The sequence below is a fragment of the Olea europaea genome, chromosome 8 (genome assembly GCF_002742605.1).
Source record: "Olea europaea var. sylvestris chromosome 8, O_europaea_v1, whole genome shotgun sequence".
Taxonomy (NCBI): domain Eukaryota; kingdom Viridiplantae; phylum Streptophyta; class Magnoliopsida; order Lamiales; family Oleaceae; genus Olea; species Olea europaea.
The window spans coordinates 10879102-10940475 of record NC_036244.1 but is presented as its reverse complement, the minus strand read 5'-3'; the positions used below and the strand labels follow the sequence as shown (position 1 = coordinate 10940475).

At 32.3% G+C, this 61374-nt stretch overlaps 2 protein-coding genes and 1 long non-coding RNA gene across 7 annotated transcripts; 2 read left to right on the top strand and 1 right to left on the bottom strand.

The window, feature by feature from the left end:
• Positions 1-4884: 4884 nt before the first annotated feature.
• LOC111398783 lies at positions 4885-6297 on the top strand. The gene is made up of 3 exons (XM_023025874.1): positions 4885-5498; positions 5611-5789; positions 5895-6297. The coding sequence occupies exons 1-3, from the start codon at positions 4926-4928 to the stop codon at positions 5989-5991; spliced, it is 849 nt and encodes a 282-aa protein (XP_022881642.1). The 5' UTR covers positions 4885-4925; the 3' UTR covers positions 5992-6297.
• Positions 6298-35781: 29484 nt separating this feature from the next.
• On the top strand, positions 35782-41015 carry LOC111398782 (protein TORNADO 2). 2 transcript variants are annotated; one of them, XM_023025871.1, is made up of 3 exons: positions 35782-35897; positions 39102-39529; positions 40504-41015. In XM_023025871.1, exons 1-3 carry the CDS (start codon positions 35828-35830, stop codon positions 40813-40815), a joined length of 810 nt encoding a protein of 269 aa, XP_022881639.1. In that variant the 5' UTR covers positions 35782-35827; the 3' UTR covers positions 40816-41015. The 2 variants fall into 2 exon arrangements, with proteins under 2 accessions (XP_022881639.1, XP_022881641.1); XM_023025873.1 differs by having other exon boundaries at positions 35791-35959; positions 39158-39529.
• A 5142-nt stretch (positions 41016-46157) lies between these two features.
• On the bottom strand, positions 46158-59350 carry LOC111398781. Of its 4 annotated transcripts, none has more exons than XR_002703411.1 (4): positions 58949-59350; positions 57795-57872; positions 50062-50158; positions 46158-46651 (listed from the first exon to the last, which is right to left on the bottom strand). It is a non-coding gene; the product is annotated as an uncharacterized LOC111398781 (long non-coding RNA). The 4 variants fall into 4 exon arrangements; XR_002703409.1 differs by having other exon boundaries at positions 46158-46654; positions 50102-50158; positions 58949-59348; XR_002703410.1 differs by having other exon boundaries at positions 50102-50158; positions 58949-59348.
• Between the last annotated feature and the right edge of the window lie 2024 nt (positions 59351-61374).

Sequence of the window (61374 nt, the reverse complement as noted above, 5' to 3'; positions counted from 1 at the left end):
TATAAGGGTCCATTTGATAGTATTGAATTCCATGAAAAAATGTCACATTCAAGGAATTCGTTTAAAACAAAAGTAAAAATGGAGTTCGAATTTCAAAGTACAAACACTTAAAGTATGTTTTTAGCCAATTAGTGGAAATCGAATTTTTATGGTTTTACAAGTTAATTTTTGAGTAAATGGCTTTCGGTCCAGGAATTTCAGAACCATTTTGGTAAAAGTGACCACCCATACTTTGTCTATTTTTCATTTTCTTTTGACCAAAAAAAAACAAAAAAAAAAGATTCATAAATTTAGTAAAATTGGAGTACAATTTATTCCAACTTTAAGTTTTTTGTGTCAAAGAAATAGGTAGAAACGCAATGATGTGAGAATCAAGTTATTTATTTTCTTTCATTTACAAGTTTTTAGCCTGAAGAATAAATAAAATGAAGGAAAATGCTCATTTGCCAAAAGAATGGTTGATAGAGGTCTTAACACTCACTCGCAACCATCAGGTCCCACATGAATAAATAATTGGGAGGAAGAGGTGGTCCTACTCCCAAATGTGTGTATGGGTCAGGCCTCTGTCATGCTTCTTCTGGCAGAGGAGCATGGTCCATTAAGGAAAATTTTGTACGTATTTGTCTGGGTATACGTTGGTTCCATAACAATATTTATGACATCTTCAAAAGTTGAATTGAATGTTATGAAAATATAGATAAATAATCCTCCCAAATGCGTGTATGGGTCAGGCCCTCTGTCATGCTTCTTCTGGCAGAGGAGCATGGTCTATTAAGGAAAATTTTGTACATATTTGTCTGGGTATACGTTGGTTCCATAACAATATTTATTACATCTTCAAAAGTTGAATTGAATGTTATGAAAATATAGTTAAATAATTTTTATCTGTCATATTATTGAATCACACTACTAAATGGAAGACCATAGCGCATTAAACTAAAGAAAGCAACACGTACATGGTCGAGACTTGAATTTTGAGCCGTGCATTGATAGTTAACTCAATTTTTCTTGCTATGCCCATTGCCTAACATGTGATGGAGTCAGAATTTTATGTATATATTAAATTTTCTTTTCTTTTCTTTTCCTTTTTTTTTTTTATTCCATGAGAGGTAGCTCGGTGGTCAAACATTGGATTTGCTCTCCAATGATCACTAGTTCGAATCCCCTCAGGGTCATTGAGATGAACACCCAACCATAAACTTTAGAGTCTCATGAAATTAGACGAGGTGTGCGTAAGTTAACCCGAACACTCAAGATAAAAAAATTAAAAAAAATTATATGGATGTAAAAAAATTTAAAAATATTATGGAAATGCTCTCTATCCTTCAACCTCTATCCATCCCGTCGTTGAGTACAAGTAGGAGCAACGACTCCCAACATTTTAGAAACATCTGCTTCCACTGATCTTGAAATCATACAAAATAGAACGATGAACATGTGCAACAAATATTATGTATTAATGACAAAAATAATTCAAGGTGAAAAAATGGAAAAATAAAAAGAGAGAAAAATAATAGAGGAATTTGGCCCACGTGATATCACATGGGACCAGACCTCCAGCACGTGACAGAGCCAATCCGGCCGGACAAGCAAAGTAGCTTACTCCAAGTCAAAGAAAAGAATGGGGTTTTAATTTCACAAATGGTCCCTTAAGTTCAACCACAATTTCAAACTGTCCCATAAATTATTTGATTGATTTAATTACTAAAGTTTAAACTATTTACATATTCGATGACTCTATTAGCAACTTCCTCCAGATCCAACGTGTCCCATTAAACCTTGACATTGACAACAACTATTGTTTCAATATCTTGAAATGACAAATCTTAAAAATTCTTGATTCTTGATTCTTGAAAGGAAAAAGCTCGCATTCATTTAAATATTCTGAAATACTCCCTTAAGCTCTAATCATAATTTTCACAACTAATAAAAAGTGAAAATGTCTCAATAAGCGGAAACAGTAGGGTAGTTGAAGGAATCGATTACTATAATAACTATGATCTGCACATAAATGTTTAATGATTGCTACGTCAAAATATAGTATTAATTAGACGTAAGGATCAATTTGAAATTTCTCAAATTTCACTTAAACTTCATTGACAAAATGTGAAATTAACTCAAAGTAGAAGTGTTTAAATATTATAGGTGGTCTGGGATTGCTGGTGGGGTGGCGTGGGGTGCAGGGGGTGGGGGAATGGGGGCCTTCATGTAACCAAGGAAAAGAACTGCGGAATGGGCATGATGGAGAATGAATTGGGGCGTACTTGGTTTCTTTCTAAAGTTGACTAAGCCCAAAACCATGTGCTATTCAATTTCTCACTTGTGTTTTGATAGTTTGAAATTGATGGTTTGAGAGTGCAAACATAATTATAATATATTTTTTTTATATTTTAATTCTCAAACTCTAATTCTATGTTCCCAAACATAAGACCACATTATTACCTTAACTTTAATGTTTAGTAATTCTAAATATTTTTAGGTGCTACTCTTCTATATACATTTTTACCTACAAGGCTTAGTGCTATAAACTCCAACATAAATATCAATCATTAAGGAAGATTGTGCTTACTAGATCATTTCACCTTATACCATACATCAATATATAAATAATTCGTAATATTTTGTGCTAAAACAAAGAAGAATTTCATTGAACATGGATCGACACAAAAAAAATAGAGTAATGCTATTTATAGTAGCTCACTGCGATAGTCGCCCTACGTAGCATCTTACAGGCGGTTTGTAATTTGATATATTAATGTGGTAGTGTTTTCTTGCCACATATATCAAATCACTAACCGCCACGTACATATCACGTAAGGCAACTACGATAGTAAGTTACTGCAAATAGCGTTATTCTAAAAAATAATAATAATCTCAAAAGCAGAAGTGGGCCCCATTAACTCAATTCTCATGCTTCCACGTGTCCTAATAAGTCACGCTTTTCCCGTGACACGTCAGCTAGTACCTTCCATAAAAGCTCTCATCATAGCCAACTCATTCACCACATCAAACGCTGCAGATTCATCCTCCCACACACACTTTATAACTAACTTAAATTTTACAGAGGTCACCATATTTTGAGTGAAGTCTCAATTGGGGTACTCAATTTTATAAAGCTAGAATCAAGTCACCAAACATTGAATTTATTTCAAATCCAGTCAATTTATTAGATGCTGTTGATAAAATTGTCATATTCTCCCCCAAAAAGGCTCAGATATTCATTGGTGATTTCTCTATATGACTTCTATTAATATTAACACACCATATCACACATTAGGCTAAGACTCTAAGCCCAACCATCACATTAATGTAGGGAAATTAGCACAAATGATCCCAAATCTTACAACTATATTGTGTAATTGGTCCAAACTTTTTCAATTTTGGCACAAATATTTGTCTACAAGGACCGTTAGTTTGGTTGTTGGAATACAATTGACCATCTTTATCTAAAGGAAATTTTTGTCAAGTACATGTGTTAGCTCACTCCTGTCAATAAATTCAAAAATCATCTATCAATATATTTAGTAAAAAGAATATAACAGACATGAGTGCAATTTCAAAATCTCGATATTTTTATTTTAGAGAAAATGGATTTTAATAAATGTTGTTGTATTTCGAAACAAATTGTTGAGCTCCAATAGAAGGTTGCGACATGCGAGAAGAAACCTATACTCTCTATCTATCTATTGTCCATCCAGAGAGACTTATATCACTATCAAATACACAAACGAACATTCAAATCCCACAAATTCATCATCACAAAAGCACGCATATTTTAGAAAAATTGTTACAAAATATTTCCTTTTTACACTCGTTTATTACCAAAAAGCAATTCCCACAATTTCTGGCAAAAAAATAATAATAAAATGCTACACCAGTTAGTTAATTTCATCCAAATGTGCAATTAACCGAATGGAAAATGAAATTTTCGAAGAGGATACAACCAAAGCTCAATTTGAACACTTGCCCATGCAAATACATATGAGCAATTTCCTTCCAAATGTGTCAAATGAGTCGCTTTGTAGTCTAATTTACGGAGATATTGAATTTATTTCCGATATTAAGGGTTTGCAAAATATCCTTCTTGACCGGACGAAGTTTTTCTTTATTTATGAGTGGGACATGTACTTGACAAAAATACCCGTCAATTAAGGTCAAATGCATTCTAAAGACCAAACTATCGTCCCTTATAGACGAAACCGAACATCAAGACCATTTGCTCCAAAATATAAAGTCTCGGACCATTTATACCACATTTGAAAGGTTTGAACCAATCACACAATATTGATAAATGTTTAAGAACATTTGTGCATATTTTCGTTGGGACGTGCTAGAACTACAGCCTCCTTTACATGGTGACTGACAGCCTCTCACGGGAGGGGGGCCGTGCCTTTTTCTTTATTGGTGCAAGCCCCCCTATTGTGATATAGTCGAAAGATTTTGTTATATTTTATGATAATATCTATTAATCAATTGTTGAAAACCATTCCCTCGATGATGACTCAAGTTAAGAAATAATTTTTTATGCATAAGGTGATAAGAAACAGTCCAAAATCGTACGAAATAATATAAAAATTTTCGAAAATGTACAAAAATATATATATAAAGAAATGCATCCTATTTGGACTTTAGAACCAGATGAAATGACATCATTGAAATTTGACCTATGTGACATTTGATCTAATCCTAATGCATGTGCCTGTCAATCCTAGCTAATTGTATTTAACAAAATATGACGGAGTGACTAGATTTGAAACAAAATTAAAATTGGTGATTTTATTAAGACTTGTTAAAGTTAGACGACCCAATTAAGACTTCTTTCAAAGTTGAATGACCTCCAATAAAATTTACCCCCAAACCCCTTATATATACAGATAGCAACTTCGTAAATCCTGTCTTACTGAACTGGAGTTTGCTAGAGGAAAATGAAAGCCGTGATTTGCCGAACCGGATCCGGATCAGTTCCGGTCCAGACCGGATTTATGTCCAGTTTATCTCGGATCCCTGTTTCTTTATCTGTCCAAGATTTCTCCTCCGGTTTGCACTCCCTGGAGAGTAATGGTGGTGTCTCGTCTCCGAGAATATCCCTACATATGGACGTGGGCTGCCGCGGAATTCGCCGGTGCTCTTCGGAATCTGATGTCATCGGATCGGAAGTGAAATGTTTGAACAAGCTCCAATCAAGATCGTTTCCGGCGAGGATACCAGAGGAGGAGAGCGACGATTCTGTTTTGCTGAAAGGGATTCCATTGTCGACTTTAGAGCAGGAGGGTCAGTGGGGATACGTCGGAAACTGGACTGAAAGTGGGATTTCATCAGAGGAATTGGGGTTTTCCGGTGGAGGGATCAATAAGAACAGAAATTCTGGTGGCGGCAGTAGTGGAGGGAAAGGAGACAGCGGAGATCGGAGCAAGATCGGAGCTTATTATCAAGAAATGCTCAAGACAAATCCCACAGACTGTTTGCTGCTTAGAAACTACGGCAAATACTTGCACGAGGTAGTCTTTAAGTTGCGCATGAATCAAAATCTGTATAAGAAGATTATTTTTATGAATTAATTATCATTTTTATTGTTATATATGAATTCTGATTTTGAATATGAATGATAAGGTGGAGAGAGATGCAGTGAAAGCAGAAGAGTATTACGGAAGAGCAATTTTGGCAGGTCCAAGTCCTGGAGACGGAGAAATCTTCTCGCTATACGGGAAGTTAATATGGGAGACAAAGAGAGATAAAAACAGAGCCAAATCCTACTTCGATCAATCGCTTTATGCCTCTCCAGACGATTGGTATAATTTTTAGATGATATAGTTTACAGTTCAAGCAAGGAATTATCCCTATTGATTTAAAATTCTTATTTCTTTCTTCTTCTTTTTTCCTTGAAATTATGGCAGTACGGTGTTGGGATCGTATGCCCACTTTATGTGGGAAGCTGACGAAGAGGGAGAAGAAGAAGAAATGCCGATCGCAGCAATGGCGGAAGCTTACTAACTTCATTTCCGGGTGAAAGCTTGAAAACTATATGAAGCAGAGTTAACAAATAACAACAATTTCAAGTGGAGAAACAGCTTTCTACATGTACAGTGCAGTCCTTGTATTTTAGTGAAATCTAATCGAGGTTCTTAAGTTTGATTACCGTTTGTTTTATGTTTTAGTGAATAAAAATGTTGAACAAATGTTGTAACCTATAACGAAAGAAATAATGACATGCGAGATTATAGATACAAAGTCACTGTTTGGTTTATTTAAAAAAGTTCCATGAAAATTTTAGTTAATGTCAACAATATATTTTAATAATATATCTATCTCATGTGAATCTCAAAATTTTTCAACATTTCAATTAGATATTTTATCAATTTCTATTAAAATTTACTAAAAATATGATATTTAGCAATATCACGTGAGTGACCAGGGTTCAATCCTCAGCAACGACTCCAAAAATTTGTTATGGGAAAATATATTTTGATTTAAATAACTGCAAGTGTACGATTCCTTAACAAATAATAAAGTGGATATTGAGTTCAAGTATCATCCCACAGAGATTGATTTAGTTCAATTTTAAGTACCGCGACATTAACCGAAACAAGAATTATGAGAATGTGTTTGTTATGATGAAATTATAACTAAAATAAACTATATATACAATTATGAATTAATTAAATTAAACGCGAATGATTTTTGAATGTAAGTCCGATGAAATTAATGAATGAGAGCCACACTAGGATCACGAATTCCCATGCAACGATATCTTTTAATCTTAATTCTTTAAATTGACTGCACGTTTGAAGTTTGAAAAATCAATGTTTCCATTTTATCCAACAATCTCTCTCGAGTAATGTTGAACATACTCTCATATACGACCCGACTATATTTTTATGACGGATGCGAATATACAAGAATACATAAATTTTTATGAACACTTAGGGATTCACACAAGGCATAGCTGTATATCTCTATCCCCTATCGAACATTACAATGATTTATATCTTGTCGAGCATATTTCCCTTCTCTCGAATGCATGAAATACGCTACAAAATTCACACAATTGTGGAGGAAAATAATTGCATATAAACCATTCAAATTTCGATAACATGTTGTATTGTCAATAATATAAATTTAAAAAATAAAATGATTACATCACATAGTTCATCGTTCTCCTAATACAAACAAATTTAGCTTAACATGATATGAAGAAAGAAATAAACTGAATAATAAAGAAAAGACTTCACCAATTCAAATCTGGAATTGAACATTGCCTTTTGATGTCAATCTTCATGTTCTTGTCTTGTTCTCTCTTCTAAACCCTTATAAATGTGTTATAATGCGTCCTCCCTCTTTAGGGACGACCCTAAGATTTTAAAATACTTCTTAAAAATTTCAATCATAATAGAAATCCAGAATTTTTTCGCTGCGACTGCCTAGGTAAAGCTCGAGTAGTCGCCCAGGCTAACATTTTCGTCTCGGTAATTGTTCCTTAATGTTGGGCAATCGCCTATTTGTAAGAACTTTCTGATGTTGCATTTTAGTCCCCGGAATCAATTTTTGATTCTTTTTTGTCCTTTTTCGCATCTTTTCTCTTGAATCCTATCATATCTCTCGATATAGTCCTACAAAACAAAATTATACGGAATTAGTCCATAATTCAAATGCTTTAATCAACAATTAGTCATGTTTTATGATCTTTTAGTTCGATTCAAATGTAGAATACTTATCCAAAAGTTTTTTTACTCAATCACAAGTGATGAAATCATAAAAATTTGACTTTTTTGAATTTTGCTTGTAACTCACTAGAGGCCCGAAAATAAAATGAATATGTTAATGGAGATAGTCATAGTCAACGCCGTCCAACTTAAAGGCATAAAGCAGTCCACTGTTAACCCGACCAGACCTGACCTACCATTTTAGTTTCTTAGTATAAGCTAAAGTAGTCCACCTCCACCTCCACCTCCACCTCCACCTCCACCTCCACCTCCACCTTCAACCTGACCTATCATTTGAGTGGCTTGGTTGTAATTTGTGACCATGTCGACTTGACTCACATTTTCTGAATTGGAACTATCTTCATTTAAAATTTTTTTTGCTTTCTAGAAAATGCCCAGATGGTTAGGTCAATGAGGCCATTAGCTTGAACTGGACCATTACATTTTGAATTGTCGAGCCGCGTTCCATTCGTTGTACTTGTCATTTGGGCATAGTCTCTTGGAGCTTGGTGCAAATTTTCTATATTCCTATAATGAAATGAATTACCCAAATAGATACTGAACTTTGTAAAAGGTTTCTACGGGGTCATTGAACTTTAAAAATCATTGAATTCATCACTAAACTATGCAAAAAGTTTTCATGAGGTCACTGAATTTTAAAAATCACCAAATTCATCACTGAACTTTACAAAAGGGTTCGAGTGCTCACTAAATTTAGCTACCCCTCAGAAACATTTTGTAAAGTTCAATGACCCCGTGAAAATCTTTTGTAAAGTTTAACGATGAATGTGGTGAATTTTAAAGTTCAATGACCCCGTAAAAACCTTTTGCAAAGTTCAGTGATGAATTGAGTAATTTTTAAAGTGCAGTGACCCCGTGAAATTTTTTTACAAAGTTCAATGACCATTTGGGTAAGTAACTCCCTATAATGGGTAGCCCCTATTTTGTTGTTTTTTATATTAATTTCCAATGATCATATCCCTCAAGCCCAATTATTTTTGTGAAGGAAAAAATTCATTTTTAATGAAAATTCTTCTGTTAAATAGAAAGAAAGTGAAGAGGCCAATAAACTTTTTTTTTTTTTTAACTAAGAATCCAGACCACATATTTATAAGAAAGAATTAGGGGTACAATGATAATAAAAACTAGGGTTGTAGGGATACAATTGTCATTCTCTAATAATTATATTATTTACAATATCCCCTTGAATGATACATTATAAAATATCCGTTTCTTTAAAATCTTCTCAAGAAAATTCAATGGGACAAAACTTTAGTTAAGGAAAAGGAGTACCTGCTATCCTTGATTTCAATTCTTTTATTGATTCCTCATTGTCTTGTACACGTTAATATTTTCGAACAACATTGTCTTCATACGAGATATTTATCAACTTTTGATTCCTGTAGTAACATGATGATTCGAAAAATAACTTTTGTTGATTTCTTTGGGAGTTTTATACATATATAAGTATTATACACCTCATTAAAACTTTATTAGGAAAAATCCTGTGAAAAAAATTCCAACGAAGGAAAAAAAGTACATGCATAAATATTATTTTGTCTCATTAAAAACCTTGTCAGGAAAATTCAATTAAATGAAATCGTAGTCAAAGGAAAAAGAATATAGCCCGCATTCATTCTCCCTCATGGTTATATCACTTGAGTTATATGCTTTAAGTATGCTAAATCTTTCAAAGTAATATTAATAGTCATGTCGGATGATTGGCTATAGTTAAATTTATTATATGCATATCAAATTTCATGCATTGTCGGACTAGAAAAATAAAGATTTGTGATTACATTTACCATATGATAATTTATATATTTATACAAGTTTTCGTGAAAATTCTTGACGTAAACAATAATACATTTCATATTACTACTTTACTTTTTCTATTTTCATTTCGCATAAGCCTGCACATTTATGAATTTGAAATGCAGATCTAGAAACTTCAGATTTTTTTAGTAAATTTAACTTGCTAGGATTGTGTCCATCTATTTTGGTCAATTATTTCTTTGATCGATATGTTTTTACTAATTTATTTCGATTCTCTATTCGTAATACAATGCAGTTTATCATGTGCAAATATATTGTTGAAAACTTTTTATTTTCGATTCTATATCCTTTTTTCATAACGATATAATTTATTGAGATTCCTCTACTTTCAATATTTCAAATATTTGAACATCTTTTGGGGTTCTATAATTAGTTATATCTAAATACTCATAAAAAATATATACCTCCTTAACATGATTATCTTTGCTAATTCCCTCATTTTTATTAGAAATTTTTATATTATAATTGAATATCATCATACTTTAGGCATGCCATAAATTTATCAAATATATTATTAACTAATTGTCTTATTTGACACTAATTTGAATTGGAGCATTTAAAGCTATTGTGTGAGATATTATTGATTTATTTGTTTAGCCAATCCCTGGACTATGTAATCTACTGGGTTACAGGCAGGCATTTTACCAAAGGTTTCTAATCTACCCTTGTGTTATTCCTCTTGAAGCATATACTCGGGGGTGGGTATAGGGCAGACGATTTTCAAGCAGACTCCCCATTCATTAGATTGAGAAGATCACCAAGATTTCGTGATTCGCTACATATCTATCTAATCATATATACTTATCTTTATATATTACAATAAATAAAAGAAGGAGGGTTTTCAATGCGAGATCTAAAAACATATCTCTCCGTTGCACCAGTACTAAGTACACTATGGTTCGGGGCTTTAGCAGGTCTATTGATAGAGATTAATCATTTTTTCCCAGATGCGTTGACGTTCCCCTTTTTTTCATTCTAGTTATTGACATGGGAAGGAATGAAGAAGATTACAGATACAATCAAATATTTGTGACTAATCCCCCCTTTTTCTCTCTTTTTTCCCTTTTTAGAATAAGGGAGGAAAGAGAAAGAATACAAATAGATCCAACATCTGCGAGACTCGTGTTCAAGTTCGAATTAAATGAATAATAAAAATTAATAATAGAGGAATGGGCATCTAAATAAAATAATTTTTGAACTTCTAGTTCGAATTATCTTTTTGCGGGGGTTTGTACATTATTTTTAACTTCATAATTTCTCTCCTAATGTCGAGAGAATTGTCTAATCAAATTGACAATAAATAAACTACGTTATAAAATATCAATCGCTTGAGATAAGGGTTCAAACTACGTATATATTCTCAAAATTCTGTACTTTTTATCTCAGTACAATGTGATGGATTAATTGTACATATATTGCATTATGAAATAATTAGATGAAAATTTAGGCTCAGACTATAAGTCAATTATAATATGATGAACTTTTATGTTCGCATAATGCACAATAACATTCTTCAAAATAAAAATGGGAAATACTTTGTTCTTGAAGTAATAATTAAGAAATTCAATGGAGGTACTTAATAATCAGTTATGTTAACCATTTACCGTTAGCCTAGTTAACATATATTAAAAGTTAGGGATGGAGACTCAGTAGCATTAACAAGACATGTCATCTTGATTGTATAATCAAAATTATATTCATAATTTAAAATTTGAGCAACAATTTAGTAAAATTTTAAATTGCAAACACTATGTAATATCTAATAAATATATCAAGTCTATTAGATACAAATAATATTTACAACCTGTTTGATAGTGAATTTTTTGGCCCAAAAAATTGATTTTTTTTTTACTGTTATTTCACTATTTCAGTCGTCATATTTGACTTCTTCCTCACAGGTAGACCCCACTTTTCTCCTAATGATCAAAAAATTCAATTTTCAAAATCACTCCCAAACAGACTCTTAGATGGTCAACATGGATGGTAAAGGACTCAATATATCACCATAATTAATTTTTAGAAATATAGAAATTTCAATTCTTATTTTAGTTAGTGATGATCAATTATCTATTTTTAATAAAGAGAACAGATAATATATAAAAAAATTATTGGATTAAAGAATCTTCCAATTTTTCACTGAATGTCCATTTAAATTCTCATTTCACATCATTATTGATGCAGAGATGTTCTAACTGGACATGCCAAACAATATAATATAAGACTTATTGAACTTTTGGTTCAACACAATATTTGCTACTTGAATAATTATTCAATCGAACAAAAGATATAATCAATTCTCAAAAATATGATTAACAATGAAATAATCATATAAGAATCAATGTCCATATCACATGAGTTGCGTATCTTTCTTCAGGGATAAATATTAATTCAAAATTATATATTTTTCGAAATATGTACTACTTCGGGAGCATACACTGTATTTACTATTGCTTCTTCAAAAGCAATATATCAATATTTTTTTGAAAGATTAAAATTTTAATATCGCTTCTTCATGAGTAATAACATTAATATTTAAAACATAAATTATATAATAATTTACTCTTCAGGAGCAAAAAGCATACTTTACTTTTGATTTTACTTAATTATGCTTTTCGGAAGCAAGTAAACTCTAACTAGAATATAAATAATAGATATTAGATAGATATATGAATATTAAATTCATAAATTATACTTGTATTAAAAATAACATTAACGAGATAATTAATTGAACAATACGCAAAAAAATAGACAATTAACGATGAAAAAGATGAAATACACATAAAATATTGGCTTGAGTTTATTAACGTAAATTCAATTGAAAGAGTAGATATATTAATGAAAAATTTTCATTTTCCCGTTAACGTGGCCTGATTTCATAATTGATTAATGCAAAATAGATATTCATATAGAATAAAAATATAATCACTATGCGTACCCAAAAAAAAAAAGAAAAAAAAAAGCATTGCTTCTTTAAGAACAATGAATCAATATTCTTTTACAATATTGAAATTGTGATATCATGTTATTCCAGGACAAGTAATATTTCGCCAAAATATTAGAATTATATATAATTCCTTTTTCAAGCTCTATATAATATTCTTCATGAATATTAATAAAATTGTAAATTGTGTTTCTTCATGAAAGCACAATTAGAAACAAATTCTATTAAAAATATATATATGCAAAAAATATTATACTTTTTAAAGAGTAATAATACAATATTATTTTAAATATTGCATATGTAAATTTGTGCTTTTTCAGGAACAACAAAATAATACAAATATCATACTCATTTTCAAGCGCTACTACAATATTATTCTAGATTGATTTATATAGTTTCTTATTAGGAACAATAATTTAATATTCTTTTGAAATATTGAACAAAAAAAATTATATTCATGCAAATATTTAGTTATCATAAATTGGTATAGTCAAATCGATATAATCAGATCGAATGACTAGTTTTTTGTACAATTTAAAGTTAAGATAATACTAACTTTTTCTTTGAGCATATTAAAATAGTTCTTTGTAAATTTAATTGGCTAAAACTTCTTCTTCTTCTTGTTCTTTTTTTAATTGTAGGAACAAATTCTTCCTTAACCGGCTAAAGATTTGAAAGTAGAAAGAGAAATAAATTTTATTAACTCAATTGGTTAGAAATTCGTGCTAATAATGTGTTATGAAATAGAGAGAAAGGGAAAAGAAAGTAAAGAAACCAATTAGACTTGTATGTTTTATTAAGAATCAAAACTCCATATTTATAGGGAAGAATAAGAAATACAATAATAATAAAATTAGACTGGACGAATATAATTATCATTTACTAGTCATTATATTATTTACAACAAATTCTTTTTTAATGGATTTTTTTTATTGTATCAGTCGAGTGTAAATCCTTTTTTGTTCCCTACCCTTGCCTCCACCAAATAATTTATTGGGCACTGTACAAATTATTTGAAATATGGAAAACAAATACTATTCTAGTAATATTTCCCAGTGAAAGGGTCTTGTAGAATTCCAAAGAAATTTTCCAATATCTTTCGAAAGTAAATGACCCTACCTATAACATCAAACTTGTCATGCATTGTAATGAAACCTCATTCAAAGTATGGGTGGGGATCTCCGCATTGTTTCATTTTATATAAATGTATGACAAGTCAACGAAAGTCAAAAATCAAATAATTTTGAACATGCTTCCATCTTTCATGTGCATACTTAATTGTCTATTATTTTATCTTGTGTCATGTGAAGAAAATATATTGGTTCATATTAGGCCATCTTCAACCCTGCATTAAAATTTGAGGTAAGTTTTATACCATTTTACATCAGATCTTATACCAAACTAAAAGTCATTTCCAACAATTACACTAAAACTTACACCAAATGAATAATGTTTAATTACTTTCTTCACTTTTTTATTCTTAACAATTTATTTATTTTAAAAATTATTTATTTATTTATTTTACAAATACATAAATTATTAAATAAATAATTACATTAAGTTAAGTTAACGAAAATATGAAATTCATTAACTATTTTTTTGGATTCTTATATTAATTAATTCATTAACTATTATTTTTTTATATTATTAAAATTTATTTCAACAACAACAACAACAACAATAATAATAATTTATTATATTAAAAAATATATAACACAAACACCCTTCATCAATTTGTTTGGCAAATGAAAAAAAGGTAATATTGACTTTGCACCATTTTGCACCATAATGGTGCAAATTTTGGTGATACATTGGAGGCTTTTTGCACCAAAATTTGATGCATTTAGTGCTTTCATGTCTCCTTTGGAGATGCCCCAAACATTACATTCGGATTAGAAAATACAGGCTATTCGAAAATCCATCCAAGTTTCTAAGATGGTCTCTCAAACACCTACTCATCAACTAAATTAAAGAAGTAAAAAAATATTAAAAGAACGTATGAATATTGAAACCTAAAAGATTATGACTATGTTAGTAATCTAATTTTATTTAATCTACACATTACAAAAAATAAAATTCCAAACTATTTTAAAATATTCAAAATTCATCAGATAAAATTAAAACGCATTAGCTTATATAAAACAAAAAATATTATATATCTTTGTCTCTGTCAAACAATATAAATCATATAAATTATATTAATCTATTAAATTCTTGAAAAAAAAATATTGTGAAAAACTTTCCAGTAATGATATAAAATATATTGGGCTATAAAAGACTTAAAACAAATCCAATTTATTATCTAACATATAAAATACACAACAATATAAGTGAATAATACCAATTGGATAAGGCACAATTTTTATTTTTTTTATTTATTTTTTATTTATTTATTTTTTTTTAAAAACCGGTTGAGTCCTACATGTACACAATATTATGGACAAATAATAAAGTGTAGTAAAATGTTGATCCCTTGGAGACTTGTATATATCTTAGAATTCAAATAATTTTCTCCTTACCCAAATTATCCCAAACTTTGAGTAAATTTAGATTTTAACTAAGAAGTACTTAAATTTAGTTAAAAGGATTTTGCATAATATTTGAATATGAATAAACGCAATAGGACTTTGATTTCTACTCTTATACGTAGTTATAAATGTTGTCCGTCCATCACTTTTTGCAGTATCGAATCTCTCTTTTCTAATAAACTTGAAAGCACCTACTCTTCTTTGAAACAGTCACGTGATGATCAACAGGATCAAAACACAAGATGAATCATGAACAAAAATTGGAACAAACTAGTAACCTGAATCCACTGAATTCAAGATACGTCCATAAGGCTATATATATATATATATATATATATATATATATATATATATTTTGGTGGGGTGTTCAAAGGCAGACAACAATTTCTTATAGGATAAAATGAATTTCTCTTCTTACTGAAGCAGCACAACAATCCGCAAAGGTTTCAATACTTGAGTCTTTGTACTTGAAAATCTGGAATAGAATATATGAATTATTACATTTCTATATCATGATCTGTATCATGATTATTTTAATGCATGTTGGTGCATATTGTTAGACATATTATTGTCAAACGACCTCCCGAGCGATGATGTAAACCGATTATTAATTATTAGCCAACATTTGCAATATAACTGAACGATATATCAATACCAAAATTAGAAGGACCCGACCCAAGAAGTGATTGGATCATTTGAAGCAACCAATTTTATTGTGTTGCTCATGAGCCATATTTTCTACCTACTTGAATGGCTAGCTATACTTGAGGCCCACTCTATATTCTACTATGTGTTACTGGGCCAAGACCCATTACCTAGACCTAACTTACCTTATTTGTGACTTGGCCCAATATTTATTCACTTGGTCTTGCACGCCACTTTTGAGAAATAAGACTTGGTGTCTCTCTTCTTCATCTCTGCAAGCTCTCTCTCGGCCTCCTTCACTACTACCTTTTGCCTCCTTTCTTTGTGTTGATATCTTGGTGATATTTCTCATCCTTTGTGGCGGTCTCTAAGTGGCAAAGGTTTAACAACTGTAGGTGGAACCTTTGTGGTGTTCTTAAGTTGTTGGTTTTGGTATTGATTCGGGTTTTTTTGGTTATTGAGCCTGTATATCGCTTTGGTAATTGATGATTACACTCCCTTACAATGGGTATCAGAGCGTAGGGTGTTAATTTCTGTCAATATCGGTCCAAAATCGAGAGAGAGAGAGAGAGAGAAAGGCACCATTTTTCAAACTGACCGAACCTAAAATCGTCAATTACTCCCAAAACAGATCTCAGTTGGATAAACTGAGATTGGACCCATTATCGGCAGGCCAAGGCGCCCCTGTGAGGCGGCGCATGGTGGTGTTGGGACTGAGGACTAGTGACACGTGGACAGCCAGCGGCGGCGCGTGGAGGAGTTCCTATGTAGTTTTTTCATGCCACTTCATTTATTTTAATCTCCTGAACGTTCTAATGTGTTTGGTTTAGTGTTTTAGGTTGTGCAGGAAATTTTAGACGATTTTGACCCCGACCACAATCTGCATTTGTCGCTGGTCGAAATTGTTACATTTGTTTGAATCTTTAGGGTAAATAATGGTGGCCCTAAAGCAGCAAATTCGCATCTCTCTAAGTTATAGACTCAGATAGGTCCGCTCTATAAATTGGCTGAAACCTTTAAATTTTCGCACTAATAGATCATCGTGTGGGGTGATCATTAGGATTGAGGGTTGTCATTGCTTGTGCTAGAAATTATGGTTACTTGCTCTTAATTCATTGATTGAGTACTTGTCTTTTGGTTAAATCAGTATTTAGCTCTTAGTAATATAATTTTTGTGAAATTGGTAATTTGTTAGACATCCCTTTTGTTGCATTGCTACTTTCGCTGCGTGTTAATTCTGTTAGAAATATCGTGACCTTACATGTTCAAATGTTCCCTTGATCTAAGACCACGAGTCTTATGATACTCTAGGAACCTAGAACGGTGTATACTATCTGTGACCCTAGGACTATTTTGTGTAATTTGATCGTGTTTTGTGCATTCTTTGGCCATTGTGTGAAGATGAGAGCTCACAACTTTGATTTGGAGATTTTTAACAAAAAATGTAAATTTTCTATCTGCAACAAAAAATGAAGAGTATTTTGGTCCAACAAAAAGTTTCAAAAACCATTAAAGGCAATTTTTCAATTGATTTTTTTGAAAGAACAAAAAAGAAGAAGCCGATTAGCTTGCTTATACTTCGATCATTTCACACTTGTCTACACCATTTTGAGAAATGTGGGTAAACTGAAAACCATCAAAAAAATTTGGAAAAAATTGGAAGACCTGTATTTGCTTAAATCTACACCTAACAAACTTTATCTGCTTGAACTCTTTTTCAGTTTTAAAATGGATCTTTCAAAGGATCTCAATGACAATTTAGATGGGTCCGAAACTTATAAAACTATAATCTTGCTCAATACTATTTCTGATTCTTATATGGAAGTTAAAAATGCCATTAAGTATGGTAAGAATACGTTGACACTTGAAATTGTGATAGATTATCTTAGGAGAAAAGAGATGGAGATTAGGGCAAAAGAACACGATAAGAGGAGGGGTGAGTTGCATATGATGCGGGGTAGAACTCGATTTAGGCAAAATAGTCATGATGGTTACCAAAGTGGTGGTGAGTCGAATGGTAATGGATGGAAAAAGAAGGGCAATGGTAGGTCTAGATCAAAATCTAGGACTAAGGCTAGAAATGCTATGGTTGTGGAAACACAGAGCATTTTATAAAAGATTGCCATAAGGATAAGTGTAAGTTATAGGTTAATGAGAAAGATGAAGTAAATGTGTTATCAGATAACTTCTGAGATAGATAACGGTGAGGTCTATATGATTACAAATCTCATTACATACACTATTGAACTGAACCTAATTGCTAATTCTCATATGCATGAGTGGATACTTGATTCTGGTACATCATTTCATGTGAGGTCTGAAAAGAATTGGTTTGATAACTTGCATAAGTCTAATGCTGGGCATGTTGTGCTATGTGATAACTTTGCTTATACTATTGTTGAAATTGGTGACATAAATATAAATTTTGACACGGGTTTTGTGTACACGTTAAAGGATGTTAGATATATTCCTGAATTGTCTAGGAATTTGATTTCAGCATAGAGACTTGAAAAGGATGACTTCATTGGTAAAATTGGAAATGGTATGCTAAAGATGATTAAGGGTGCATTAGTTTCTACTAAAGGAACTAAGAAAAATGACATCTACATTATTATTGGGGAGGTAATTAGAGGTTTCAATGCCTCTATCTCTTCTGCCAAAATTGATCACACAAACACATGGCATAATAGACTCGCACACGTAGGCATTAAGGGACTTAGCTACTAAATGAAAAATGTGCATTTGGTAATGAATGTGTGTCAGATTTGTCATTTTGTGATCACTGTGTGATTGGTAAGCATCATAAAACTTCATTCTTCACGAGTGTTCATAGAGTTAAAGGCATGCTTGATTATGTACATTTTGATCTGTAGGGTCTTGCTAGTAATCCCACATCAGGTGAGAATATATATTTCTAGTCTACTATTGATGACTATACTAGGAAAGTGTGGCTCTATCTATTGAAAGATAAATCTGAGACTTTTCATAACTTTAATAACTGGAAGAGACAATGAAAAACCAAACTGGCAAGAAGATCAAAATTTTAAGGACAGACAATAACCTAGAATTTTACAATACGGAACTTGATAGTATGTGTAAAGAAAATGGCATAACTAGACATAAGACCGTTCCTTACACTCCCCAACAAAACGGGGTAGTCGAAAGGATGAATAGGACCATACTTGATAAAGTGTATTGCATGATGTTAAGTTCTGTTCTCCCTAAATTTTTTTGGGTGAGGCTGTTATGACTGCTTGCTATTTGATTATTTTGACTTCATCTGCTGCACTAAATGGTGACACTCTGTATGAGAGATGATCGGGTAAACTGAGTGATTATTCTATGCTTCGAACTTTTGACTGTGATGCCTTTTCTCATTAGAGTGAGAGAAAGCTGGAATCTAGATCTAGAAAGTGTGTTTTTCTAGGATATCCCGAGGGTGTTAAGGGTTAAAGGTTATAGGATAGAAGTCAAAAGGGTGCTAAGATCATTGTGAGTAGGGATGTCACATTTAACGAGAATGAGATGTCATGTATTAAAGGAAAAATCGAACCTGTGAGTGAAACTGAACCAGGTGAAGAGAGAGATCGGTTTAAGGTAGAGTTAGGAAAACTTTGTACACCTGCCCCTACTACTCCTAATAAGATGGAGATTCAGGTTCAGGAACGTGAGGTGGAGAATGGTAACAAAGTAGTGATAGAAGAACACGTTGAAGAAGAAAATCTCTTAGCTAATTACAACCTAGTTAGGGATAGAGAGAGGAGACAAACGAGAGAACCAGAAGGTTCGATTTTAAGTCTAAGTTAGCTTTCACCCATGCTAGTTATGAAGAACTAGTCGATCGAGAGTCAAAAACCTTTGAAGAGGCGATAGGCAGTGATCAATCTAAGGAGTGACTTAAGACGATGAAAGAATAGATGAGTTCTCTAGAAAAGAATCAGACTTGGGAGCTAGTACCTAGGCCTAAGAATAAATCGATCGTTGATTACAAATTGGTTTTTAAGGTTAAAGAAAGTACTAGTAGCTCGAAACCATTAAGGTTTAAGGCTAGGTTAGTGGTTAAGAGTTATACACAGAAGGAGGGCGTTGATTATAATGAGATTTTCTCTACATTTATTAAGTACACTACTACTAGGGTCATGCTTGCTTTTGTTGCACTTTCTGACTCAGAGCTTGAACAATTTGATGTAAAAACTGCTATTTTACATGATGAGCTTGACGAACAAATCTTCATGAACCAACCTAAAGGTTTTTAAGGACAAGTTAAAACTTGATTATGTGTGTTTTCTGAAAAAATCCCTGTATGGTTTAAAGCAACCACCTAGACAGTTGTACAAGAGGTTTGATTCCTTTGTATTCACTATAGATTTCCAAAGAAGTAAGTTTGATCGCTGTTTGTACTTTAAACAAAACGAGACTGATAATAACTATTTGTTTTTGTTATTCTATATGTACGACATGCTTTTAATTGGTTCTTCTTCTAAGTGGATAAAATAATATAAAAGCAAAACTAAGTAGTGAATTTGAAATGAAAGACCTATATAAGGCTAAGAGAATTCTAGGTATGGAAATAGAAAGAGATTGGTCAAATTATGTTTTGTTTTTGTATCAGTCTCCATACAAATCTAACGTGTTGAAGAAATTTATTATGAGTGATTGCAATAATCATTTTGTTTTATCTAAAGAACAATCTCCTTGTAATAAACGTGAAGTAGAATACATGATTAGAGTTCCTTATTCTAATGTGATTGGTTCCATAATGTATTTGTTGGTTTGCACTAGATCGAATTTAGGCTTTGTTGTTAGTACTCTCAGTAGGTACATGGCTAATCTGGGCCCTGAGCATTGGAAAGCATTAAAGTGGCTCTTAAGTTACTTGAAGGGTATGGGTGACGTAGGTCTAAAGTTTAGTGCTAATAAAGATAGGGTGAAATTGAAGGGTTTTGTAAATGTTGATTATGCGGGAAATAGGGATGGTAGGAAATCGATTTTCTCTTACGTGTTTACTTTATCTAATTCATGTGTTAGTTGAAAATCACAATTACAACACATTGTTGCACTATCCACTACAGATTCCGAATATATTGCTACCACTGAAGCAATGAAAGGAGCTTTATGGTTTAGAGGTTTACTTCACGAACTATATGTCTTGAATGATTATGTGGTAGTGTATTCTGATAGTCAGTCGTCTATACATTTATACAATAACCTTATTTTTCACGAGCGCACTAAACATATTGACTTTAGACTACACTTCATCAGAGATATAGTATCTCAAGAGGTGGTAAGACTTGAAAAGGTCCACACACAATACAACCTTTCTAATATGGGCACAAAAGTGCTGCCACTGGTAAAGTTTAGAAGTTGCAAAGATCTTCTAAACATTGGTACAGGTAAATGATTTCCAATTTTATCGATTTTCTGTTAGAGGTGTCACTAATGGAAAACGTTTTCATTTTACAGGTCTTTTGACACCAAGGTGGAGGTTATTAGACATATTTTTGTCAAACGAACTTTCGGGCAATAATGTAAACTGGTTATTAATTCTCAGTTGGCATTTGCAATGTGACTGAACGATATATCAATACCAAAATTGGAACGACCTGACCCAAGAAGTTATTGGACCATTTGAAGTAACCAATTTTATTGTGTTGCTCATGGGCCATATTTTCTACCTATATGGATGGCTAGCTATACTTGAGGCTCACTCTATAATTGACTATGTGTTATTGGGCCACAACCATTATCTAGACCTAACTTACCTTATTTATGACTTAACCCAATATTTATTCACTTGGTATTGAACGACACTTTTGAGAAACAAGACTTGGTGTCTCTTTTCTTCATCTCTGCGTGCTCTCTCTCGGCCCCCTTCACTACTGCCTTTTGCCGCCTCTCTCTGTGTTGATATCTTGATGATATTTTCCCTCCTTTGTGATGGTCTCTAAGTGGCAATGGTCTAGCAACCGTAGGTGGAACCTTTGTGGTATTCTAGGGTCGTTGGTTTTGGTGTTAATTCGAGTTTTCTTGGTTACTGAGCCTGTATATCGCCTTGGTAATTGATGATTACACTCCCTTACAAATATGATCTAAAAATAAAGTGTTAATTTTGGCATGAAGAATGCTATTTATAGAGTATTTGTGGTCATTCAAATAGTTTAAAAAGCCTCTTCACAAATAGTGGTGACTATTAAGATATTCATCTAAACGAATAGAGGCATCTGTTACAATCGGTCACAAATATTGGTTATAGGTAACGGACGATCACAAATTACAAATGTAGACCACATGCCACAAAGAGACATCAGTCAAAGTCATAGACGTCAATTATAGCTAGAAGAACCCATGAAAAAAGCCAAATGGTTCTATATACATTACTGTTAAAAATGATTTCATTTAAGTACCAATTGAATTTGATAATAACAATTTGACCTAGAAATTTAAACAATTTTTTTTTTCAAAAAGATATATGTTAAAAAAAAAAAAAGGACTAGCACTCGAACTTGAATCAGAACGAATTGGATCTAGGCTTAAGTGTGGATTTGTATGTACTATGCTATGTTGTGTCAAATAAGTAGAAAATCATAGAGGCGTGCCTATTCATGGGCTTTAGGCCGAATCTATAGGATCTAGATCCTCTCCCTTTCAAAAACTAGTAGTACCTCTTGGGATACAAATTTAATTGTCAAACTACCACAATATAAACCAAACAAAAGTTTTTCAGGTTTCCAACGTGGGACAAAATTTAGCATAACAATCATTATATCAAATTTCAAATGGGTTACCTTGAAACAAAAATATTTCATTCAAAACAAAATAATAGTTTTGACAAATAAATATCTCATGTTAATCATCTTACAAATTAGAACATAAATATACTTAATCTCGTTAATTTCGGCGTACGGATCCTACTCATAATTGATCTCAAAGTTGCTCATCCAAAATCATGTTTCCAACAATTTTCCACATGAATGAAATATATCAACATTTCCAAAAAAATTGCAACAGTGGAAACAAAGTTCGAGAACAAGTGAAGAAAGATTGCATCGGGATAACTAGCCAGAGATATTGAACTTTCTCTAGTAAAATCTAGAAGATCTACTCGGCTAATAAGTGACAAGATGTTTTGAACAGTTAATCTTCCATGTAAACCTAGACAATAGAAGTCAAACAGTTTTCTTTGAACATAGTTGGCTTATAAATACTTTTAAGAGAATATAGCATTACTAATTCTCATAAAAATTGCCCTTTCACACCCACATAGGTGATCTACAGATAGATACTGTCTCCTTGTAGAAAATGTGTTGGTATAATAGATATTCCCCATGCGTTTCAATTTTTAAAAGTTAGGTAATAAACTAGGTTGAGTTGCTGCCATGAAACTGTTGATTATTATGTAGATTTTGACGCCATCTCCTTCAATGAACTTTCGACTTGCTCTCATCAAACCTTTAGTTAGTGAATATACAATATTCTCTATTTAGATTTCACATAATCTATAGAGATAATACAAATAAAGGACAAACGCCTAAATGTATTGTGTCTATAATGTATATTTCGAGATTTTATCATTACACATCACAATTGGCGCCACCATATGTAGTTAGCAATCTCGATAAGCACCAATGCTACCAAATCGTTCAAAAAAAAAATTTAGAAGCCAACTTGCTTAATTTCTTCGTATTTAATTTGAAGCTCTAATATAATATTCCTAATTCTCAAGTTGATTTCCACAAAAAAGCTACACTCTTCTCAAATATTGAATCCTTGTATTAGAATCCAATTTTCAACATCGAACTCATTTAAGGTATTCATTATAGTGAAATTTCTTATTTAAACATTTTTTAATATCTTAGTATTTTTTTATTACATACAATGTAATTTATTAAGAATTTGACCTATAGACAATGTTACCCCATAAAGTATTTGATAGATACATCTTGAGAATGAATTGTTCAACCCCAATAATTGTTCAGCGAAATCTTACAATCATACAAAATCGTTGACAAGTAATACGTAATAAGTACGTGTATCATCCCATGAGGAATAAAATTCAATGAGTGTTCTAGTTTTTAATCAGATTCAAAGTGAGCGAAAATAAATAAATAAATAAATAAATTTGTGGTTTATAATTATTCTGAATTAATCTACAAAAGCTTTTATATTTGAGTTTTGTATGTGTATGGAATGAGTGTATTTGATTACGAATCTACCTACTATTACATATTTCGATTCTCAATTCATAGCCATAATTTCTTCATGCATTCTTGACAATCTATTGTAATTAATTTTCTTTTTCAATGTAAATTCAATTTACTCTAATCATGACTTGAATCTATTCTTAGTCCGAATTCGAATGAATAGAACTCATTCAATTCCATGATTATTTCAAAGATTGTACACGTGATAGGTTTTATTTCTAATTTTTATTGTACATAGGTTAATCAAGCAACGTTCTAGACCTATTATGGGGCCCCGTCACCCTCCACGTCGAGCATCTAAATATTATTTGTTTAATAGATTTGATACATCTTTTAGATGATTACATGATGATTGTAACCTAATGTTTGTGAAATTATTGCTCAATTATGTGCGTAATTTTAGATTATACAATTAAGATGGTGTGTCTTGTTGCTAGTAGTGAGCCTAAATCTTAACATTTTAGTAAGTGTTAGTTGGAATATTGATAAATAGTTTAACATTATTACTTGTTAAATGACTGCAATTAATTTAATCGAGAACAAAGTACTTTCTATTTATATTTAGGGAGTGCTATCACTACAAAAAAAATTGACTCCAGCGACCAACGTTTTTGGTCACTGAAGGTCATTATTCGGTCGCTAAAGAACTCCAACGACCAAAAAAACGTGGTTGCTGACTGGTCGCTAACAGACCGTCGGTGAAGTTCTTTAGCGAGCAATAAAGTGTGGTCACTGCACATAAACCTACAGTGACCAATAGTTGGTCGCTTGAACCGTGGTAGTGAAATACTTACAGTGACCAATAGTTAGTTGCTAAATGCTTCAACCATCATCACTGGTGAACCTGCAAAGTATGGTCGCTGCATATAAGACATCTAGTGACCAAGCTCGTGGTCTCTATATAGGTAACATACAGCAACCAAATGTTGGTCGGTAATAACAGATTTCCTACGACTAAGCTCGTGGTCGCTTTATATTTATAGCGTGCAACGACCAATTATTGGTCGGTAAAACGTTCAACCGTGGTGGCTAGTTAAGGCAAAAAATGGGCTGAGTCATCCAGCGACCACGATGTTGGTCGCTAATAGAAGACATCCAGCGACCATGGAATTTGTTGCTAAATATATATATCGAACAACAACCAATTGTTGGTCCCTAATAGAAGATATCCAGCGACCAAACTATGGTCGGTAAAGGGTACCTATTTGGTTGCTGCTAACATTTTACAATTTTTTAATTTACACATTTGCAACCAATCTTTGGCCAGTGAACATTAATGTTTAGTAGCCAATATTTTTTGTTCCTGCTGATATTGTCTATTATTTCAATTTTCAACAACCACAAAAACAATTTAAATTGGCTACTTTAAGAATCGGAAAAAATTAATATTAACATTTTGCTACAAAAATAAGATCGTATTGCACATATAACAAGTACTAATAGTCGATACATAACCCAAAATATCTAATATTTTACCAGAAAAAATTGTTTTATAACTTCAACCTAAATTGAGTTGTGAACCTATTTACATCAGATTGAGCAAAAAGGGCGTAGAGACATGAATGTGTAATTGATTAGAGCGTTGTCATTGCCCATGAGGAGATGGGAGTCCATTTGCTACAATTTGGATGAATAGCAGGTGACTTGTGCTTTGATCAATTTTTTATTTTTATTTTTATTATTATTATTTTTTTTTTTGTGATATCTGTATGAGCATTAGAAAAGGAAGAATGGGACCAATAAAGGAAAGAAAATTGTTACCAAAATAGTATGAGAATACTTGTTTAAATCAATTTGAACATGATATCTTCCATGAACATTACCTCCTAAAAGGACATCATAGTGAAGTAAATAAGAGTAACAACATGAAGTCCAACCTTGGGAGCCAACCTTAATGTGGACTATAATAATCTCTGACAAATTAAATTTAAACACAAAATGTACCCGATTGTTAGTTTTTCAGGAAGACTAGAAATCAGCCTATAAATAAAGTTTAAAGCGTCTCAAGTAAGTAGCGAAACACCTTCCCTTGATTAGCTGCAGTTCATATAATTAAAATGCCAAGTTGAAAATTAAAATTCTACTGACCATGTAAATACACTGCTACCAAGATATACCTATATCGAAAATGATGACACAAGTGGCATATTCAACAAATGAAAGATGATATAAGTTCAGCAGTGAAGAGGTTCATAAGAAAGATAAGAGTATCATGAATGACGTTGGATGGACCACATAACCAGTCATAATAAGCCAATAAATGTTCATTGCATTGTCTTTCCTAAACCTATCTTCTATCGCTACTACAATCATCAATGACAATTTATGCCTCATTCTGATATCAAAACTTTCTATCCTATTTTTCACATCGATACCAACTCCATTCTTTCAATGACAGGATCAAGTAGCTTGATGAAGTATCTTGTGTTACCTTGAAGATGAGCTTCACTTCCATTCAACAGCTTCCCATCCATACTTGATGCTCCAAAAAAGAAACATCAAAAGGAACTGCCAGCCTTTGCTTTAGATATTTGAGCCTTGCTTCTTATTACCAAACCAACTCAAGAATAAACAAGAAGCATAGTTAAACATATAACATACATACATGTATGAACTGAAAACTAGAATGACAGAAACCAAGTCTTTTTGAAGGTGAATAAATTAAAAAACAAAACAACATTTCTTGATAATAGATAACATACAAAATACTTGTCTACTAGACGAGTCGCATTATATCCCAATAGCCTCAACGACTAGACCATTCTTGGTAGATGGCAACAGGTAAACGAAAACATGCACAATTTTCCATGTTATTCATGATATGCACTAAATTTCAATGACAAATTTCCCCACTAAAAGTTGTAAGGATTAAAAAGTTGATATAATTTTACTTTGAGAATTACTCATTCAAAGTGGTTGCCTTCTTGCCAGAAAGTATAAGCATAAGATCACTGGCAGAACACTTCAGCATTAGTATAGACAATGACTACAATAATTCAACTAACAACATTTAGAGAGAAAAAATAATAATAAAAAAAACCCACACTTTTAAAAGTTGATATCATACGATTTGAACTATGCTACATTAAGAAAGTAATAACAAAAAAATAACAGCGATAACAAAATCATGAAACGGAGAAATATATATGCCTCTTTTAGTTCAACTTCATCATTGTCAACTTCCATATCAACAATATAATTAAATTAAGTTCAATACTTAAATGAAAATCCCTAAATCTCGTTTTCAACTCTAAATAACATCATCATATATTGTACATACAACAATTCTACATCATTACCATATGCCCAACAAAATTATAAAAGAAAAATGCATGATCTTCAAGCTCAACTCATAACAAAAACCCATTATAAAAATCAGGTCTAAGTGTAGCGAGAAAGAGTACCATCGTGACGACAATACGTTTGCCACGATAGTCGATGAATAAGGATTGAGGGAGGTGGGTTGGATTTTAGGACCCGAAAAGTCCTCGAACACGCTGCCACCCACGAAAGGAGAAAGAAAACTGGTGGATATAGAGGCTCTGACAGATGACGGACCAGATAAAATGGGGTTCCGATTCGGGCTTGGGGATGCCAACTTAATTCGGGTCGTGGGAGCTCAGAGTAGGGAGAGAGTGGCTTCAGTGGAGGATTGGAGTGGGTTTTTGCCTTTTAGAATTGAAACTTTTTGAAAATTTTAGAGGTAAATTAAATTTTAGGTGGGTATTGAAACTTTTTGAATTTTTCGATAGAATTTTTCGTTGGTAGCTACATAATACTTTCAAAATTTTCCTTCCAATGTTTAACTACAGAAATTTTCGTAGGTATATGATTTTATCAATTTTGATATTTTTTTCAACGAAATCATCCGTTGAGAAATACTATCACTAAATTATTTAATTTATTATTTTTTTATTTTTACCAACGGATTAGCAATGGATATTGTATCAACGAAAGTATTTCGATAGTAATTCTGTCGCTAAATTAATATGTAATTTTTAAAAATAATAAAATAATAAGTCGTTACAAAGTCGTTGTTAATCCTTTGATAGTAGTAACGGAAGACGACCATCGTTACAAAGTCGTTGTTAATCCATTGGTAGTAGTAAAGGAAAGCGGGGTTCCAGTGGCAGAATTGGTGGGAGAAATTGGGGCTTTCCGGTGGCCAAGGAAAGGCTGGGTTCCAGTGACTGTAAATTGGCTTCGGTAATGGATGGTAAAGGGGCTTGGGAAGATGTTTTAGTGATTAGAAAGAGTGAACATTTTGGAAATGGAATTTTGAGAATTTAATTTTCGTTTGGTAAAAAGACGTGAAGATTTCTCCAGTTGAAATATTGAAGTGCAAGAGTACTATTATTTTGAGGTACTTTGATTTTAATATTCTATAATAAAAAAAAATTTAATCTAGATAGTTGGTTGATGCGAGAATAGCTTAAACTAACAGTACATATTATTTGGATGCCTACGATAAATATTCTGTTTTATTATGTGTTAATAGTCCTAAACACCCTTTCATTTGAAGAATGAGTGATATTTTCTTAATTATCATCGTGTCTCAATTCTCAATTGAGTCATCAGACTCATCTTCTATCACTACAGGGATCGACTCCACTACATTACCATGTGATTAAGTATCCATCTGAAAAATGCAAACGCCTATAATTATAGTAAAAATGAACAATGAATGACACTTTCATACCTTATTATAGACTACTACAAATTTGATCCTGAAAGTTGTTCACGATGGTGGCCTTAATGAGTTTTGCTCGATCAAATTTCGAAAATAGATGAAACACTCATACTCAACTATCCCTTTCACTAAGAAGATGAATGCAAGCGAGTTTCAATTGCATAATGTTGGGAATAAGGAGCGTAAGGAGAAAAGAAGAAGAAGAAGGATTTGCGGATCCTATCGAAAAGAGGAGAGAAATTCAACTTAGGATTTTGGATTTAATCGATTTATGCAAAGGTGGAATTAGGATTTTGGTGAGGTTGAATAAGGGTATATTAGGAAGTTTAAAATTATGGTTTAAAATATTTATTTTAAAAATATTATTCTAATCAAAAGCTAAAATCCTAAAGTGTATTACGAAATAGGATATTTCACCAATTACCACTTTATTTATATGTTCATTAATGTTATTCACATCAATTCTAATTGGACTACTTTGATTAACTCCCTATTCGGGACATATTCAAATTCAAATTTTAATTAAAATCAAAGTGAATAATTAATTTTAACTATATATTTCATAGTTTTCAAAGCTTTTCGACCATATAATTTTTCAATTTTTATCAAAACTTACTAAAACTTGATTTTACTACCTATCAAATGAGAATGTGATGCAATAAGGAAAAAAAATTCATGAAGAAGTATGATTTTTATTGCCCCAACTGTTGTAGCTTTAAAGAAAAAAAAATGGTTGTAGAAAACTAGTACCATCGACCAATAAATGGTCGCTGGACGCGGCATTTTTTCCGCTACATGTTTCCTGTTTCAGCAACGATTGGTGACCAAGGAAGCATGGTCGTTGGATATGCACAACAACGACCATACGTTGGTCGCAGAAGGTGTTAATTACGAGGGAAAAATGCGCTCTCATTCCCGCCAGGTGTTCCAGCGAACATGATAGGAATGGTCGTTGATCTTCTACATCAATGACCACCTTTTGGTCGCTGATGGTTGTGTTCCAGCGACCAACATGCCTGGTCGCCGAAAGTTCACAACAGCGACCGTAGCTTTGGTCGCAGAAAGGTGTCGATTACGAGGGAAAATTGTCGACTGGAATTTTACATCAGCGACCATATATTTGGTCTCTGATGGTTGTGTTCTAACGACCAAGATTCCATGGTCGCCAGAAGTGTATAACAACGACCATATGTTGGTCGTAGAAGGTGTCTATTTCGAGGGAAAATTGTGCGCTCATTCCCGCCAGTTGTTCCAGTGACCAAGGTATGGTCGCTGATCCTCTACGGCAGCAACCATAGTTTGGCCGCTGATGTGTGTGTTCTAACAACCACGGTGTCTGGTCGCTGGAAGTGCATAACAGCGACCGCAAATTGGTCGCTGAAGAGCATACAAAAATTACCCACCTATTAATAGACCAAAACTTTTACCAACCAAAATGTGGTCGGTAATAGTCTCCTTTAGCGACCAATTTTTATTAATCGCTGAATAGTTGGTCGGAGGAGGCTTTTTTTTTTTTNTTTTTTTTTTTTGTAGTGTATTATGCATCATGCAAACATTAAATTCTCCCTATTATAATTGGCTTATGATTAGAGCTTGAATTCTTTATCTAATTATGTGATATTGCAATAAATGTACAATTATCCACCATATTGCATTGAGATGAAAAATAAAGAATGCTGAAAATAAATGCATAGTTTGAACCTTTATCATAAACATGCGATATTTTATAATGCAATTTGTTAATTATTAATTTAATTGGACAATTCTCTCAGCATTAGTAGGTGGAATTAAGAAGAAGGAAATAATGTACAAATGCATCAATATTTAAATCTTTACAAAATATAATTCGAGTCAGAAGTTCGAAAAATAATTCATTAAGATACATTTACTGACCAAAGAGATAAAAATATCTCACATCAATTTTAAATCCTCCAACTTGAATTAAAATTCTAGAGGACAATTAGTTAATATTATATTTGATAAATTTATAGCACGCCTAAAGCATGATGATATTTGATTTTAATATAAAAGTCTCCACATGGAAATGAAAAAATTAACAAAGATGATCCAATTAAGGAGATATATACTCTTAATGAGCATTTGGATATAACAAATTATAAAATTTCAAAAGAGGTTCATATACCTAAAATATTGAAAATTGAGATATTTAAATTTTTTTAAAAATCGACCGTGTCATCAACCCAGGAAAGATGAAGGGTCAAGGGTACGAAAGTTGAACCTGGATCCACCTGGTTTTTTTAATAATTTTACAAAAAAATCATCAAATGAAAGCAAGTTTTTGAAAAAAAAAAATTCATGCACACAATTAATAAAAATAATTAAATACAATCAACAAAACAACGTCCTGCTCAATCCAATTATGTAATGTAAGATAAGTTCATAATTTTAAGTAATTAACAATGTCAACTTGAAAACTTAAATAGTCAAAAGTTAAAAACTTAAAAAGTTCCACATCAGGTTGTTCTTTAATGGAAAAATGTCATGTTATAGTTGAATTCAAAAGGTGGACTAAACATCGAAAGATTGAATAGCTAAATTTCATCTTCATTGTTCTCATCAATAAGATCGAACCCTTGATCATTTCGAAGATCACTTGAACCACCAAAACGATGAATAACATCCAACCTTTCTGAATCAGTCGTCCCTTGAGCATCAAGCTTGTCATTATTTTCATTTTCATCTAAACCACAAACATAAGAAAATAATATATTTGCTTAAAGCGGAGACTATACATATGCTTTGATATAATTGATTAATTACATAATATGTTGATGTAGTAAGTACCCGAAGTATTTCTAACATAATAAATATTACAACATGAGTTTAAATAGTTAAACTTATTATCTTGAACATATGTATCCTTTTCATGATAATTAACATTGAGAATTGCATCTTCTTCATACATAGCATTATCTAATTCTTCATACTCGAGATCCTGAGGTGGTATCTCTTCCTCTATCCAAATGTCTGTCTTGTCAATGCATCCATAATCAATTGGATCATACGATCTCTTCTTATAATAAAATCTGTAATGTTGTACATAAAAATTAGTTATATTAAGAAAACATTATCGATAAACGAGGCATTAAAAATAAACTTGTGACATAGGAAAGAGTTCTAGATTATAGACCTATTCTTCAACTGCAAATTATAAGTAACATAGAGAAGATCATTGAGTCATTGATGCTCCAATCTTCCTTTTTTGTGTGAATGCATTAGAAGATACTTCAATTCCTTTTACATCCACAAGAAGAAGCCGTTTGACCAGGGTTTTGAACAGCTATCTTTAACATTTGATATTTTAGAGCCTATTTGAGCCCCATTTTTTTTACTCCAAAATGCATTTTGGAATAGTATTTTGAAAGAGAATGTGTGGTAAAAAAAAAGGTTTTGCATTCGAGTGTTATATCGTTTTATTAAAAAATGTGTGGTTGAAAATAAGAAAAAAATTATATTTTAGAAGTAACGAGGACCAAACAAGGATTTAATAAGTTATATCGTTATGAAAAAAGAAATGAAATCGAAAAGAAAAAATTGTCGAAGTATTTTTGTGCAAATGCACCGTTTTACATTATGAACAGCGAGAATATCGAAATAAATTAATTGAAAAATGTCGTTCCAAGAAATAACTGGCTAAATAAAAGGAGATAATTATTATAAAATTGAATTTACTCGAGAAATTTGAAGTTTTAGATCTGTAATCCGAAAATCTAAGTGCCTGTTTGATTCCTTTTAATCAGAGAGACAATGAGTTTTGAATAGTATTTTTGGAAAAATGTGTAGTTAAAATGTAAGATAAAATTTAGTAGAATGTGTAGAATAATTTATTGTGTGAATGTGTGATTAAAAATAATCAAATAATAAACCATAAATAAATTAATGAGAATCAAATAGGTCATAAATTTGTATACTTATACGAAATGAATATGCTACCTGTATACAATGTGGTGTCGATAACGATGTCCACTCCACTTACACAGAGGGAGTCCTACTTCGAATAAATTATATTTTATTCAAAAATAGGTCCTTCTCCATTTGAGAGGATGAATACCGTTATGGACACCCTGATATACTTGTAACATAACTCTATACAAAAAGTAAAAATGAAAAATGAAATCATAACATTAATGCTTAACTTTTAACATGATAAATTTTACAAAGATAGTGGTGGATACAATCACAAGTTAATATCTTATCGTTATGACCATGCACGAAAATCGAAATCTAATTATGGTCAATTTTTATTGGTATTAATGTTATTGTTATCTTTGAAGTATTTAATATGTCTGAAATATATAATATAAGTAATATTATCATGAGGGAAGTAAATATGCATTACACTCTTTTTTCCTTAACCAAGATTTTGACTATTGAATTTTTCTGACAAGGTTTTTAATGAGACAAATTTTGTAACGTATTTAAAAAGAAAAATATGCTCTTTTTCTTTCATTAAGATTTTTTTTCACAAAATTTTTTCTAATAAGATTTGGATAATTAACACATAATGTCCCTATTTAAAAAGAAAAAAGAAAAATAAAGAACTAATTGTAACAATAGTCCCAAATTTATAAAAATGTATAGATAAATACCAAATAAATTATAAAAAAAATAGAAATTAAAAAACAAAAAATTCTCTTTCTTTTTTCCTTCCTTCCTCCTTCTCCCACTTGCGGTGGCGCTTCGCCTTAGACATGAGAAAAACTTTGGTGGAACGGTCTCATCGTCCTACATGGTGCGACCGTTGAATGGGGAGTCACCATCTCATCGGGTGGCCCATCCTCACCCCGATCACATTTCGATATCCTATTAGAAGAGAAATTAGATCACAAGCAAAAAAGACGGGAAATCGCAATGATACGAGGGTGCGGGCCGGGGGATTTGCGTAGTTGAGTATTGTGTGCTTGTTCTGAATTTCGACCAGGAGGTAAGGCTACAAGCGAAAAAAGGAATTGGATCACAATAAATGGGTCATTTTGCTACAAGTCTATTGCTTTTTATTGGGTTGTAAATATTCCACGATGGAGCTTGAGTGGAAAGGATTAATTTATTTCTCGGGGCAAGGATCTAGTCTTAATGTCAATTAATAAATTGGAACGACTTCGTAAATATATCTTCGAGATAAAAATGGAAAGGATTCAATTTGAACAAGTTTCCAATTCAAAAGCAAAACCTGGTGGAATTGATCAAACATTTTTGATCTTACATTGAAAAATGCCGTTTTGCTTGAACAAACTTTAGAGGCTTATGAGACGAACATTGCCTTGGCCGGATCGTCTTCCCTAGCCTCCTGGCACTGCAAGGAAAGAAATATCTTTTTCGGGCCACCCCCTTCCCCTTGTAAGATCAAGGAACAAATATGACTATTGTCCATTGGATGAGAGTAGGCCATCTGATGAGATGGTGGCTCCCCATTTGATGGATTTTTCTTCCATCGATGGCTCTATACAATATTTTCTTGTCTTTGCACTCATTTTCCTCTTAAGTTTCTCATTTTCTCAAGAGCTCATATTACCAAAAGCTGCTATTATTCCAGTGTCAAAAGATCCTTTAAATCTTCAGTATGTAACTCGAGTATTCTTGGGTGAAGAACTTGCCCCTTTTAAGCTCGTTCTTGTTGTTAATGGTCCATTTTTGTAGGTTGATTGTATTTTGACCCTTTGTCTAAATCTCAAAATCCCATAAAAACCTGCTCACTTGAGTGTTCAACGAAAAAATCCAGTGGTTGTACCATGTCTTTAGGCACCAAGAACTGTACTCTTCAATAAGAAAATCCCATTTCAAGAATGGTTACATCAGGAAATTTGGCAGAAGATAGAATTTTTATGGAGTTTGAAGATGGGGTAAATTCAGGTTTTACAGCTTCCATTATTAACTTTTTGTTTACGTGCGTGCACCAAAAATGTTACTAAAAGGCCTTGTTAATGGTGCAAAAGGGGTTTTAGGGTTATGAAACACTAGAATTTCACTACCATCTCAAATTGCTAGAACAATTGGGTTTTTCCAGAGGAGATTTTCTATGTGTTCATACCCATCAGATGGAGTAATTTCATTGGCAGACAGTTCTGAGTTGACACTTTCGGGGAGGACGACAAGGAATGAGGAGGAAAGAATTACTACTACTATTATTATTATTTTTTACTTGGGACTAGTTTGAATTTTTTTAAAAAAATTTGGGATTATAGTTACCATTAATTATTTATTTTTCTTTTAATTTTTTCGTTTTTATTTAAATATGAGGATATATTCATTATTTTACAACTTTTTATAGAAAAATTGGATGAAAAAGATGTATTGCACAATCAAATATGTAATTAAAGGTAAAAGTGTCAAAAAATGGAAAGTAAGAACATTTTCCACAATAATAATGAAAGATAAAAAATAACAAGAGCTATTTTTCAAATTATCATGTCATTACAGTCATCAAAAGTTGATAAATGCTTCATATGACGATATTATTTGAAAACTATACAAGACAACATAAGATATATTCACCAAATATTACAATATTGAAGATATTGACAAACAAAACAATGATTAATGGATACAAGAATTGAAATTAGGGGAGTAACTGCACTCTTTTTCCTTCGATCAAGTTGTCTCATTAAACTTTCTTGACAAGATTTTAACAAAATAGATATTTTGTAATATATCATTCGAGGGGAAATTATAAATAATATGATTATTAGTGAATGATAATTATATTCCTATAGTACTAATTTTTAATATTATTTTATTCCTAGTTCTTCCCAACAAATGTGGGACTTTGATTCTTGATGAAACATATAAGTTTGTTGATTTCTTTATTTTCTTCTTTATTTTTTTTCCTTTTATTTTTTTCTCTAGCTTATAAAATAATATTTTTTATCGAGGTGTCAAAATTTTATTGAGGAGATAGCTTATAAGGGAACAGCGCAGCAGCTAAGTAAGAGATCATGGAATATGTAAATGTTACTTTAATATCATGTGATGACAGAGTCACAGCTTTTATTCTAGCAACGAATTTTTTCTTTCTTCCACATTTGCTTTCGTTGCATCCTGTTACCTTTTGAAAAAGTGACTGAAAATTTTGACAAAGAGAACAAAAAGCCCTTTACATATCATTATTTTATGCTATAGTACCTTTCAAGTATCCAAGGTAAGGAACCCTAAGTAGTGGGCAGAATATCAAAAACTTAATCTTAAGTTCATTTTTCTATCCCCAATATTTCATCTTTCCTATTCTCTTAGCAACAAACCAATAGAAAATTAATCTAATTTTCCTCAAGATGGCACTAAGTAATAATATTATCGGTGCGATTAATTTTGTTGCTATGCTTCTTTCAATTCCAATCATTGGTGCTGGAATCTGGCTTGCAACAGAACCTGATAATTCTTGTGTGAAGATTCTACAGTGGCCAGTAATCATTCTAGGGGTTCTTATTTTACTGGTAGCACTTGCTGGATTCATTGGAGGGTTTTGGAGGATTCCATGGCTGCTTATTACCTACCTNATTGAGACTGTGAATTGAAGGTGGGACCAGAGGATTAGGGTTTTAGGGTTTGATTTTCTTGAGAGAGAGAACATTTTATGCAATTGAAGAGCATATCAAAGAAGAAAATCAAGATGTCTATCTGGGTATTCGGGGTTCTGCAGTTATGCTTTTGAATTAGCATTAGGGTTTAGGGTTTATGCTCTGCCAATTTTGCAGAGTTGAAATTGAACATATTTGAAAAAAACATATTTTAAAAAAAAAAAAACCGATTTGTTCAAAGAAAAAAAAAAATTTTGGACTAAACGACGCCGTATGCTTTAGAAGGGAATTAATTGGAAATAATGAGTAATTTAATATTAATATACCACTAATTTGACATGAAATGGAATGCTGCTGGACACTTGAACTTTTAGGGCATGTTTAGCAGTGATTATAAAAATTGATTTTTTGTCCATTAGAGATTTAATTGAATTCTATCTGTGAGTGAAGAAGTCAAATATTACAGTTGAAATAATGAAATAACAGTCAAAAAATTATTTTTTTGGGTGAAAATTTGTTACCAAATGGGGGCTTAGCCCTTAGGTTGGGTTCTTGACGATCCTTCGTAAGATGGGTTTTCCATCACAGGTTTTTGTAAATTGTTTTGATCCACCCATGATTTGGATTTTGAGAAATGATGCGGTGGTTTGGAAATTCAATTGTGCTAGAGAGAACATGAAAGGATGGAGAATGAAATAAGATAGACACAAAATCAAGCTGGTTATTGAGATATTTTAGGGATTGATAAGTTAATTAGGAGTGTTTGGATATTGTTTTATGAATTCCATAGTATTTTAATAGAAAAAAATTCAGCGTTGGATTTTATTAAATTAAGGTCATATTTATTTGTTAAAATACACTCGTCAAATTAGTGGGTAGGAGAAACAGTTCCGATAATTAAAATGGAAAGTATTTGAAGGGAAATTTTGCACAGAGACAAATTTTTTTTTTTTCAAGATTTTTTTCCGTAAAATTTGAAAAAAAAATTGAGTAGACAAACCTTTTAAGCTCGGCCACATGTTCATTGGACATATTTAGGTAAGTTTAAGAATAAAGTCAATTTAAAAATGAGAATTTTTTGTTTATAAATTATTTTAAATGTACTTAAAGTAATTTTTAACTTAATCTTATAAGTATAAATGTACTTAAAGTAATTTTTACCACCCATTAATACTCACGCTATTTTACCATGTATATATAATCGTCTTGACGATATAAGTTATGAAGTTAAAATACGATTATGTTCTATTTACATAATAGTTTACATAATGATTTATATACACATGATGCGAAATATAATTGGATTAAATCTTTTTTAACCAAAAGTAAAAAAAAAAAAAAAAAAAAAAAAAAAAAAAAGGATCTTCTCAACTTTCTTTTTGACGTATTGTATGTATGTAAATAATTATATAATTTCATTATATACAAGTGTCATTATTCATTAAAATATATAATAATAAAAATAAAGGGCAATGCTAGACGAATTTTTCTATTGAAAAATGGGAATGAGTACCAAATATCTCGTATACCTTAAGGCTTCTTTTGTAAAGTTGCAATTTCATTACAAGTCAATTTATGTAGTGTGATTCAATTAAAAGGAAATATCTGTGATGATTTAAATGGAAACGTGTTCAAGAATTATTGTTTAAATGCCAAGAATCATACGGTCATACTCCTGTTGACACATAAAAATTCAATTCAAATCGAACAGCCCAAGGAATAAAGCCCGATTGAAGGATCCCCAAATCGGATAGCCCAAAGAACGAAGTCCAATCAAACGAATCAAGGTGAAGGCCCAAATAAGGGGCCCAAGAATGCGGTGACACCATCGCCCAAATTTGCGAGTCGCCCATAATCTGAACGAATGGAGTGTCATACGGTCGCCCAGAGCTGTTATTCCACTCTCGCCCAAACCTTCAAGTCGCCCAAGGTATCAACAAATATAACGCATCGTGATTTTCAAGGAATGCAGTTATCAAGGCAGTTGTTAAAGTAGCATTATCACGTTCCACGACTCAAGGAATTCACTCGAAAGCAGTTGAACGATGAAAGATAATGGCAGCAGTTAAGAGGTAGTTTCATGACAAAATGGCCACTACAAAGAAAGTGGGAAGTTATAGGACGATCAAGCAGTTTTCAGGGTAGTTAATCACGAAGAGTTCGTCTATGAGGTATAAAAGGGAGAAAGGACGCAGAAGCAAAGGACCGAATCCAAAACTCTCGAGCAGAGAATATGTAATTTTCATTTCCTTAACTTTTAGACTTAAACATTTTTCTGTAACTCGTGTGCTTGCGCCCCTTGGAGGTACGTTGTTTTTCATTCCCAATTGTAAAGTCCATCACCAATAAAAGAACACCCCTTTTTGGGACTTTGTCTCAAGAGGTTTCGTCCCTTACACAATCGTCTGACGCTTTTTAATTGTTAGCGACTTAACCCGCGTGAAACAATTTAGCACGCCCAGTGGGACAGTGGTGTTAGGTGTTGAAAATACAAAAGGTGAAACAATATGCCTCAGAGATCCGACAAGGAAGGAGCAATTCAGGGAGGAATCCAGTCTGTAATCGAGCGATATGGGAGCAGCATGCCTCTCCACGAACAGATGGACAAAATCAGAGCAGTAACAGTCGTTACGAACCAATGACGGAGTTGAGTCCTCGAACCATGCGTGCATTGCTTGGAGAACTCACGCAAGACGTCGTTGAACAGGTAAATTTTCGAAGTATTCATAATATGGAAAGATTTACACAAAATGGAAACGCACACTATGACAATATGGCCAAACAGCTAAAGACGTTAAACGAAACAATGAATAAGTTAGTAGGCCAAATATGTCAACCGGCTATACTTCTTACAAACCACTTTCAAACTAGGACAATTGTGGGACATAATCCCTCTGTCCTAAATTCGAATCAAGGGGTGGAGTCGCTTTCTGGTCCCTCTACTTCAAACCAAGGAGGTACTACAGGGCCAAATCAAAATAATGGTATTTTAATTTTGTTGCTATGCTTCTTTCAATTCCAATCATTGGTGCTGGAATCTGGCTTGCAACAGAACCTGATAATTCTTGTGTGAAGATTCTACAGTGGCCAGTAATCATTCTAGGGGTTCTTATTTTACTGGTAGCACTTGCTGGATTCATTGGAGGGTTTTGGAGGATTCCATGGCTGCTTATTACCTACCTCATTGCAATGCTTGTTCTCATAATACTGCTTACATGTCTGGTTGTTTTCGTCTATATGGTGACAATTAGAGGTTCCGGCCATCCTGCGCCGAGCCGGGCCTATTTAGAGTATCGTCTAGATGATTACTCCGGGTGGCTCCGTCGGAGAGTTAGAAGTTCTTACAAGTGGGATAGAATTAGAAGTTGCCTTAGCTCTTCCAGCATGTGTGCTGAATTGAATCAGAATTATCGTATGGCTCAAGATTTCTTTAATGCCCATATATCTCCTTTGCAGGTAAAATTCACAGTTTTTTCGATTAATATTTCATTTCTCCAGTTGTTTTCGCAATTTTTGTTGTATCCAGTACTAAGTTAATCTGCTTTCTTTACAAAAGGAAGGATCTACATCCTCTCACGAAGTATTTTAACATTTGTTTCAGTAATTTCCCAACTTCAAAGTAGGTTAAGTTTGAACATTAATATTGAACTAGCTCATCTAAAAGGTCAAGTTATCAAAAATGGGTAAAATTATTGGGCAAATTCACTATTCAACACCTCATGTTTTGTGTATTTTTTTATTTTTCATCAAAGGCCTAAGCAAATAATTTTAATAGGTGTTGGCAAGGTCTCAATCTAGGATTTTTGTTGGTTCTGATATCTTGTTAAATCATTTCATATAAAGGGTTATGATATTATGCCAGAATTTTAGTAGATTTTGATAAAAGTTCTAAAATTTATGATTGAAAAACTGTTGGTCCAATTAAATATGTGGTTAAAATTAATTATTAATTTTGACTTAAATTAAATTATAGATTTTAGACACATTTTTTTGTATAGCTTTAGTCTTCAACCAACAATGTTCGTGTGAGCCTCTTTGATTCTCATTAATTAAGAAAAATTGAGTTTTGAAAAGTAATTTAGGAAAATGTGTGGTTAAAAAGTAAGAAAATATTTTTGGTACACATGTAGAATATTTTTTTATATAAATGCTTGGTTGAAAATGATCTTGTATAAAATCATAAATAAATTAATGGATGTCAAACACGCACTAAAACTTTTCCGTAAAGTACGAGATATTAATGTTAACGAAGAAAAGAATATAAATTGTTGCATATTGTAGCAGTGTTGAGTTCTCCACAAGAATGATATAAATGTGTATCAAAGTGTAACAATGACTATTATTTAACAGCGTGTATTATCTTTTTCTTCTCCCAATATATTCCTTGTCTTTATCTTTTAAAAAATCCCATTCTCTTTACTCTTTTACAGTCTGGATGCTGTAAACCACCAACAGAATGTGGCTACACATTTGTGAACCCAACATATTGGATTAGTCCAATAAACACAGCAGCTGACATGGACTGCTTGCAATGGAACAATGAGCAAACACAACTATGCTATTCCTGTGACTCATGCAAAGCAGGATTGCTGGCTAATCTCAAGACAGAATGGAGAAGGGCAAACATTATATTGATCATAACCCTTGTTGCTTTAATATGTGTGTATTTAATTGGATGCTGTGCTTTCAGGAATGCCAAAACTGAAGATCTATTCAGAAAATACAAGCAAGGGTATACGTAAAACCACATGCTTTGTACGATCAAGATTTCAGTTTCGTTTTTTATTTTTAGGATCGTTTAGCACTGTTCAGTCTATCTTATTAAGCATTCCAAAAAAAATACTATTTCTAGATTGGTTGCAGAACTGGAGAAACTTTGTGGATTGTATTTATATTTTCTTGATGGTTTTGTGATACGAGGTTTTAGGCATTGTTTTGGTTTTATTTTTCTTTGCTAAAATAATTTGTAGAGACGAGCAATGAATGAGTTAGTATAACTTGGGAATATTATGAAATTTGTGGTCAAAATTAATCTTTGACTTTCAAAATGAATTAATGAAACCAAACAAAAGCTTAGCTCTTGTTTGAGCTATATTATTGGAATAAAAATGCATTTTTGAATAGTATATTGATGAGAAATGTGCGGTTAGAAAATAATGAAAAATTTTGAATTACGTGTAATATTATTTTATTGAAAAAATTGTAATTGAAATGATGTCAAATCACTATTGAAAAATGTATTTTTTTTTTGAAAAATTATGATTTAAATAGGACCTTAATTTGTGGGTTTTCATGTTTTACATCATCTTGGAATTGCTGTCATTAGCGGTCCAACTAAGAATGAGTGGGAAAGTGATTTGCGGAAGGCGCCGAAAGTGAATTAATGAATCAAATTCGTCGGTAACATCATTCGAGGCAAAAGTATTTGTGGAATTGTTTCCATTGAATTCAAATTGAGATAATCAGATTAAAGTGGAAATTTTTAGAAATGTCCACTTTCACGTATTTATCTGTAAAAATGTTCATCGCTATAAATTCTTGTAAAAATGTCTATTTTGAAATAATTTAGATCAAAATATCTTTCTTAACAATTTATGATTCTACACAGAGACAAATTGGATATTTTTGCAATTAAAAAATTTATTAACCATTAAAATTGACAGATAACTTGTCCTATTTATTTCAAAAGTGCATATTTCAAATAACAATAAATGCAATTTTTTTCATTGACACGTGAATGTCGAGAATTACATTTCAAGTGTAGAGAAATGTCATGTTCGAAATGAAATGTCATTTTGGACATTTAATATGTCGAGAACATTTAATGTTGTGATCTGACATGTATATTTTTGAAACCTAAATTGAAGGGGGTCAAATATTGAGAATGACATTTGAAATGTCGAGAATATTATTTTAATGTAGCTTTTCATAGAAGCTATTTCTCGAAATCCATGACAAAATGGAAACAAATTAATGAAAAATTCTACTTGTATATAATTATTACACATAATGATATCCATAATGTGATATTATTGTTGATGTGCAAGTATGTGATTTGAATTAAAAATTGGATCCAGTGACACGTGTAATTATGTACACCATTATGTAGATAATTATATACACGTAGCACTTTTCGAAATTAATTGCTTCAATTCTTCATTAAGGGAATAATAGATAATTTAGTATTAAATTTAAGAGTTGGACATTTTTTAAAATACTCAGATATTTTGAAGTTGCTGCAAAGTTACAAGTGGACCCTCGTAACAACTTTTTGACTTTTTAGTCACAAGTTAAAGAATTTTACGGTGTCAGTGGCATCCACTCAAGATCTGATTGCGTTGTGGACTAATTTTGTCATATGTTGACAATAAAGCTCAAACTGTGAGCAATTTCACAAATGGTCACTAAAGTTTGTGTTATATTGCAAATTGATCCTTCAAATATTATTTTATTCACTTAGTCAACGAAGTTATATAATCGATATATGCCGTACTCCAATTTTGAAAGGAAAAAACGATACTTCCTATTAAAAACACACGCGTCCATGAACAGTAAAGAAAGCAACATCAACAGATAATCGACAATTTGGCAAGACAATTCACTTTGTTCCAATATTGTCTAGCCACATAGCGAGTCTCAATACCTTTGTTTATATCCTTTTAGCTTGTTCATAGCCTAGCAAACCCATAACTTAAGTGGGATGAAAAAGGTTAGCCTCGTTGACGAAATGGCTCATCTACAACGACAATAACTCCTCAATCCTTAAAAGAGAAATCCAACTGAAGTTGTAGAAACTTCAATTTCTCGATCGAAACAATCTTCATCAACATTTTATCATATTTTGACTCCCTTAAATCTTCTTATGTATCAAGGTTCCATATTTCAAAGTCATTCTGATAAGTGATGATGGACTTGTATATGCTACTTCCCTGCATTATAATAGAATTCTTTGCCGAGTAACTAGCACTGTATTGTCAAAATGTAATACACTCTTCCGTACTTATGACCCAATTCTTCCTGATCATATGATATATATTAAGGTTTTGTTTGATTCCCAATTTTTGAGAAATAAGTCTTTGTGTTTTGATCTATGGCTGAGGCAAGAAATAAATGGTTATATATTTGATCACAAAGTATATTCTCTTGACTATATATAAGGCTCAACCAATAACAATATTTTGGATGAATTTAAGAATAAAAAATCTTGGAGTTGAATCAAGAAATCAATAGATTGTGTTTTAGATCTTCAAAGAAATTATCTATAATGTAAAATAATGATTCAACCTGCCTTTGGGATGATCTAGGTTTTGATATATACAATATGAAGTATTTGAGGTTGAATAGGATTAGAAAATTAGCAAAAATCACGAACCTAGGATTTTCTGGATTAGAAAAGCCAGCTAGCATTCTCTGAGCAATCGTCAATATTTTTAATATAACTTTCTTACTCAATATCGAATTAAAATGATTCAAAGTGCATTGAAAAGTTAACTCAAAATACTACAATTATTCTAAAAGTAGCATTTTTTTCAATTGTAATGTTTTTTATGTGAAAAGTGCATTACAACTTGTGACTAAGAATTTGGAACATGACTTGTGCAACACTTTGACACTCCTTCAACTTCTAATTGCATTTCATTGGTCAATATATAATTTTTTGGACATCTTTGACTCCTTGAAGGACTGAACTACCAATCTTTCACTATTTTTATTTTAATTAGAACTTCATTACTTTAAATTTGTCTAAGGAATAATCAATTACAAATAGAGACATAACAATATGGATGCTATAATAGAGCGTCTGACAACTCTTATAGAAACTTAACCCCAAAAATTATTGCAACATAGATATTCCACTTGTACAAATTCAGGAAAGCGCCAGGAAAGATTCTGAAAACTGACTTGTTTGAGCTTTTTTTTTTTTTTTTTTTAAATGTATTTTGTAATAGTGTTATGATAAAGAATGTGTGATTAAAAATAAGGAAAAAAGTTTTGAATTTACGTGTAATATTATTTTATTGAAAAATTTGTGATTAAAATGAGATCAAATCACTGTTAAAGAATATATATTGATAAAAAATGGAGCTCGAACAAGGACTAAATCATCTAGTGTATGACTGGTTGTTAAACTTTTAAAAGAGTGGATCTTCCCTATTGAAATATATTATATATAGTAGTAGCTATTCAAATGTATATTGAGACAGTAGCTACTATGACTTCGGAGCAATTAAAGAAATTATTTTGAATAAATATCTCACTTCTATTGCTTGTCAATTAAATATGAACGGTTCATTCAATTATGACAAAGGGCAATGTGTGTTGGAAATTATAGTCGAAAATTTGAAGAATTGTCTTCTTTTTTCTTTCTTTTTTTTTTTTTTTGCCTAATAATAAATAAGGATGAGCACAAAGTGCAACGATTTTTAGAAAGAACTAGGCCTGATTTGAATCGGGATGTAAAAATAGTGAAAACATAGGAAATAACATTTGTGAACTTCTCCGAACAAGCTCTAGAGGCAGAACAGGCTAATTATCATATGTAAGATCCCACGAATATCATTTGTTCGGGGTAGAATGAGGCTATAATGTATCATATGAAGTATTGATTATAACAACAAGATGAACATAAAGAAAAGAATTTAATTTGGCATAGAAATTGGAGACTTTATTCAACTATAATGGAGAAAGAATCACAATAAATGTGTTTCTTACAATTATGCTAACTTCTGTAATGAACCCACTTGTAAAGAAGAGTAACCTATATATGGAGGATATATCAAAACCCTAACAATATTTTTAAAGATGGCAATAGTATTAAAAATGCATGCATAAAGAAAACAATATTTTTGCAATAAAAAAAGCGCATGGAATAAAGGAAATAATAATTTTTAAATAAAAAATGCGCGAAATAAAGGAAACAATATTTTTCTAAAAAAAATTCAATCGAATTTCGATCGCAAACCCAACAATTTTCATTTTAACACAAATTCCACTGTAATTAACTAAACTTTAAAATTTCTCCATTTGGAGAAAAAATTCGACTGCAAGGAATAAACTGAGCTCTTCAACAAGTACCAAACCAACTTCTCCAATGAATCAAAAATCCTCTACCTCTTCCACGTTATCCAATTAGGATAAATTAATCTAATCACTGCTCCAAAAAATTACCTCGAATTTAACCAAAAATCACAAATACTATAAAATTTACCAAACAAAGCCGAAACATAATCAACATGAAATGCTTTTGTAGAAGGTCCATGCTAGACTCAACACCTTAAAAATACACTTAAAGCTTGCGCAACAAATCAACATTCACATAGCTATCGTCACTTGGTCTCACCAAAGCGGTATTACCTATATCCTCTAAATTCGACCGAGTTGTATTCTTCAACATGGAACCCCTAACCAAAACCCAATGATATTATACAAAATGGAATATCTACCACGGTACTAAACATTTGCTAATTGTTTTTCACGAATTTTGCACAACCTTTGCAAAACGTATAATTGAAACATTTTTCGTCCCTCCAATACAATATGGATACCATTGCAAAGCCTCAATGCTTTACTTCCACCTCCGCCAAAGAAAGTGCACCCTTTTGAATCAAAAGTACTCAATGAGATGAGATTTTTCTTGAAATCTAGAATATGTTGAACCTAATAGAGTATTCTAACTGCCCTACCACTAGTTTAAGTCTAATTCTACCAAAACTACCACCAAGGTATGTTGTTTCCTATGACCACAACTATCTCATATGTTGAAAATAAATCTCGATTGGGACACATATAAATAGCAAAAGCTGTATTCAAAATCTAATTCTTATCGGGTTTGGAGTCGTCGTCAGAAATAGCCAACATATCTCCATCACTCGAGTAGTTCTATAAGACATCGGCTTTACCCGTAGTTTCTGATCGCTTTACCTTTTGATTTGCAGCTAAAGTTCATTTATTCTACAACTTGTTGTAATCTTTCTTGATGTGCCATTTCTTCTTACAAGAAAAACAAACTTAATTATTGAGATTAGATTTTGACCTACCACTTCTGTGACCACCATGAACACCAAAGCTTTTTCCATCTCTAGGGTTAGATCCAACTAGATGTTTTATTGTCTCTTTTGAAAACAAAACATTATACAAATCTTCAATGGTGAGAGTATCACGACTATACAAAATCTTATCTCTAAAAGAAGAGGGAAATAAACATTAAAAAAAAAATTAAGGCTAAATCTTCTTCATCTTACTTTGCCTCTAAATCTCTATATCCGCTGCGATCTCCTTAAAAACTATCAGGTGATCTTCCAAAGATCCCTCTTCTATCATGCAATGAGAATATAGACATTGAATCAGGTGCAATTTGTTGGTTGGACTATTAGTCATGTATAATTACTCCAATTTCAACCACAACAAAGTTGTCATTTTCTCCTTCGAAACGTCCTAAAAATGTCACTTGAAACATGAAAATGAATTTGTGAAAGTACCTTTCAATCCTTACATTGTTTCTCCTCCGTCAGGCATCTTATCAAATCTCAACAATTTATCTTCCAAATCCATCTGTATGGGTACATGTCATATCATCACCTGCTACAATAAGAATTTAGTGCTGCAATCATACTTCATGGTTGCCATCAAGAATAAGAACAAGAACCTTGAAACAAATAAAAAATCAAAGCTCTGAAACCACTTGTTGGGGATAGAAAGAAGTTATACGACATGATATGAAGTATTGATCACAAATATAAGATGAAGACAAAGACAAAAATTTAATTTGGCAGAGGAAGTGGAGATTTTATTCAACTATAATGGAGAAAGAATTATAACAATTGTGTTTCCCATAATTATTTTAATTTCTGTATTAAATCAGTTTATAAAAAAGAGCTATATATATATGGTACATATCAAAACCTTAACAATATTTTTAAAGAAGTAACAAAGTATCACAAATGCGTGAAATAAATGAAACAATATTTTCTCAATAAAAAATGGGTAGAATAAAGGCAAGAATATTTTCCTAATAAAAAACACATGGAATAAAGGAAGCAATATTTTCCCACAAGAAATCCAAACAAATTTAGGTCGCCAACCCGACAGTATCGTCCTAATATCCTTCAATGACCCGCATGGCAGGGGAATTGTATAAAATAATAATAACAGAGGCCTATACATGATGTCTGACATTCATCAAGAATTTGGGATAAAGTCATCGTCCAACTGTTCAAATGGATGGCTCTAACAATGCCCCCAATGTTATTAATCCTTGAAGGTTCACCTATTAAATGTTTTAATCATGGAAAATTAGGACATTATTGCTATGATGAATATGCACATTTGGCTACTAACATTCAGAGAGTAGACCTAGATATACTTATAATGTCCACACCAGCTTTACGAAGGAACAAAATAGTTCGAAATTGAGAGGTTAAGGTCAACTCTCATACCCTTCTTGCTAACCTCATCCTTCTAGATATGAAGGATTTTGATGCAATCCTCAGTACAGATTGGTTATCTAAATATTGAGGCAATTGAAATTGTAGGAGAAAGATAAATGATGCTTTCTACCTCCCGGACGGAGGAATGGTAATTTTTTTGAGAATCGAGCATCCTATCTTTGTTTACTCCTACTCTTTATCCCATACAAGCTCAAAAAATGATCTAGCGATGTTGTTCTGGTTATCTAGATAGTGTGCATAAGGAGGTTAAGTTGCAAACTTTAGTTGGAAAACATTCCAGCGGTTTAAGAATATCCTAATGTATTCCTATAAAGTTACCCAGACTACCACCAAACTAGGGAATAGAATTTGCTATTGATGTAGCTCCCGAAACCCATCCTATAACTAAAGATCCTATCATATGGCATCCATAGAACTTAATGAATTGAAAGTGCAACTACAAAAATTACTTGAGAAAAATTTTCCCTTTAGGGTGCTCAGTTCTTTTCATGAAATATAAAATAAAAAAGATGAAAGATGAAAGAAGTAGGAGAAATCTACGTTCTTGGCTCAAATCTTGAAATCAGACTATGAATATTTAAAATCCTTGTATATTTCGCCTTGAATTGATGTATAGACTAGTTTTTTGCTACCAAAATATGTAGACTATGATGAAGTTTAGGTTGACTGGAAGTTTCTCATGTTTTGGACGGCTTATGGTATATATAGATTGTCAAAAGATTGCATACAAAAAGTTTCCAACACAAACTAAGAAAACACAATTTTTTTACCCGGAATTTAAGCATGGATCATTTGGTGCGTAAGCACAATGCACATGATTTAGTTTCAGGAATGACTTTTTGTGACCTTGCTTACGCAAGGCTTGCAGGCCTAAGCATAGTACAAATTTTTACTGAATTTTATCACCTTTGTATTTTGATATTTTTTTAACAATTTCTCACCCATTCACTTCTTTTCAACTTCAATTGACTCTTGACATTCTATAATCGTCATCTTGCAACTCGACATAACTTTTGAATTATTACATTCTAGTCCCCGTAGTTTTGATTTCGCCATTTTTCTACATGTTTCGCCTGTTTTCTCCAATTCTTCATCAAATTATGAGTTTTATCTAGGAGCACAATATAACACGAATTAAGCTATATTTCATTAAAAGAATCACGAAATGTCATTATTTAAAGTCCTGAATAAGTTTATAAAATACACTTATCAAACTCCCAAATTTCAACATTTGTTTCTCCTCAAACAAAACCATAACATAATTTAAAACAAACACACAATCATCCAAAAATATTTAGCTAGTTAACTTGGTTTAACTTAGAATTGAATCATGATATTAAATCTAAGCACAGCTTCAAGATCACAATACAGAATCAAAGTCTACTTTTCCAATGCATAGTTGACGCGTAAGAGGGAAGAATTAAATGTTGCATAATGAGTTCATAAGTTGTTTCATTCTCGAACCTTAATAGTTAAATATATTCTCATTCTCATTCGTGAGATCACACACCCCAACTTTGTTCATTTTGTTCTTTTCAAGTATGTAATATAAGGTTGATTTTTATATTATTCCGACCTTTTTAGTTTAGGTAAATCTCACCAATTGCAGTTTAATATGTCAATGAACAAGGATTTTCTTTTAATTTTGATTGTTTCAATCTCTATGACTTAACTAGGCTAATAATTCCTTATCAAAAGTCAAATTTTCCTAAATAAATGTTTGGGGTTTAACAATTTCAACATTTTTTTGTTTGCAGCATTCTTTCCTTTAAACATTCTAAATTACCCCTTTAACGAGCTTTAAGTCAATGACTTCCAAGACAGTTGACTTTAGGACAACAGATTTTAATATCTTTATAGGCTTAATAACTCAAGTCATAAAGGTTACGAAGAGAAATTTTGAAATAAAATTTTTTTTGCCTTAGTGCAATGTCCCTCATTAAGTTTCTATCCAAGTAACCCAACCTTTAACTTAAGATTTTCACCAAATTTTATCCTATTAACTTTAGATAATCCACACAAGATTTTTAATTTCAAACATGGAATCCTCATCTATCTTAATATCTTCCTAAAAGAGTTAAATTCTCCCTAACTATTTCTAAATTTGGTCTAAGGATGTAGAATATAGTGGTTAGCATCTATGGTCCACTATTTCAGCTTATCCAATTATGAAATCTACTTATTTATACATAATGCTTAACTTAATTTATGTGCTCAATATATATCAACTCGCATAAAAAAGAAAAAAATTAACCTAAGTATGCAACATAATCATCATTTATAGATCAATTCATAATTCAATATATTCCTCATTATCAACCAAATCAGCTAACTCATACAAGCACACAAAAATACGTAGAAACAAATCTTTTCAAAATTTTCATAACTTTAAAATATCTTAAAGCAATAAAAGCACGCAAAACATACAAAAACAAAAGAAAATTCATGTTTTCAACCCCAAACTTTAACTAGACATTGTTCTCAATATCTTAAATTTTAGATCCCCATATAAGGGGTGGGAAAGATAAGAAGAAAATGCACCCCAGATATTGCGTGAAATTCAATGACTAGGTTTTCTTACTGCTCCCGTTGTCTCCTTGGTCAATGTTGGTTTTAAGTGTTCTGTGACTTCATGTTCCTGCTCAATGCAGTTAAATAAAGCATTAAGGATAAAAAATCTGAAACGTGTGTTACTTAACTCAAACATCTAATAAATTACTAATATATCAGGACATAAGGAGAAATAGGTGTGGATGATGAATCCCTAATATTGAATAAAAACAAATCTAAATAATATTAAACTATTCTAAGTTTAAAAAGCAAACTAAATAAAATGGATAAAAGTGTTGGATTGTCTCCCAATAAGCGCTTGTTTAAAGTTCTTAGCTCGACTCCTGTTACTTTTAAGTTCTTCATGGTGGCTTGAAAATGGAGTTTTCAGTCCTGCAATTTAGACACTGATTGCACTTCTTAGGTCATCCTTGAGTCTTCAAACAGTCATGTTTCCATTGTTGCCCTTACCAATAATTTCTCCTGTGTTTAGCCTGCTCTTGTAGCTCTCCTAAAGGCCTACTCGTTGGTAATCCTCAAAGTATGATGGTTGCTTGATTGGATTCTCCATGGTGAAGCTCTGCTGCTTATCCTCCTTCCTCAGGACTATCTTATCAGTATCAAAATTCAGCGATGCTCGACTTTTAGACAATAATGGCTTCTCAAGATTATTGGCATCTAATATGCCTCTTCTATGTCCAGAATAATGAAGTCAACTGAAAAAATAAATTTTCCCACTTTATATGCGTGTTTACGACCATTCCGTGGGGGTATTTCAGTGATTTATTCGCAAGCTGTAGGATAATATAAGCCGTCTTAGGATCTTTCAATCCTAATTTCTTGTAAAGAGGCACATGAATTACATTTATGCTTGCTTCTAAATCAATCAAACAATTTATATTATGTAAATTTCCTATGGAGTAAAGTATAGTAAGATTCCCTGGATATTTTAGTTTGAGAGAGATCCTGTGCCGGATGATCGCACTGCATTCTTTAGATAATGCTATCGTTTCGTGCTTGGGTGACTTCCTATTTTTGGTCAACATCTATTTCAAAAACTTGAAGCAGTTTGGGATATAAATGATCGTGTCAATGAATGGGATGTTTACATGCAACTTTTTGAGGACTTCCCAAAACTTAGTGAACTAACTCTCCATTTTGGTGTTTTGCAACCATTGAGGAGAAGGGATTAGAGATGAACTGTTGCCTTAAGCTGTGAGCTGTCTGAGGCTAAATGTTGATCCTTCTCTATTGCTTTTTCAAACTACTTTACCTCTTCTTTACCTTTAGTAGATATTTGAGTGTCCTCTGTCTCTTTCTTCTTTGTAGTGATTTTTAGTAACTGATGGCTTGAACTTGTCGCATTGTTGGCCGCCTTCTCAGTCTCTGAAGGGAATGGAATGGGTGGCACATAAGCCTTGATCATGGTGGCGAGAGTGAATGATGGTAGCTCTTTGATCTCAAAATTCACCGTCTCAATTGCAAGTACCTACTCTCTTGGATTTTTCTTTGTATCGCTAGGCAATGTACCTTGTAGTATATTGGCTATTGCAATTAGCATCTATCCCATATGCTGTTCCAAATTCTTGATAGAAGTCTGCTGATTCTGGAAAATGGTCTCACTCTTTGTGATGATTAAAAGATAGGAAATCTTCTAGTGACAGCCTCTGTTCTTGCTGATGTTGCTGCTGCTGTTGAAATCCTAGTAGCTCCAATTTGGATAGTAATTGCTATGATAGGTCTACTGCCTTTGGATGTTTTGTGCATAACAGACCTCTGCCGGCTGACCCATGTGACTAGAAACTAGAGGGCAACTTATCGTGATGTGATCTGCCCCACACTTGCGCACGTCGGAGCAAGAGTTTGTATCATATTCATAGAATGGGTCAAAGTGTCAAGTTTTCTCGTTATTGCCTCCATATATACTGTCAATGCTATCACTGCATCTATATTATATATACCAGCTATATTCCTCTGGACTTCTTTGTTGCTCGAAGACATCGATTAATTTTTGTTATTTCCTTATACAGCTCAGAAGCAGCATCCATGTCCATAGTCATTATCGATCCTCTCGCTGAAGCAACTACTATATTGTTGAATTCTTAGCATAGTCCTTAGTAAAAGAGTTATATTTGTGCTTGTTTAGGAATGCCAAAATTGAGACACTTTCTGAATAAGTTCTTATACCTTTCTCATGTCTCTGGACAGCTCTTGAGATCTTTTTGCTTAAATGTGTGGATTTCATTCCTTATTTGATAGACTCGAGATGGCGAGAAAAATTTCATCGTGAACTTTCACACCATGTCATTCTACGATAAGATGCTCCTGGCAGGTAACATGTGAACCTACTCTCTTACAACATCCTTTAGATTGTGAAAGAATAATCGCATTTGAAATGCATCAGCTAAAATCCCTTCATGATTGATAGTTTGCAACATATTTTCAAACTAGCCTTTGACCATTTAAAAAAAATGTTTTAACATTGAAATGGATATATAAATTATAAGTTACCACTTTTACCCTCACCTTCAACTGAAGAGAGGAGAGGAGAGAGAATAGGAAAAAAAAAAAAAAAAAAAAAGATTTCTCACAGTCGGTTGTAACAATAGGATTTGTTGCCATCCCTACAATCTACCCAATGTCAACAACAACAAAACTCAACTAATATCTTCAACAATGTTAGTTTTTTGTGTGATTAAGAGAATGATTTTTTATTTTGCATATCTTGTGGAATTTGTAATTTAAATTGTTATTTTTCATGTTTATTCTTTGTTATTTAGGTAGATTATTGGTTTACGATGAATTTAGGAAAAAAATTAAGCTTAGTCACCGAAAATGGCAATTTCCGACGAGAAACAATCGGCCTTGCCTACAGTGTTTACAGCCGGCCTTGCCAACTGTTTTTTTGGATTGACAGTTAGTTGGCCAATTTCTTTTTTTCTTTCTTTACTCCCTTTTTTTTCTTATTTTTTTTTCCTCGTTCTTTTTTTTGCCTTTATTTTTTTTTTCGTTGTATGATATCATACAATGTAATTTTTAGTAGTATGATTCAATAATATAACAGATAAAAAATATTCATCTATATTATCATAACATTTCAATTCAACTTCTAAAGATGTTAAAATATTTTTATGGAACAAGCTTTACCCAGAGAAATAAGCAAAAATTAATTTTCTTCGGGCTAAAAACTTGTAAACGAAAGAAAAGAAATATATAACTCGATTCTTACGTCATTGCGATTCTTACATCATTGCTTTTATGCACACGTACCGATGTCTATAGGAAACAAGACTTATTTTATAAAAAAAAAAGTTGAACCCCAATTTTGAGGGCCTCACCGTCCCACCTCTATAACTTTGTTAGGGAGGTAAATCGCGGGATGTGCCCCAACAGACCAGAGAACAAGAGCTGTCTGTACACTGCACGTACAAGGAGTCTAATTCCATGTTTCAGGAATCAAACCCCCAACTTATTTATAGTGACTGCAGCATGACTGAAGTAGGCACCTTTCTAAGCATATTCTGATAGTATTCAGACCTTGTGGCTGTTTAAAAACATTAGGTTATTCTTAACTTATTTCATATAAGGTAATATGGACCATCGTTGTGAATGAGAAATTGGATCCCATACTCAGGAATTCTTACACTAACACAATTATTCCCATCAATTAACAGTTGAATACTAGCGTCGAAAAAATCTCCTTTTCAAAAACAATAATATACAAACAATAGAAATTTCTATTTCCCAACTAAATCACTGCAGAAGAATAATAGACTTACACAGAATTCAAACCCTTCTACAATCTGCTTGGTATTAGATGAGAAATCTGTTCACTATTCTTGCAATCTTCACAGTGAACGAAAGCCTAATACTGTCAATTAAGATTTTTCTAAGGAAGAAGGGAATAAGAATTGTATAAATAGTAAGGAAGTGGGCATACCTTGAAGACGACAGGACCCAAAATCTACTAAATTAGCGTTACAAAAGGCTCTAAATCAGAGGAAAATGAAGAATTTTAGTGGAAAGAGGCAACTATGAAAAGAGGCGTGAGGATGGAGACCCAACCATGACAATAACTTCATCTTCTCTGAATGGCGTGAGGATGAGAAGGGGAATTGGAGAGTGGGAAAGATTTAGGGTATTATAATGAACATTTTAATGGTGATGGACTAATGGGTTTTGCCAATATTTAAGGGATGTTGCAAAAAGTTAAGATTTGTTTCGTTTGTATTTCAATTTTGATTCATTTTCAATATTTTATTTTGAGGGTTGAATTTCAAATTTCTAAAATTGCGTTTGGCATGTCATTTTCAAAAGATATTTCTCTAAATAAAAATCAGAAAACTCATTTTGTTTAAAATTTTGAAAATTTATTTTATGATATTTTTTATTATTTAGTAAAATATAATAAAAACAACGGACGGAGAATGTCGCAATAACATAACAACATGCATTTGAGGTCTTTAGTAACATCCATTACACATTGTCGTATCATTCTACTCTACGACAACATCAAAATTTGCGACATACATGTGAACGTTGTTAAATACCTATGGCAACATTTTTTGTCCGTTGGAAAAAATAAATTTTCTTGTAGAGAATTTTCCTCAATCTATAGAATTTTAGCAACAAATGTTCCTTGTCGCAAAAAATACACTCTATTGCATCATAAGCACTTTGTTGCAAAAAATAAAATTTTGTCGCCATAAATTTCCCACCAAAAAATATTTTAGTGCCTTGCTGCCCTTATGTTTTTAGTGACAATCTTAATTATTTGTCGCAACTTTTCACATTTCACAATAAATTTTTATGTCGCATTATTTTTTTTAATACTTATTTTTCCACCAACAATCTTTGGGACAAATCATAAAAATGTGTCATGCTAAATAACTTATTGCAACAATTTTTTGCATGTCGCGAAATCACAATTTTGTTGTAGTGCCAGCTCATCCAAATCCATCAGTAATAATCGCTGGCCAACTCTTCTATCACTCTCATCTCTTTCCAAATGTCATCTTATTAGAATTTTTTCGAAACTTGGAAGAAAACTAACAATCCATCTCGTTTGAACACCTCCGCTATATCTCCTCTTTCTCACCAGTACGAGCACTTATGCTCTCAGGTAATTTTTCCTAAACTTTCATTTTACACATATTGAATACAATCGCTTTCTCCAAATTGAACTAAATTGTTTAAGTCGTGTAATAATGGCTTTTGTGATTCACATTAGAATAATTATGGCTGTACTGGCGGGCCAGACCTACCCCGATACATGTGTGAGGGACCTGTGTAGACTCGTGAAATAATGGCATGTACAGTTAGCTCGATTCTTCACATTACATCCGTTTGGATTTCGAGTTGGGCCCAAATTTACCAACCCAACCGTCCACCCCTACCACTTACCCCTAAGAGAAAGCAATATAAGAGAATAAGTATACAAAAAAGAAACTTCATTAAAACAGGCATGTAAAGTGTTTAAGCTAGAAGGCTTCTAATTTCTAAAGCTTTGCTCGAGTAGTGGGTTCCACTTGTATTTATTAAGAAAGTAACTTGTTTCTATTAAGATTTGGATTTTCATCTTAAAAAGTCAATCTTATTAAGAGTAGTAGTCCAGGTCTTTATAAATTGGCCTATATTTTTATCTTTATTCGATGTGAAATTTTATCCCTTAACATAACTCCAAAAAATGGTAGCTAGTTTGAGCAAACCAATATTAAAATTTGTGTGCTTATCTTTTAAGTCTTAATAAGATAAAATTGCTTATTGGAGTTTCATGAACTTTGACACCACATTAAGACTTAAAATTCCATTTTAAAATATCAATCTTATTAAGTGGAGTAGTCAAACCCTTATAAATTGATCTATATTTTTCATTTTTATTTGACGCGAAATTTTGTATCTTCACATTGAATTTTCATTTTAAAGATCAACCTTATTAAGAGAAATAATCTAAACCCTTATAAGTTGATCTATGTTTTATCCTTACTCGATGTGAAATTTTATCTTAACATGCCTCTACAAGATAATGACTCATTTTGGCAGATCAATCTTAAAATCCATGTAATCATTTTTTAAGTCTTAATCGATCTAAATACTCATGAGAGTTTAATAGGCTCTGATGCCATATTAAGATTGAAAATTCTATCTTAAAAAGTCAACATTATTGAACGGTGTAATCCAAATCCAAATAATTTAGTTTACATTTTCATCTTTAATCAATGCGAAATTTATTCCTCAACATTTTCCAACTTGAGTATTAGATTCTACATGTATTTATAAAAATAGTAGTTAGTTTCCACCTTAACGACAGGACCCTAATTGAAAAGGAAAAATCTCTAGTAATGCATTTAACTAGAATTGGTTGATTATGTTCCTTACACAAGTGTCTAAACTACGGATTCTTAGGTGTCAAAATGTGAATTTTATATAGTTGGAAAAAAAAAATAATAATAATAAGGTGTGCACTATATTCAAAATGTGCCAAGAATAGTAAATATTGTCAAGGCAAGATGATGACGTCATTTTAATGTGAGCAGACTGCAGGTATTCAACTTGTAAAAATTTCTGATACAGATAGCTTGTAAAAATTATTGGAAAAATAAGCAAAGTTCGATATCATAAATATGGATAATAGAGAAAGAATAGTGCGAGGAGAGACAACTTGGCAAGGCTTAAGCAGACCACGGTATCATTCGACCAATCGAGTCCAAGTAAGTTTCCATATCTATTGGGCTTGAAGGACGACTGCATAATTTTTAAGTTTCATACCCTTTAATAGTTGCACTTTGCCGCTCTACAATATTGATTCTCATGCTGGAAAAAATTCCCTTCCTTTTTTTCGGTCAACGGAACATAGGAAATCCAATACACTCATTTCGGCAATAATCGAAATGGAATTATTCTAGTAGTACAATCGAATTTGACAATATACTTACAAGAGGGAAATCCACGATTTTTTAATTTAACATGGGGCCCAACCTCCCCTCATTTGTGTAGTTGTCAACCAAAGTTGCCAATCCCAATTGTACACGTGGCATAATTGAACCTCTTAAGATGATAATTAACCTATTGAATTTGAGGTGATGTCTAATATTTTAAGATGATAAAAATTGGAAAAAAAATTAGGCCTTAATTAACCCTATTATAAAAAGAAAACTGTTTGACGTTAGGAAGTCAACCAAATCTCAGCTTATTTTCTTTGACTAAATTCAGTTCAATCTTATCTACTTCAAAATCATGAAAAAACAAATCTTGTTTGATTAATTAATCTATATAGTTCGATCTTGATTCGGTTGAAAGCAAAGAAAACAACCAGTTAAAAAACCCTTTTTTAGTTATCTTCTACCCCCCATTGCTTGTCATTTTACATGCCACTTCATGTCGATGTTAAACATATGGGTGACCCTAAATCCCCTTATTGTTCGTTTCTCTATAACATAAAAGTGTGTTAGAAAAGAGACAAGAAAAGGAGCATAGAATTAAAGCAACACCTCAACAACTCAATCATAGATGCTATAATAGCCCCCCTCCTTCCCTGGACGAATACACTCAAAACAGCAATCTTACAGTTAGAGTATTCAATATAGTTATTATGTGCGTCTGTGCAATTGTTGATCCTCTAATAATCAATCATATAAGTGGATCAGGCCGTAATTATATAAGCCGACAATGTTTCAAACATTTTCAATCTCTTCAATAACAAGTTAGGGCAAGCCATTACTTACCTGAGAAGTAGAATTTCTATGAAAACTGTAGAGTTACACCTTCGAGAATTCCAATCACAAGACTCACAACTCACGACCCTAAAACAAAAATTTCACATCAAACGCTAATACAAATATAAACATGATCACCAAATCAAACGCTAATACAAATATGAACATGATCATCAAACTTAGGGAAATAACAATTGCAAATTTTACCTATCATTCTATCAAACTAAGTTATTCAAATTAATTATAAACTATTTTACACTTACACATGATAGGAGATAGCATTAGGAATAAAAAACTCTAACATTCACTTTAGCCCACCTCTGATTTTTAATCACTAGTTCATGTTTTTTGTACCAGCATTGTTACTAAAGCCACGTGTTACTAAAGCAAATTTGCAATTTAGAAAAATCATACACACCAACAAATACAGTGATCATGCATCTTACAATACTTACAAATGGATTACCTTTTGGATCTAGTCAATATACTCTTTAGTAGTTCTTTTAATAGATTGTGGTTTCTCCCCTTGAAATGAGGGCCTAGATTTTTGTGGCACATTGCTAATGTCTGCAAGCTTTCGCCTTGCAGCACTTCCAAGACACGGATTTGTAAATTTTTCACCTTTAAGTTTATCTAGAGTTTTCAATTCAGAAATCTAAAAGCTAATCAATAAACACTGCATAAATCATTCTACAGGAACAAACTCAAAAAATAAAAACTCGGAAATAATTATAAATTTGAAAATAATCCAAATTCTTTTATTCACAGCGAGAAAGCCCTAATCATCACCAAAAGATCACAAATTCACTATTAAGATCTATAACACAGATAATTAGGGTTCTTTGGTCAATAGAATATTTCTATTTTAAACAGATTAGTAAGTTAATTATCCAATTTCTTGCTGAAATTTCACAAAGAGCTAAACGCAAAGCCTCAAACCCTAATAGGCACTTCAAGGTGAAAAAACTACTTAAGCCAAAATGACACAATAAACCATACTAATACAGTTACAATATATTCAAGCATCACATGAATTTCACAAAAAGCATACAAGTACATCAAAAAGAGGGTTCACGTACATATTCAAAAAGCTCATAATTTTGGTATTACTAAAAATTTAAATTGACCAGAAAAAATAATTACAAACTGGAATCAAGAACTACCTCCGGCTATTACAGCATTCTTCGAGCTAGAATCACAGAACCTTCCATTTTCCACTGCAATTTGAGCCTTAATACACTTTTCTCTCTAAATTGTTCAACTAACCCGAATTTCTATGATTGCCAAAATATGCCTAGCTTTCTCTCTCTATGTGAGAGTGCGCGCTAGCGATAGAGAGACTTGAGGCTTTAATGAATTGAGCGAACTGCGAAGCCAAGTAGCCAACTAACCAAGTGAGGAAATGTAGGATTCTGGAAGTCTGGAACTGGAACTCTGGAAGAGTGGAAATCTGGAACTGGATCTCTGGAAGCGGAAGAAGGAGAAGTCGAGCGAGAGAGACGGTCAGATGGAAGCGTTTGGGGAAAATGGATTAGGATTACGGGCTTGAGAGTTTTGGGCTACTCTTACTGGGCCTCAGCTGCCATTGTTGAAATAATAATAAAAAAAAAAAGGGGGCTAGCAATATCCTCCCCCCTTTGATTTTAGGTTTGAGGCACAGGCCTCATCCGCCTCACCTCAGAATCGGGCTTATAAACTAAGCATGTAAAGTTTAAGCTAGAAGGCTTCTAATTTCTAAAGCTTTGCTCGAGTATTGGGTTCCACTTGTATTTATTAAGAAAGTAACTTATTCTTATTAAGATTTGGATTTTCATATTAAAAAGTCAAACTTATTAAGGGTAGCAGTCCAAATCCTTATAAATTGGTTTATATTTTCACATTTATTCGATAGGAAATTTTATCCCTTAACATAAGTCCGAAAAATGGTGGCTAATTTGAGCAAACCAATATTAGAATTCATGTGCTCATCTTTTAAGTCTTAATCAGATAAAATTACTTATTGCAGTTTCATGAACTTTGACATCACATTAAGACTGAGTTTTATCTTAAAATATCAATCTTATTAAGAGGAGTAGTCCAAACTCTTATAAATTGATCTATATTTTCATTTTTATTTGATTTGAAATTTTATCCCTTAACATTGGATTTTTATTTTAAAGGGGAATAACCTAAACCCTTATAAGTTGATCTATATATTTTTTTTTTATTTAATGTGAAATTTTATCTTATCGTGCCTTTACAAGATAGTGGCTCGTTTTAGCAAATTAATCTTAAAATTTGTTTGCTCATTTTTTAAGTCTTAATCGATCTAAATGCTAATTAAAGTTTAATGAGCTCTGATACCATATTAAAATTTGAAATTTTATCTTAAAAAGTCAACATTATTGAAAGGTGTAACCCAGACCCAAATAGGTTATTCTATATTTTAATCCTTAATCGATGCAAAATTTATTCCTCAACACTTTCCAACTTGAGTATTAGATTCTACGTGTATTTATAAAGATAGAAGTAAGTTTCCACCTTAACGACAGGAGCCTAATTGAATAGGAAAAATCTCTAGTAATGTATTAAACTAGATTTGGTTGATTATGTTCTTATACAAGTATCTAAACTACGGATTCTTAGGTGTCCAAATGTGAATTTTATATGGTTGGAAAAAAAAATGTATACTATATTCAGAATGTACTAAGTATAGTAAATATTGTTCAGGCAAGATGATGATGTCATTTTGATGTGCGCAGACTACAGGTATTCAAGTTGTAAAAATTTCTGATACAGATAGCTTGTAAAAATTATTGGAAAAATAAGCAAAGTTCGATATCATAAATACGGATAATAGAGAAAGAATAGTGCTAGGAGAGACAACTTGGCCATGCTAAAGCAGACCACGGTATCATTCGACCAATCGAGTCCAAAGTTCCTTGTGTCACGTCATTAAAGTAAATTTCCATATCCATTGGGCTTGAAGGACGAAAGCATAATTTTTAAGTTTCCTACCCTTTAATAGTTGCACTTTGCCACTCTACAATATATTGATTCTCATGCTGGAAAAAATTTCCTTCCTGCTGTTGGGTCAACAGAACATAGGAAATCCAACACATTTCGGCAATAATCGAAACAGAATTATTCTAGTAGTACAACCGAATTTGACAATATACTCACAAGAGGGAAATCCACGATTTTTTTAATTTAGCCTGGCCCCCAACCTCCTCTCATGTGTGTGGTTGTCAACTAGAGTGGTCAATCCCAATTGTGCACGTGGCATAACTGAACCTCTTAAGATGATAATTAACCTGTTGAATTTGAGGTGATGTCTAATATTTTAAGATGATAAAAATTGGTCAAAAATTAGGCCGTGATTAACACTATTATGAAAAGAAAACTGTTTGATGTTAGGAAGTCAACCAAATCTCATCTTATTTTCTTTGACTAAATTCAGCACAATCTTATCTACTTCAAAATCATGAAAAAACAAAACTAGTTTGATTAATTAATCTATATAGTTCGATCTTGATTCGGTTGAATACAAAGAAAAAAACCAGTTAAAAAACCTTTTTTAGTTATCTTCTACCCCCCCCCCCCCCCCACC

What these genes read in the sequence shown, in the direction of transcription:
- LOC111398783 (XM_023025874.1), top strand. Translation starts at nt 4,926, where the DNA reads ATGAAAGCCGTGATTTGCCGAACCGGATCCGGATCAGTTCCGGTCCAG. An exon ending in ACGGCAAATACTTGCACGAG is followed by an intron (nt 5,499 to 5,610) that starts GTAGTCTTTAAG and finishes ATGAATGATAAG; the next exon opens with GTGGAGAGAGATGCAGTGAA. An exon ending in TATGCCTCTCCAGACGATTG is followed by an intron (nt 5,790 to 5,894) that starts GTATAATTTTTA and finishes AAATTATGGCAG; the next exon opens with TACGGTGTTGGGATCGTATG.
- LOC111398782 (XM_023025873.1), top strand. Translation starts at nt 35,828, where the DNA reads ATGGCACTAAGTAATAATATTATCGGTGCGATTAATTTTGTTGCTATG. An exon ending in TGAAGATTCTACAGTGGCCA is followed by an intron (nt 35,960 to 39,157) that starts GTAATCATTCTA and finishes AAGATTCTACAG; the next exon opens with TGGCCAGTAATCATTCTAGG. An exon ending in CCCATATATCTCCTTTGCAG is followed by an intron (nt 39,530 to 40,503) that starts GTAAAATTCACA and finishes ACTCTTTTACAG; the next exon opens with TCTGGATGCTGTAAACCACC.